Here is a 72,089-nt window from a genome sequence, read left to right on the forward strand (position 1 = left end):
TGGAGTATAGGATCGATATATGTAAAATTCTATATTTGTCGTGGATCATATCTTTGCGAGGCGTGGTGCTTTTGGAGGACCAGAGACATAGCAGAATAAGAAGCAAGATAAATGCGACAACTCAACCCGATGGCGGTGGCTAAAGATGGCAGTAGCTAGGGTTGGAGCATACTGAAGACAATGATAGAAAAAGCCATAATAGTTGGAAAATTAATTTTCAAATTTATTGCTTCTATTTACTGTGATGTTTATGTGCATGTGATGTATGCTAGCATAGGTTAAAATCCTCAATTTTAAATAACTAAGTGGGAGAGGGATTTTAATAAATTCCACGGTCTCCATTACTAGTTTGTAAGTGATGCAACAAGCCTGCGTGTTGGCTCTGAGTGTCTCGCTCTACAACGGATGGGTTTTTTTGCGGATCACTAGATCAAATTTCCTTTATGGATGGTTATAAGAAATTATTTAGGAGTGTGTGATATTCTCCAACTGAAGGGGCACAATCCTATTTAATAGACTAAGTATCAAGTAATGGTATACACTTAGACGCATTCAATAGTATCCTCCCCAACGGAGTCACTGCTATTGTTTTGTGTGACCAAAGGAAAACCAACTATTAATTTTATTTGTCATAAAGTTAGGATGACAAGATAATAAAATTAATGGGTTACTCCCTTCTCTTACAAATGTTGAATTTGTATACGTCCACGCTAACGTGACATGCAATATTCACGGTGTTTTGAGGTGTTGGTAAATTTAAATAGTATTGTTTGATGAATCAATATTATTTTAAATTTAGAGTCTTGACCAAAATTTATTTTGTGATTCTTAGGATGACTTTCAACCCACTGTCATTATATTGAAAGAGAACAAACTTACTGGTCCTAACTATATAGATTGGAAAAGGAACTTGGACATTGTTCTTACTGCCGAGAGCTATAAGTTTGTACTGACTGAGGCTTGCCCTGATACACCTAACGGTGACTCTATCCCAGAGGAGATTGAGTATCATAGGAAATGGGTAATAGATGAGATGGCGCGGTGTTACATTTTGGATTCAATGTCAAATGTATTGCAACATTAGCATCAAGATTTACCAACAGCTTATGATATAATGAACAATCTCAAAGAACTCTTTGGGCACCAGAGTCTGACTGCTAGGCAAGAGGCAATGAGAAAGTTAATGACAGCCACCATATCTGAGGGGACACCCATAAGGGATCATATCCTTAAAATGATGGCTTATCTGAACGAAATACAAGTCCTTGGAGGAGAAATCGATGGGGAAACCCAGGTCGATATAATTCTCCAAACGCTACCCAAAAGTTTTGAGCAGTTCCGCCTGAACTATAACATGAACAAAAGAGAGTATACGTTGGCGGAACTTCTGACAGAACTACAGGCAACAGAAGGTATATTTCGTCACAGTTCTCAGATTCACTATGTTGAAAATGGTTCTACTTCTAAGTCAAAAGGCAAGAAGAAGAAAAAATAGGTCTTTTCAGCAAAGAGAGTGAATAAACCTCATGGTACAGGACAAAAAGCTGGAATGAAGAAGCTGAAGGGCAAGTGCTTCATCTGCAAGCAGTCAGGACATTGGAAGGCGAACTGTCCTCGTAGGAATCAGAACAATAAAGGTATATCTCATACTCTAGTAGTTGAAACATGTTTAGCGGTGTTATCTACCAGCACCTGGTGTGTAGATACGGGAGCCACTGATCATGTCTGCAATTCTTTGCAGGGGTTCCAGGAAACCCGATGACTATTTAAAGGAGAGATAACCATCTACATGGGCAATGCTACTAAGGTGGCAGCTGTTGCAGTGGGAGACGTCTACTTATCTTTTGATAGGAATAGAAGTTTGATTTTAAGAAATTGCCTTTATGTACCCAGTTTTAGAAAGAATTTAATTTTAGTTTCTAAACTATATTTGGATGGATATTCTGTTTCCTTTAGTAACAATGTTGTTATAAAGAGAAATAAAGTGATTATCTATTCTGGTGCATTGGTTGACAATTTATATATTTTAAATCCAATTTCTCCCACAAAGCAAAATATAGAAATTAATAACACATCTTCTAACTCTAATAAGAGAAAGAACCTTCGGAAATGAACCAAACGTATCTTTGGCATCTAAGGCTTGGTCATATTAACTTAAGTAGGATTCAAAGGCTTGTAGCCGATGGACTCTTGGGTTTATTAGAATTGGAAAATTTTCCAACATGCGAATCCTGCTTGGAAGGTAAAATGACCAAGAGACCTTTTAAGGCCAAGGGGTATAGAGCCAAAGATGCGTTAGAACTGGTTCATTCTTATTTGTGTGGTCCTATGTCTATCCAGGCAAGAGGTGGTTATAAATACTTCGTCTCCTTTATAGACGATTATTCAAGATACGGATACATTTACTTGATGCGCCACAAGTCTGAATGCTTTGACAAGTTCAAAGAATATAGGGCTGATGTGGAGAAACGTCTTGGTAAAAGTATCAAGACACTACGGTCTGGCCGCAGTGACGAATACCTCTTTGGAGAGTTTAAGAGTTACTTATCAGAAGTTGGGATTCAATCCCAATTGTCTACACCTGGTACACCCCAACAGAATGGTGTGGCAGAATGAAGGAATAGGATTCTTATGGAAATGATTAGATCGATGATGAGTTATTTAGAATTACCAAATTTGTTTTGGGGATATGCTCTGGAAACAGCAGTGTACATTCTGAATATGGTATCTTCTAAAATAGTTCCTTCTACTCCCATGGAATTATGGAATGGGCGTAAGCCTAGTCTGAATCATATCCGAATATGGGATAGTCCAACACATGTGCTGAAGGGAGATACTGACAAGTTGGAATCACGTACAGAAGTTTGTCTGTTTGTGGGATATCCTAAGGGAATGAAAGGTGGTTTGTTTTACAATCCTAAAAATTAGAAGATCATTGTTAGCACCAATGCTCGATTTTTAGAAGAAGATTATGTAATGAACCATAAGCCCATGAGTGAAATAGTTCTAGAAGAAATAAGAAAGAACACGTCTACTTTAGTACCAACAGTACAAGATGAAGTACGACTAGAAATTGCAACACGTGTCACACAGGATACACAACCAGAGACAGTGCCTCGTCGTAGTGGGAGAGTTGTAAGGCAACCTGAGAGATTCATGTTTTTGGGAGAGTCTTCGGACTTGATCTCGGGTAAAAATGAACTTGATCCCCGAACATATGACGAAGCACTCCTAGATAAAGATGCAGTATCTTGGCAAAAGGCAATGAATTCTGAAATAGAATCTATGTATTCTAATAAGGTCTGGGAGCTTGTAGAACCACCTGTTAGAGTGTATACTAAAAGCCTAGCTTTTGGTATAAACATTTATCTAGAAATAAGAATCACATTGGTCAAATGTCTACATTTATGATAAATGTAGTTGTTCAATTAATTTATATTGTAGATAACATGGTGTGTGGTGTCACACACAGAGGATCATGTTATCAGTACCTTATAAATTATAAACAATAACTCACGACCATAATGGAAAGGAACAAACCATTGGAAGGTCGTAGTGTAATTAGGTATTAGTTTATCTTAACTATATAATTACACTAGTACACTTAGAGTGTATTGAGTAGGACCATTAGAGGTCGTTTCTTTTATACTGACTTTATAAAGAAACAAAGACCTCAGTTATTATGGAAGTGTGTGCTCTTAATCCTAATATAATAACAAGCACATATATTTGATATTTATTTCTTTAATTTATCAATGGGTGAGATTTAGTTCGATGAATCAATAAGCCCGATAAGTTGGGAAATGATATCACTTATAGTGTGTATTGTTGATTATAGAAGGAAACTGTGTCCTAGTGATCTAGGTTGAGAATGTCCTCAAGAGGAGCTCATAAGGATTGTCATGTTAAACCCTGCAGGTGGACTTAGTCCGACATGACGATAAGGTTGAGTGGTACTACTCTTGGACTAAGATATTAATTAAATGAGTTGTCAGTAACTCGCTTAATTAGTGGACATTTGACATCTTAAACACAAGGAGACTAACACACTCATAATAAGAAGGAGCCCAAAATGTAATTTGGGATTGATGCGGTAGTTCAATAATAGTTCTTTAGTGGAATGAATTATTATTGATGGAATTAAGTTGTGTGTTCGGGGTGAACACGGGAAGCTTAATTTCATCGGGAGACCAAAACCAATTCCTCCTCTCGGTCCCTATCGTAGCCTCTTGTATATAGAGATTTATACCCACCACATACCCACCTTCTTACCCAACCAATAGGGGCCGGCCAAGCTAAGCTTGAAGCTCAAGCTTAGGGCCGGCCAAGCCTAAAGGTGGCCGGCCAATAGCTTGGAGCCCAAGTTTAGGTGGCCGGCCACATCATATTAAAAAGGATTTTTTATTAAAATTATTTCTTATGTGGATATCATAGTTTTAAAAGAGAGTTTAAAAATTAAATCTTTCATTTTAAGCTTTCTAAAGATTAAGAAAAGATTTGAAATCTTTCCTTATTTGTAGATTGAAAGGAGATTTTATTTTAAGAAAAACTTTCCTTTTTGACCATGATAATAATTTAAAAGAGAAGTTTAAAAATTAAATATTCTCTTTTATTAGTTTCTACAAAAGATTAAGAAAAGATTTGATATCTTTCCTTATTTGTAGATTGAAAAGAGATTTTAATTTTTAGAGATAACTTTCCTTTTGGAAATTATCCACATGTTTAGAAGAAGAATTTTAATTTATAAAATTTCCTTTTTATTAACCAATCATGAAGGGATAAAAATTATTGGAGAAATTTTTATAAATTTCTAGAAACAAATTAGGAAGTTTTAATTCTGTGTGAATTAAATTTTCCTTGTTTTGGGGAATTAGAAGTGGCCGGCCATTATTATTAAAAGAAGAAAATTGTTTTTTAATTAAAATAATTTTTCTTTTTTATGACAAAAGAATTAAGGAATTTTTTATTAAAATTTCCTTATTTGTCAAGACCAAGAATTATAAAAGAGGGGGTAGAGGTGCCTTCACGGGTGATCAACTCTATTATTCTTCTCCTCTCTTTTCCTCCTTGGTGGCCGGCCCTAGCTTCTTCCTCTTCTCTTCTTCTTATGGCCGGCAGCAACCTCTCTTGGAGCTCTTGATGGTAGCCGGTTCTAGCTAGGAGAAGAAGGAGAGAAAGGTGGTTTTGTTTCTTGCATCCCTTGGAGCTTGGTGGTGGTGGGCGGACCTCTACTTCTCTTGGAGAATTGTGGTGGCCGAAACTTGCAAGGAAGAAGAAGGTGCTTGGTGGTTCTCATCTCGGAAGATCGTTGCCCACACAACGTCCGAGGTTAGAAGAGGAATACGGTAGAAGATCAAGAGGTTTTTTTTTTAGAAGGTATAACTAGTAATTTTTCCTTTCCGCATCATGCTAGTTATTTATGGAAATAATACCAAATACAAGAGGCTTACGATTCTAGTATTTCGAATATGTTTTTCGAAGTTGTGTTCTTTTATTTTTCTTTTCCTTGTGATTTGATTGTTCTTTTTGGTTGACCTAAAGTTATTTTAGGAAATTAAATATTAGCTTTCCATAAAAGGTTTTGTCTAGTCGGTGGTGGTTGTTCCCATATCCAAGAAGGCCATGTGCCTCGCCACGTCAGTACTGGGAACCAATTATGGAAATTAATATTTAATGGAATTAATAACTTAGGTGATTTGGATCAAACGTGTTAAGTTCCGCAGGAGATCCAAGTCTAAACCTTAAAGAACAAATAGATTAAGTTTTGGATCAAACGTGTTAAGTTCCGCAGGCGATCCAAAATTTAATTTAAAAGAACACATGGTAGCTAGGAAAAGGTTCAGACCTTTGTACAAAATTTTTGTACAGTGGAACCTCTAGGTTTTCCGAGTAGCAACCAACAATTGGTATCAGAGCTAGGGTTTTGCCTCTGTGTATTTGGTATTAGTTTAATTATGCACATGTCATACATAATTTAGGCAGGTTAATAGTAGAATGTGCTAACTTTGTGGATGCAGGATCCAACTATTATGGCTTTTAGTTATTATGTGTGTGATTGGACCCTTGGACATGTCAAGGGCATTTATTTGTGTGTGCATGATTGTATTAAAATACAGCAGGAGCTGTATTTAATTTTATTAGGATTTTATTTTTTGATCTAGATACATGTACATTCCTTCGAGGAATATAGGATCGAAAAATGTAAACTTCTATTTATGTCGCGGATCGAGTCTTGCAAGGCGTGGAACCTTTTGAGGACGAGAGGCGCAGCGGAACAAGGAGAAAGATGGATGCGACAACTAGACCCGGTGGCGGTGGCCAAAGATGGCAGCAGCTAGGGTTGGCAACACACGGAGGACAACTAGAAATAAAAGTCATAATAGTTGAAAATTAGATTTTCTATTTATTGCTTTTATATTGTGCTGTGTGTGCATGTTGGTTTACATATTTAGTAGGCTAGCATAGTTAAAATTCCTCATTTACAAATAACTAAGTGGGAGAGGGATTTTTAAGTAAATCCCATGGTCTCCATTACTGGTTTGTAAGTGATGCAAACAAGCTTGCGCGTTGGCTCTGAGTGCCTTCCTCCATAACGGATGAACTCGTTTGTGGATCACTAGAACAGACTTCCATTTTTGGATGACTATAGGAAGTTAATTAAGAGCGTGTGATCTTCCCCAACGGAAGGGGCATAATCTTATTAATGGACTTAGTGTCAAGAAATGGTATACACTTAGACACATTTAATAGTATCCTCCCCAACGGAGTCACTACTATCACTTGTGTGACCAAAGGGAAACCAACTATTGATTTGTCATAAAACTAGATTGGCAATATAATAAAATTAATAAAACCCTCTTACAAATGTTTGAATTTGTATACGTCCACACTAACGTGGCATACAAGATTCATGGTGTTTGAGGTAATTTTATTTGTCAAAAAGTTATATTGACAAGATAGTCAATGGGTAAAACCCTCCTCTTACAAATGATGAATTTGTATATGTCCACACTAACGTGGCATGCAAAATTCACGGTGTTTGAGGTGTTGGTAAATTTAAATAATATTGTTTGAGGAATCAATGTTATTTTAAATTCAAAGAGTTTTGACCAAATATTTGATCAAAGACAGATCAACAATTAATTTTATTCGTCATAAAGTAAAGTTGACGAGATAATAAAATTAATGAATAAAATCTCCTCTTCGATTTTGTATACACAAAATTCATGGAGATTTTAAGGAGTTGATCTTGACCAAATGTTTTTGTGATTCTTAGGATGTTTGTCAATCCCTAGTAGTCATACTATAGAAAAAGACTTAGTAGTCCCAATTGTAATGATTGGAAATAGGACTTGGACATTAAGGTAGACTGTCTTCTTAGAACTAAGAACAATTTAGGTGTATTTAATTCATTAGTTGAAACATGTCTAGTGGTGTTATCTACCAGAACCTGGAGTGTAGATACAAGATGCCATTAATCATATTTGCAATTCATTGCAGGGTTCCAGGAAACCCGACAACTAAATGAAAGGTAAATCACCGTCCACATGGGCACTACTGTAAAAGTGGTAGCTGTTGCAGTGGGAGATGTTTATCCTTTGATAAGAATAAAATATGGATTTTAAGTAATTGTCTTTACGTACCAAGTTTAGAAAGAACCTGATTTCAGTTTCTAAACTATTATAGATATTATGTCTATTTTGATAACAAAGTTGTTATCAAGAAAAATAGGAAAGTTATCTATTCTGGTATGATGGTTGACAATTTATAATCCAATAACTCCCACGATGCAACAAATGGAAATTAGTAACACATCTTCTAATTTTAAGAGAAAGCAACCTTCGGAAATGAACCAATTATATCTTTGGCATCTAAAGCTAGGTTATACTTGAGTAGTATTCATTGGTAGCTGATGAACTTTTGGGTTCATTGGTAGTGGAAATCTTTCCAACCTGCGAGTCTTACTTGGAAGAAAAATAACCAAGAAGCTTTTAAGTCCAAGGGGTATGGACTCAAAGATATGTTGAAATCGGTTCATTCTGATTTGTGTGATCCTATGACTATCCAGACAAGAGGTAGTATTGAATATTTTGTCTAATTTATAGACAACTATTCAAGATACAAATAAATTTACTTAATGTACCGCAAGACTAAGTACTTTGATTAGTTCAAAGAGTACAAGGTGAATAAAGTAAAAAGTCACTATGGAAGATCGTAGTGGCAAGTACCTCTTGAGAGATTTTAGGAGTCACTTATCAGAAGTTGTATTTCAATCCCAACTAACTGCATCTGGTACACCCCAACAGAATGGTGTAGTAGAAAGAAGGTAAAGAACTCTTATGGAATAATTAGATAGATGCTGAGTTATTCAGAAAATTACCAAATTTGTTTTAAGGATAAACTCTGAAAATGAAAGTGAACATAGTGCCTTCCAAGTATAACTCTCTACTCATATAGAATTGCTGAATAGGCGTAAGCCTATTTTGAAACATATTCAGATTCGGGTAATCTAGCACATATGTTAAAGAGAGATAATGATAAGTTGAATAGGAGTTCACTTGTTTGTAAGTTATCCTAGATAAACAAAAGTAGGTTTATAGTCTTAAAAATCAGAAGGTCATTGTTAGCATCAATGACTGATTTTTAGAAAAGGACTATATAATGAACCACGTGCTCATAAGTAAATTTGTTCTTAAGGAAATAATAAAGGACATGTCTAACCTAGTACCAACTGTACAAGATGAGATACCACAAGAAAACTGCAACACGTATCACATATGATACACAATTGCAGAAAGTGCCTTGTCGTAGTGGGAGGGTTGTTAGGCAACCTAAATAGGTTCATGTTTTGGGAGAGTTTTTGGATTCGATCCCTGGAGGACATGAACCTGATCTCCGGTCATATGATGAAGTACTCCAAGATAAAGATGCAGCATCTTGGCAAAGAGTAATGAATAACAGAATTAGAATATATGTATTCTAATAAAATCTGGAAGCTTGTAGAATCACCAAATGGTGTAAAAGTCGTTGGGTGTAAAAAGGTCTATAATAGGAAAAGAGGGATAGACAGGAAGGTGGTAACTTTCAAAGCAAGGCTTGATGAAAAAGAAAACTTTTTCACTGGTAGCCATGCTTAATTCTATCCGGATTCTTTTATCTATTTGGCAAGTGGATGTCAAGACAACATTCCTTAATGGAAAGCATCCATATAAAGGAACCAGAAGGGTTCATTGCAAAGGGCTAAGAGCATCTTGTGTGCAAGCTCAATCAGTCTATGGACTGAGGTAAAGCTTCAAGGTCTTGGAACATCCGGTTTATCAAAGTAATCCAGATCTATGGATTTAGTAACCGGATAAGTCTTGTGTATACAAAAGGTGTGATGGAAGCGTGGTCGTATTTCTTGTACTATACGTAGATAACATTTTTGGTAGTTGGAAACAATATCAAAATGTTGTCAGAAGTAAGGGTATGGTTGTCTAAACAATTCGATATAAAGGACTTGGGAGAATGTATATATTCTTGAGATCAAAGTAATAAGGGATCGCAAGAAAAAAATATATTTTACTTATCCCAAGCTTGATACATCGGAAAAATCCTTGCTCATTTTAAGCATGCAAAACTCCTAGAAAGGTTTCTTACCTTTTAAGCATGGAGTGTCTTTATCTAAAGAGATGTCTCCGATGACATCAAAGGAGATTGAGGACATGTAGGCAGTTCTTTATGCTTCGGCAGTTAGACAAACTAATGTATGCTATGCACGAGATCAGAAATCTGTTAGCAGATATCAAAGTAACCTTAGACAAGGACATTGGACTGCAGTAAAGCATATATTAAAGTACCTTAGAGGAACTAGAGATTATATGCTAGCTTACAAGGCAGTTAATTTGGTCCCTGTGGGTTGCATGGATTTTGACTTCCAATCGGATAGGGACAATAATAAGTCAACCTCGGGGTTTTGTGTTTACTTTAGGAGGTAAAGTCATAACTATGGAAGAGTGATAAGCATAGGTGTTTTTCTGGACTCCACCATAGAAGCTTAGTATATGGCAAGCCTCTGAGGAAACCATAAAAGCTGAATGACTTAATTACCTCAAGATAGACTTAGATATGATTTCTAGTTTGTCCAAAGATTATTACAATTTATTGTAATAATAATGGTGCAGTAACAAACTCGAAGAAACCATGAGTCAATAAGGCAAGTAAACACAATAGAGTGCAAGTACTACCCAATACGAGAAATCGTATAAACGAGGAGAAGTTGTTGCCGCCTAGAATGCATCAGATGATGACCTATAGATCTTTTCACTAAGGTCCTTAAGGCGAGAGCTTTTGATGGACATGTTGAAGGGTTGGGAATCAGATGTATGGCAGCAGATATGGCAGCTTAGTCTTTTAGTATAAGTGGGAGATTGTTAGAGTATATACTAAAAGCCTAGCTTTTAGTATAAACATTTATCTAGAAATAAGAATCACATTGGTCAAATGTCTACATTTATGATAAATGTAGTTGTTCAATTAATTTATATTGTAGATAACATGGCGTGTGGTGTCACACACAGAGGATCATGTTATCAGTACCTTATAAATTATAAACAGTAACTCACGACCATAATGGAAAGAAACAAACCATTGGAAGGTCGTAGTGTAATTAGGTATTAGTTTATCTTAACTATATAATTACACTAGTACACTTAGAGTGTATTGAGTAGGACCATTAGAGGTCGTTTCTTTTATACTGACTTTATAAAGAAACAAAGACCTCAGTTATTATGGAAGTGTGTGCTCTTAATCCTAATATAATAACAAGCACATATATTTGATATTTATTTCTTTAATTTATCAATGGGTGAGATTTAGTTCGATGAATCAATAAGCCCGATAAGTTGGGAAATGATATCACTTATAGTGTGTATTGTTGATTATAGAAGGAAACTGTGTCCTAGTGATCTAGGTTGAGAATGTCCTCAAGAGGAGCTCATAAGGATTGTCATGTTAAACCCTGCAGGTGGACTTAGTCCGACATGACGATAAGGTTGAGTGGTATTACTCTTGGACTAAGATATTAATTAAATGAGTTGTTAGTAACTCGCTTAATTAGTGGACATTTGACATCTTAAACATAGGGAGACTAACACACTCATAATAAGAAGGAGCCCAAAATGTAATTTGGGATTGGTGCGGTAGTTCAATAATAGTTCTTTAGTGAATGAATTATTATTGATGGAATTAAGTTGTGTGTTCGGGGCGAACACAGGAAGCTTAATTTCATCGGGAGACCAAAACCAATTCCTCCTCTCGGTCCCTATCGTAGCCTCTTGTATATAGAGATTTATACCCACCACATACCCACCTTCTTACCCAACCAATAGGGGTCGGCCAAGCTAAGCTTGAAGTTAAAGCTTAGGGCCGGCCAAGCCTAAAGGTGGTCGGCCAAGCCTAAAGGTGGTCGGCCAATAGCTTGGAGCCCAAGTTTAGGTGGCCGGCCACATCATATTAAAAAGGAGTTTAAAAATTAAATCTTTCCTTTTAAAGCTTTCGACAAAAGATTAAGAAAAGATTTGAAATCTTTCCTTATTTGTAGATTGAAAGGAGATTTTATTTTTAAGAAAAACTTTCCTTTTTGACCATGATAATAATTTAAAAGAGAAGTTTAAAAATTAAATATTCTCTTTTATTAGTTTCTACAAAAGATTAAGAAAAGATTTGATATCTTTCCTTATTTGTAGATTGAAAAGAGATTTTAATTTTTAGAGATAACTTTCCTTTTGGAAATTATCCACATGTTTAGAAGAAGAATTTTAATTTATAAAATTTCCTTTTTATTAACCAATCATGAAGGGATAAAAATTATTGGAGAAATTTTTATAAATTTCTAGAAACAAATTAGGAAGTTTTAATTCTTGTGTGAATTAAATTTTCCTTGTTTTGGGGAATTAGAAGTGGCCGACCATTATTATTAAAAGAAGAAAATTGTTTTTTAATTAAAATAATTTTTCTTTTTTATGACAAAAGAATTAAGGAATTTTTTATTAAAATTTCCTTATTTGTCAAGACCAAGGATTATAAAAGAGGGGGTAGAGGTGCCTTCACGGGTGATCAACTCTATTATTCTTCTCCTCTCTTTTCCTCCTTGGTGGCCGGCCCTAGCTTCTTCCTCTTCTCTTCTTCTTATGGCCGGCGGCAACCTCTCTTGGAGCTCTTGATGGTAGCCGGTTCTAGCTAGGAGAAGAAGGAGAGAAAGGTGGTTTTGTTTCTTGCATCCCTTGGAGCTTAGTGGTGGTGGCCGGACCTCTACTTCTCTTGGAGAATTGTGGTGGCCGAAACTTGCAAGGAAGAAGAAGGTGCTTGGTGGTTCTCATCTCGGAAGATCGTTGCCCACACAACGTCCGAGGTTATAAGAGGAATACAGTAGAAGATCAAGAGGTTTTTTTTTTTAGAAGGTATAACTAGTAATTTTTCCTTTCCGCATCATGCTAGTTATTTATGGAAATAATACCAAATACAAGAGGCTTACGATTCTAGTATTTCGAATATGTTTTTCGAAGTTGTGTTCTTTTATTTTTCTTTTCCTTGTAATTTGATTGTTCTTTTTGGTTGACCTAAAGTTATTTTAGGAAATTAAATATTAGCTTTCCATAAAAGGTTTTGTCTAGTCGGTGGTGGTTGTTCCCATATCCAAGAAGGCCATGTGCCTCGCCACGTCAGTACTGGGAACCAATTATGGAAATTAATATTTAATGGAATTAATAACTTAGGTGATTTGGATCAAACGTGTTAAGTGTTAGGACCGATGATCGCGGCTAGAGAGGGGGGGTGTGAATAGCCGACCCCAAATCTTCCGTTTCTTCCTACGATTAGGGTTAGCGCAGCGGAAATAACAAAATAGAAAAGCAAAAAGGAAAGATCAAACCTCAAACTCGAACTCGACGATGTAACGAGGTTCGGAGATGAAACTCCTACTCCTCGGCGTGTCCGTAAGGTGGACGAAGCCTATCAATCCGTCGGTGGATGAGTCCCCGGAAAACCGGCTAATATAAACTCCTTATGGGTGGAGAAACCTCGCCACAAAAACTTACAACAGCAAGAAGGAGTACAACAGTAGAGAAAGCAAACAAGAAGAATATGAATGTACAAACACTACCAAGTTTTCTTGCCTTCTCGTTGTCGACTGAAGTCTGTTGATGAAGCAACAACTTCACGGATTCAAGCACAGCAGCTAGACAACCAGCCGACGGAAGCTCACACGAAGCTTCAGCAATGGGGAGCTCAACAAAGCTCAGATCGCAGGAGCAAGAACCAGGAGAAGAACTACTGTAGAGACCCTCGACCTCGGTATATATCCTGCGAAGAAGAAGACACATAAACTAGCCGTTGTGTCGCAACGGCTAGGACCTGGACCGATCAGGCACACTCCTGATCGGTCCAGACCTCCTCTGATCGGTCTTGGGGACCGATCAGGACCTATTCTGATCGGTCCCCAGACCGATCAGCACACTTCACAGAGAGTTTGTGCAACTCTTTATGCGTGCCCTGATCGGTCCCCAGACCGATCAGTAAGCTCACAGAGGCATTGATCGCTTTCTGATCGGTCTCCAGACCGAGCAAGAAACCACAGTATCACTGGATCGGTCACCAGACCGATCCAGGTCTTGGTTTTTGTCCAAACCAAGTCCAAACCAATATCCGGTCAACCTTGACCTATTGGTACATCATGCTTAGCATCCGGTCACTCCCTTGACCTGCTAAGACTCCCCACCAAGTGTCCGGTCAATCCCTTTGACCCACTTGGACTTTTCTCTTTGTGTCAAGTATCTGGTCACTCCCTTGACCTACTTGACCTTCTCAACACCAGATGTCCGATCACCCTTGATCCATCTGGATTTTTCCCTGCCCGGCTCACTCACCAGGACTTCCCAACTGCCTGGCTTCACTCACCAGGACTTTCCCTTGCCTGGCTTCACTCACCAGGACTTCCCAACTGCCTGGCTTCACTCACCAGGACTTTCACTTTCACCTAGCTTCACTCACTAGGATTTTCACCTGGCTTCACTCACCAGGATTTCCTGACTGCCTGACATCCCAGTTAGGACTTCCCAGTCAAGTATCCGGTCAACCTTGACCTACTTGACTCTTCTTCATCCAACCTGATCAGACCCTGATCAGTATCTCTCCGCATGGACAACTGCACCTGCATTGTCCATGTCTACATGTCTTTCTGTATTGTCAAACATCGAAACCATGACCAAGGTTTACGCTTGGTCAACTAGGTCAACCTTGACCCGCTGGAAATTGCACCAACAATCTCCCCCTTTTTGATGTTTGACAATACCTTTAAGTTAGGCTAATCCAATAGCCTCAACTTTCCTCATGCCACTAGGTAATGAAACATAAGTTACAACCTTACATTCTCCTTCTAAGAAGGCAACCTCCTTCTTAGATAATGAAGGCCTAACTTAAACCCTTCATTCTCCCCCTATTGGCACACATCAACAAACTCTCCCCCTGAAGAGTAAGTTATCATTGTTCACAACTTCACTCGTCGTGATCAACAAACTCTCCCACTAACTCCAATGTTCTTCCTTGAACATTCTCTAGACATTCTTCCCCTTTTTGACACACATCAAAAGGAGTGAATCAAGGTCAAGAGTTTCTTCCTAATGAAAGTCTCATATCTTTCATTGAAACCCTTAATTTCCCCCTTGATACTAAATTCAACGATCAACTTAGTGATAATCCCATATCACTCATCCTCAAAAATTTCGACGAGTAAAAAACTCCTCCTTGACTAATAGGTAAAACTCCCCCTAAAGGTCAACTCCCCCTTGACCATTGCACCAACAATGTCTTGGAGAGTTCCAAACCTTTAGAAACCTAAAACACCACTTCCCGAGCTGAAATTTCAGACTACCAGTCGAAATTCAGCAACTTGGCACGCCCTGATCGGTCACCAGACCGATCAGGGATTCCCTGGATCGGTCACGGTGACCGATCCACATAGATCTGGACCGATCAGGGAACCTCCTGATCGGTCCACACCTCTGATTTCTGATTTCTGAATTTTTCTTCTCCCGAAATTCAGAAATCTCTAGAAAATTACAGAAAATTTCAAAAATTGTAAAATTTTGAGGATACATTCCTCATAACATATACTATCATGGAAAAATAGTTTTCTATGAAAATAGCTTCCATTTTTCAATCTTGATACAAAGTTCACAAGTCTTTGAAATAGCTCAAAGTTAACTCATCTTTGTATCACCTTGTTCAATGATGAATGCTATCACTAGAAAAGCTTCATCAAGGTTTTTCAAATCAATTTTGAAATGATTTTAAACCCTTTAATTTGGGACCACAATTTTTGGGCTATATGTACATGACTTGTACATAAGCTTTCCCTATAATCCCCAATTTTTGAATTAGGCTCATCTAGGTACAAGAACTATGCACCTTGATCCTAACTCATCATCCTAATATCTCACACACATCTAAGGTGTATCAAACACATCCAAGTCAATTTTGATGTGATATATGGGTTTAGGTTATCTTAGTCTAATGTCTCATGCATTTTCTAAACATCAATTTGATCTCCATATCAAATTATGTTTTTAACCTTAAATCAATTTCATTGATAATAAATGCAAGAAATGATGACATGGCATAAAATGATATCATACATAATAACATGTGCCAATGTCATGATGTCATGGCATAAAGTATGAAACTTAAATAAAACATGACATATAAATAACCTAAGCATTATCATGACATTTTAAATGATCATAAAATAAATATGATGTCATGACATGGCATATGGCAAACAATATATGGCAAATAGCGCATAAAGGTATAGAAAATACCTAATTCTAGCCTTAATTGTCATTTTTGATAATTTTGACCATTTTTCCATAATTTCTATATTTCTAAGTGTAATAGACCTAAAATCATATCCTCAAGACTTTTAGATCACTATGTGCCAATTAAATTGACTCTAGAAAGTTCCTCAAATGTGGTTGGCACATCCTAATTATCTTAGGAATAATTTTTCATTTTCATTTTTAAGGCTAGATTGCACCTTGAAAATTCCTAAAGTGCCACCTTTTGCCATGATTAGGTTAACTACCTATTCAAGTAAGGTTGGCACACCCTAACTCATCTAGCGTGATGAAATCACGCTCCTAGGAACCCAATACCTATTGGAGCTCATTGGGTTCACTAAGTATTCACTAGGGATGACTTCCCTAGCAACCCTTCTAATGACCCTCCTAGGCTTTGAAGCCTTGGTCATTTGGGACTCATCAAGATCAACTCTAGGGGTGACTCCCCTTGTGACCTTGGTGATGGTCTTCCTAGCCCTAGATTTTGTTCCATAATCGAATGGAACATTGTGATAAGTGGGCTTGACCATTTGAGACTTAGGTTTGTGACCCAAACATTTCTTGTCCTTGGACATTGGTTTTTGACCCTTAAACCCTAGAGTCAAATCCTTAAGAGCCTTTTCTAGAGAGTCAAGTCTTGACCTCAAGACTTGATTTTCTTTCTCTAATACCTCAAACTTTAATTTATCATTTTTCTTTGAGGTATTCCTAGGCATATGTCTAGATGATTTGGGATTTCTACCTAGATTTTCCTTAGCCTTAGATGAGTTAATTCTAGGGTTAACATTTCTAGAATTGTCCTTATCTAGGCTAACATGTTTAGCACCTAAGCATGTGTATCGATTTCTAATATTATCATGCTTATCATTCTTGACAATAGCAATAAGGCTACTAGCATGCATCCTACTAGAATTGCAAGAACGTGCCTTAGAGATTACCTTAGGGTTTGCCCTAGCTCCCCCTATACATGTGCTCGATCTCTTGTCCTTGTGAGGTTGTCTCCCCCTCGGACATTGACTCCTATAGTGTCCCCTTCGCTTGCATTGAAAGCACACCACGTGCTCCTTGCCCTTGCGTATCGGGACTCCAGCTTCCTTGACCTTTGGCGCCGGTGGAGTCTTCCTAACCCTCTTTGGACATTTACTCTTGTAATGTCCAAATTCCCTACACTCAAAGCATAATATATGCAATTTATTTGAAATTGAAATGCTTGAGTTACCTAGGGTTGAGGATGGATGAAGACTTTCTTCTTCATCCCTTCCGGAGGTAGAAGTTTCTTCCTCTTGCTCCATTCTTGAAGAAGAACTCTCCTCCTCTTCTTCCTTAGATGTTGAGTAGCCCTCAACTTCTAATTCCTCTTCTCCATGAAGTGAGCTACTTGGCTCACTTGACTCCTCTTCATGAGTTGAAGTGGAGTTCTCCTCATGGAACTTTGCCAAGTTATTCCACAACTCTTTGGCATCGTTATATCCACCTATCCTACACAAAACATCATTAGGTAATAAAAATTTAAAAATTTTCAATACCTCATCGTTGACTAGGGATTGGTGGACTTGTTCCTTGGTCCACTCCTTCTTCTCTAGGGTTTCTCCTTTCTTGTCCATCGGAGGCTTGAAACCTAATTGAACACAACTCCAATTTTCAAGGTTAGTCATAAGAAAATATTTCATTCTTACCTTCTAAAACGCGAAGTCGTCGCGATCGTAGAAAGGTGGAATTGTGACGTCTTCTCCAAATAACTCCATTCAATAGCTCGTGCTCCCCCGGGTGTTGATCCAACGAAGAGCGACCTAGCTCTGATACCACTTGTTAGGACCGATGATCGCGGCTAGAGAGGGGGGTGTGAATAGCCGACCCCAAATCTTCCGTTTCTTCCTACGATTAGGGTTAGCGCAGCGGAAATAACAAAATAGAAATGCAAAAAGGAAAGATCAAACCTCAAACTCGAACTCGACGATGTAACGAGGTTCGGAGATGAAACTCCTACTCCTCGGCGTGTCCGTAAGGTGGACGAAGCCTATCAATCCGTCGGTGGATGAGTCCCCGGAAAACCGGCTAATATAAACTCCTTATGGGTGGAGAAACCTCGCCACAAAAACTTACAACAGCAAGAAGGAGTACAACAGTAGAGAAAGCAAACAAGAAGAATATGAATGTACAAACACTACCAAGTTTTCTTGCCTTCTCGTTGTCGACTGAAGTCCGTTGATGAAGCAACAACTTCACGGATTCAAGCACAGCAGCTAGACAACCAGCCGACGGAAGCTCACACGAAGCTTCAGCAATGGGGAGCTCAACAAAGCTCAGATCGCAGGAGCAAGAACCAGGAGAAGAACTACTGTAGAGACCCTCGACCTCGGTATATATCCTGCGAAGAAGAAGACACATAAACTAGCCGTTGTGTCGCAACGGCTAGGACCTAGACCGATCAGGCACACTCCTGATCGGTCCAGACCTCCTCTGATCGGTCTTGGGGACCGATCAGGACCTATTCTGATCGGTCCCCAGACCGATCAGCACACTTCACAGAGAGTTTGTGCAACTCTTTGTGCGTGCCCTGATCGGTCCCGGGGACCGATCAGGCTTCATGCTGATCGGTCCCCAGACCGATCAGTAAGCTCACAGAGGCACTGATCGCTTTCTGATCGGTCTCCAGACCGATCAAGAAACCACAGTATCACTGGATCGGTCACCAGACCGATCCAGGTCTTGGTTTTTGTCCAAACCAAGTCCAAACCAATATCCGGTCAACCTTGACCTATTGGTACATCATGCTTAGCATCCGGTCACTCCCTTGACCTGCTAAGACTCCCCACCAAGTGTCCGGTCAATCCCTTTGACCCACTTGGACTTTTCTCTTTGTGTCAAGTATCTGGTCACTCCCTTGACCTACTTGACCTTCTCAACACCAGATGTCCGATCACCCTTGATCCATCTAGATTTTTCCCTGCCCGGCTTCACTCACCAGGACTTCCCAACTGCCTGGCTTCACTCACCAGGACTTTCCCTTGCCTGGCTTCACTCACCAGGACTTCCCAACTGCCTGGCTTCACTCACCAGGACTTCCCAACTGCCTGGCTTCACTCACCAGGACTTTCACTTTCACCTAGCTTCACTCACTAGGATTTTCACCTGGCTTCACTCACCAGGATTTCCTGACTGCCTGACATCCCAGTTAGGACTTCCCAGTCAAGTATCCGGTCAACCTTGACCTACTTGACTCTTCTTCATCCAACCTGATCAGACCCTGATCAGTATCTCTCCGCATGGACAACTGCACCTGCATTGTCCATGTCTACATGTCTTTCTGTATTGTCAAACATCGAAACCATGACCAAGGTTTACGCTTGGTCAACTAGGTCAACCTTGACCCGCTGGAAATTGCACCAACATTAAGTTCCGCAGGAGATCCAAGTCTAAACCTTAAAGAACAAATAGATTAAGTTTTGGATCAAACGTGTTAAGTTCCGCAGGCGATCCAAAATTTAATTTAAAAGAACACATGGTAGCTAGGAAAAAGTTCAGACCTTTGTACAAAATTTTTGTACAGTGGAACCTCTAGGTTTTCCGAGTAGCAACCAACACCACCTGATGGTGTAAAAGTCGTTGGATGCAAGTAGATCTACAAAAGGAAAAGAGGGACAGATGGGAAGGTAGAAACCTTCAAAGCAAGGCTTGTTACGAAAGGGTATACTCAGAAAGAGGGAATCGATTATGAAGAGACTTTTTTGCCGGTAGCTATGCTTAAGTCTATCCGGATACTCTTATCCATTGTCGCTCATATGGATTATGAGATTTGGCAAATGGATGTCAAGACAGCTTTTCTTAACGGAAGTCTTGAAGAAAACATCCATATGAAGCAAGCAGAGGGATTCATTGAAAAAGGCAAAGAGCATCTAGTATGCAAGCTGAATCGGTCAATTTATGGACTGAAGCAAGCTTCAAGATCTTGGAACATCCGGTTTAATGAAGTAATCCAGTCATATGGATTTATTCAGTGTCCGGATGAGTCTTGTGTATACAAGAAGTGTAACGGAAATGTGGTGGTATTTCTTGTACTATACGTAAATGATATTTTGTTAATTGGCAACAATGTCAAGGTATTATCGGACGTAAGAGTATGGTTGTCCAAACAATTTGATATAAAAGACTTAAGAGAATGTGCACACATTCTTGGAATCAAAGTTATAAGGGATCGCAAGAAAAGAATGTTGTGTCTATCCCAACCTTTATATATAGATACAATCCTTGCTCGTTTTAGCATGCAGAACTCCAAGAAAGGTTTCTTACCTTTTAGGCATGGAGTATCCTTATCTAAAGAGATGTCTCCGAAGACATCAAAGGAGATAAAGGACATGAAGGCAGTTCCTTATGCTTCGGCTGTGGGAAGCCTAATGTATGCAATGCTGTGTACGAGACCTGATATTTGTTTTGTCGTGAGCATGGTTAGCAGATATCAGAGTAACCCTGGACAAAGACATTGGACTGCTGTAAAGCATATATTGAAGTATTTGAGAAGGACTAGAGATTATATGCTAGTTTACTAAGCAGACGATTTGCTCCCTGTGGGTTACACGGATTCGGATTTCCAACCAGATAGGGACAACAGTAAGTCTACATCAGGCTATGTGTTTACTTTAGGAGGTGGAGCCATTGCATGAAGGAGTGTTAAGCAGAAGTGCGTTTCAAACTCAACCATGGAAGCTGAGTATATGGCGGCCTCTGAGGCAGCCAAAGAAGCAGTATGGCTCAGGAATTCCTAATGAACTTAGATGTGATTCCTGGTTTGCCCAAAATCATCACAATTTATTGTGATAATAGCGGTGCAGTTACAAACTCGAAGAAACCACGAGCCCATAAGACAAGCAAACATATAGAGCGCAAGTACCACCTGATACGAGACATCGTCAAGCGAGAAGAAGTTGTCGTCGCCAAGATTGCATCAGCAGATAACCTGGCAAATCCTTTTACTAAGGCCCTTCCAGCGAAAGCTTTTGATCGGCATGTGGGAGGATGGAAATCAGATGCATGGCAACAGATATGGCAGCTTAGTCTTTTAGTATAAGTGGGAGATTGTTGGAATGTATACTAAAAGTCTAGCTTTTGTAAACATTTATTTTTGAAATAAAAGAATCACATTGGTCAATATCTGCATTTATTTGTTAAATATAATTGTTCAATTAATTTATATAGTAGATAACATGGTGTGTGGTGTCACACTTAGAAGATCATGTTGTCGGTTCTTTATAAATTATAAACAGTTGCTCGCGACTAAGATGGAAAGGAACAAACCATTAGAATAGTCATAGTGTAATTAAGTATTAGTTTATCTTGACTAATAAATTACACTGGCACACTCTAAGTGTATTGAGTAGGACCATTTTAGGTAAGTTCTTTTTATACTGACTTAATAAAAGAACTAGACCTTAGTTATTATGGAAGTGTGTGCTCTTAATTCTAATATAATAACAAGCACATATATTTAATATTTATTTCTTTGACTTATCAAAGGGTGAGGTTTAGCTTGATAAATCAATATGCTCGATAAGTTGGAAAATGATATTACTTATAGTGTGTGTTGTTAATTATAGAAGGAATCTGTGTCCTAGTTATCTAGGTTGAGAATGCCCCCAAGAGGAGCTCATATGGATTGCCATGTTAAACCCTGCAGGTGGACTTAGTCCGACATGACAATGAAGTTGAGTGGTACTACTCTTGGAGCTAGATATTAATTAAGTAAGTTGTCAGTAACTTACTTAATTAGTGGACATTCGTTATCTTAAACACAGGGAGACTAACACACTCATGATAAGAAGGAGCCCATAATGTAATTTGGGATTGGTGCGGTAGTGCGATAATAACTCTCTAGTGGAATCGGTTATTATCGATGAACTTGAGTTGTGTGTTCGGGGCGAACATGGGATACTCAAGCTCATCGGAAGGCCAAAATCAATTTCTCCTCTAGGTCTCTGTCGTAGCCTCATTAAAGCCTCAAGTTCATCCAAATATAAGCACATCTTGGTGTTCAAGAAGGGGGTCGGTCCAATGCTTGGTGACCAAGCAAGGGCCAGCCACATCCTCTTCTATGGGGGTCGGCCCTATTGTTTGGTGATCAAACAAGTAGGGGTCAGTCACATTAATCAAACAAGGAGGGTTGTTTTGAATTTTTAAAATGTTCTCTTTGTAGAAAACTATAAGTTTTAAAAGAGAGATTTTAATTTTAAAAACTTTCCTTATTTGAATTAGGCCACATGGTTTAATAGAGAGTTTTAAAAGTTTTAAAACTTTCCTTTTTTAACCTTCCCCATGGTTTTAGAAAAAAGAAAGAGAAGTTTTAAAAATTAAAATTTTTTATTCATGTTAAAAAAGGAAACTTTTGAAAAGAAGTTTTAAATTTTAAAACATGGTTTTAATTTTTAAAACTTTCCTTTTTAACATCCACTTTAGGAAAGAGAGCTTGTAAAATTTTATAAGAGGATTTCTTCTTGTAAAATTTTATAAAAAAATTTTTTATTTCTTCCTATAAGTGGTTGGCCACCTTTGCTTGGTGCCCAAGCAAGGGGTCGGCCAAGATTAAATCAATCCAACCGTTGATTTGGTGATTGATTCAATCAAGAGGAAAGAAAAGGAAAAATAAAAGGAAAAAGGAAAAACTAGAGGAAGATTTTAATTTTTGTAAAAATTCTTCCCTTATTTGCCTTGGGCAAGTAATATAAAAGAAGGGGTGAGGAGACTTCATGAGACACAACTCTTATTCTCTTTCTTGGAGATTTTCTTGGTGTGGCCGGCCCTCTCTCTTCTCTTTTTCCCTTTGCTCTCTTCTCCTTTGGTGGTGGTGGTGGCTGGATTTTAGAGGAAGACGAAGAAAGCTTTTGGGTGGTGTTCATCTTGGAGGATCGTCGCCCACACGACGTCCAAGGCGAGGCGAGGAATACGACAGAAGATCTTGAGGTTATTAGCATACAAGGAGAAGGTATAATTAGCAATTGTTTTCCACATCATGCTAGTTATTTCTCTTTGTAAGAATTCCAAACATAAGAGGTATTAAATCTAGTTTTTCAAATTTATTTTTCGAGTTTTTGTTTTCTTTTTTTTTTGAATTTGTGATTCGATTGTTCTTTTTGGTTAACCTAGAGTTATTTAAGGAAATTAAATATTAGCTTTCCTTAAAAGGCTTTGTCTAGGCGGTGGTGGTTGCTCCCATATCCAAGAAGGTCATGTGCCTCGCCATGCAGCTCTGGAAGCCAATTTTGGAAATTAATATTTAATGGAATTAATAACATAGGTGGATTTGAATCAATAGTGTTAAGTTCCGCTTGCAATTCAAATCTAAACCATTAAGAACAAATAAGTTAAATTTGGAATCATTGATGTTAAGTTCCGTCTGCGATTCCTAATTTAACTTCTAAAGAACACAATTGGTTATTTAAGGAAAGGTTCGACACTTGTACAAAATTTTTGTACAGTGGAACCGGTACGATTTTCCTAGGAGTAACCAACAACTCTGACCTCCTCTTTGAGCATCCTTCGTCCCCAGCTGCTCGTCCCTCGGACCGCCGGGCGGTTTTTTCTTGTCCGCCGATGTACTCTTCTGCAGCACCTCGTCCTTTGGATGCACCAAGCCCGTTGACTCCCTTCCTGTGTCATCCTTCTCACTAGCTGCGTCTTTCGCTCGACTTCTTGTGTTTCTAAGCTCCTGCACAGTTAGACACAAGGATCAAATACACATGACCTAACTTAACTTGATTGACCACATTAAAACTACCATGGGGTACTTACATTTTGTCATTTATAGCTTATGTCATTACCGAGGTTGTTGAAGGAATATGTTGTCATAAGTGCTCTGCTGATGAGAAACATGATTATCCTTGAAGAAGGCTTTAGAAAAATATTCTTTGACATATAGTTGTTATGCTGATAGGTTGTTAGGATTCTCTGCTCATGCTGTCGGCTGAGTATATCCCGGTCGGGCTATAAGGCCGGTCATCTTTATGGCTATCCTAGCATTAAGCTACTTTGTACTGCAGGACACTCGAAAAATAATATCATGCACTAGGCATACTGAAAATCCATCTGGAAAGCAATATGAAGCTAAGTACTGCAGGCCTAGTCGGCCTTTTGTCCGACCGGGCTTATAATGGACCACCCATAGAAATGAGGCCGACCGGGCTTATAATGGACCACCCATAGAAATGAGGCTATGTTCTGAGATGTTTGGTCGGTATTTTAAGTTGAGGTGCCTTAGGCCCAGCCAGCCTTTTATCCGGCTGGGCGTATAATAATTTGTAGGCAAGGTGAACCTAGAAGTCTGATCGAATCTATAAAAAAAGCTATCTTATATATATGCATATAAGGGATGGCTATGGAGCCATATAAACCCGTCCGGATCTGTTATTGAACAGATACACAGGTATATTGTCGTGTGGAAACCCATAGGACTGACCAGTAATTGGGTCAACTGGGTATGCGTAGAGAGGCTTGTACAAAGTCAGGAGTTCAATCTTTCCCTTGATCGGCCCTATGGTCAATTGATTGCGAGGTAGATTGGACATCCCGACCGGCCTATAAGGATGGTCGTCTTTAAACCCGATCGGACATGCTATCTTTTCAGTTCAAGAGTAAAGTACTAAACCCTTTATGCTCGACGGACTTAAGGATCGATCGGCCCTCTCCTGAACAACTTATAATCCGGTCAGCCTGAGAGCCTTAGCATTGGGCAAACAATCAAGGCTAGATGGAGGATGTTCTCCTCCATTGACTTTGACCGCCACATCACCTTAACTTTGACCGCTACATCACCTTCTGGGTCCGCTCGTTACATCCAGTATCAACGTTGTTTGGATATATGTCCTAAATGCCTATGCCACAATATGAAAGAATTCTCATCGGTCAATTTACGTTTCATACCTATACTATGCATTATTACATTATCAACTATAAGAGTAAAGATGTTCAATTTATAAAGTTGATCAACTATTGAATCATTGCCAACCAGTACTAAATTTAAAAAAATACTAAAAATTTCATTTATGAATAAAGATGAATAACCTTATTTGTTTAAATAATAAAATTAAATTAAATTTTGTAAAAAAAGGCGGTACAATAAATATATGTTCTAAATCCAGAAAGACATTGGTTCTTAAACAAAATCCAAACATATCAATCAACTTGACTTTAGTCTTCTTTCCATTTCCCATATAGATGTATATTTCACCATCAAGCGAAAGTCGGCTCCTAAGACAATCCAGTATAGTGATACTTATGTGAATAGTAGTATTGGCATCTATCCACCAAGTGTTAGTGAATACAATTGCTAAATTGACTTCCAAATTAACAAAATTGAGAAGTTTATCCTTCTTTATACACCATTTGGTGTACTTGAGGCAGTGTTCCTTCATATGACCTTTCTTCTTGTAAAAGAAATAGGGAGATTCCTTATGCTGTTGCTTGTTCTCCTTATGGTCATTATCTCCAAAATTTACAGTTTATTTCCATTTTCCTTTATTATTGATCATTTTTTCACTTCTTGCTTGCATTTTGAGAACCACATATTAAGTGAGTACTCACAGATGTCTCAATATTCAGTCTCCCCTCCTCTTGTACTCATTGAGCAATGAGCTCATTCAATATCTATTTTTCCTTTTATGTATTATACGATATGTTAAAAGAAATGAACCGTGCAGTTAGAGACATCAAGGCGAAATGCACTAACATACTCTCATACATAACGAGTTTTAGTGCTTTTAAACTTGTCGCTATATTGGACATATCCATAATTTACTCCCTTATATTTCGTTTATTACTATACTGCATGGTTACTAACTTTGTAAGAAGTGTGGTAGTCCCAACCTTTTCACTTAAGGTGAATTAGTCTGCCAGTTGGTTAAGGAAACTTCTAGCATCTCCTCCCTCTGTTATTGAGCCTTTATTGATGTTGGTATGGAAAACCTCATGATACTTAAACATATATGATTTGATTTCTCCCATAGCTAAGATTTAGTCATTTGCTCTATAGTGCTTGCACTGGTCAGAGGTGTAGGATAATTGCTCCTAATGTATCGTCTAAGTCCATGCAGCTTAAGACTACGATCACATATTCTTTCCATTCAGTAAAATTCAAACTAGTTAATATTGAGATATTATTAATACTAGTAATTACAGATTATACTGAAATTAAAGAGAAAAATTTGTTTAAACTCACAATTTAACTAAAGCCAAGAACTAATAAGTAGATATAGCAAACATAACATTATATATTAAAATAAAAATTTTAACTACATATCAATGGGCTCCTTAATTATGAGATACTAATTGAAAATACAACATTATATTTTACTCTGTGGACTAAAATATAACTTATTAGCGGTACTTCTTGTTGGAACCCCAAGGTTGTTTTGGTGTGATCAACAAGTTGAGTTAGGTCCTGCGTTGTTTCTAACCTTGTGTCTAAGTGTGCAGGAGCTTAGGAGCACAGGTACTCGAGCGGAAGACGCAGCTAGCGAGAAGGACGGCACGCTGTGCGTCCGAGGGACGAGGTGCTGCCGAAGAGTACACCGGCGGACGAGAAGGAAGTGCGCGCGGTGGTTCCGAGGTACGAAAGCCGGAGCGGAAGATTGCTCGGGGAGCAAGAGACGCAGCTAGCGCGAAGGTCGGCACGGGGTGTGACTGAGGGACGAAGTCTGCGGATGAGTACACTGGTGGACGAGAAGGAACACGCGGCAATTCCGAGGGACAAGAAGCCGGAGGGAAGCACGTTCGAGAAGACCGGAAGATGGGTTCGGGTGAGCCCTATTCCGGAAGGCCGAGATCACCCAAGCAAGCGGAGCCGGAGCGAACAGACCCGGACCAAGACGAGCCGAACTGAGACAAGTTGAACCGGAGTCAAAAAGTCAACTTATGTTAACCTTAGGGCTCCGGGCACCCGGAACCGACCGGGGCGCCCGGAACCCTTCCGGGCGCCCGGAATCGACTTTTCAACAGGATCGAGTTTTGACTCGATCCGACCATTGGGGGATAAAATTTATCCCCCCAAGGGCGCCCGGAACCCTTCCAGGCGCCCCGACCAAGGCTATAAATATAGCCTTGGTCCAGAAGCTTTTCATCAATTCAGAACTCACGCTTTTCTTTCAAACACTTGTACGCTTTCTGTAGTTAGCTTCTATTGTGCGCTTCAACTTTGTAAGAGGCTTCTCCGCCTGAAGGAGAAAATCTAGTGCGATCATCTTTCTTGGATTAACAACCTCCCCGGTTGTAACCAAGTCAAAACCTGGTGCCTCGTTTTCTGTTCTGATCTTAGTTTATTGCTTTGATTATTTTACAAGTGTCAGTTTAAGAGTTCGAGAAGGGTTGGTTTGTGTTTTGATTTCTGCAGGGCTATTCAACCCCCCCTTCTAGCCGGCCCAACGGTCCTACAAGTGGTATCAGAGCCGAGACGCTTCAGGAGGACTAACCGCCGAACGAAGCAACGCGATGGCCGGACCAAGCATCCACCCGCCGAAATATGAAGGGGACTTCGCTACCTGGAAAAAACTGATGCAGGTATTTCTTACTACAGATATTGAATTATTTTTAACAATGAAATTTGGCTTTGAAGCTCCAGAGGACAAGGAAATAGATAAATGGACAAAAAAGGAGCAGGCCGACTTCGTGGCGAACGGCAAAGCAGAGTACCATCTGCTAAGTGTCCTTCCGCCTCAAGAAGTCAACAGGATCGGTAAATATAACTCCGCAAAGGAACTTTGGGAGAAGTTCCTCGAGCTGCATGAAGGTACGTCCGAAGCCAAGCTCGCTAGACGAGATCTGCTTCGCAATCAGCTCACCAGCCTGCGACTTGGGGAAGACGAGACAGTCGTACATCTGCACTCCAGAATAAAAGAAATCATCACTGGAGAAGAGGTAAGTAACCGAGATTCGCTCAGGTACGCTTTCAATTCCTTCCCTAGAAATTCAAAATGGGCATCACTAGTAGATGCATTTTACATTTCTAAAGATTAGAAAAGACTTCATTAGAAGAATTCTTTTCAACATTTGAAGTGCATGAGTCAAGATGTGCAGGAATGAAGGAGCCTAAAAACAACGTCGCCCTCAAAGCCTCGAGAGACGAACCAGAATCTGAATCCTCTCTCGACGACGAGGAAATGGTAATGATGGTAAGAAGATTCAAGAAACTTTGTAAATCCAGATCTACTAACCATCCGCAGGGAAAGAAGAGAAGAACGATCCGCTGCTACCACTGCGACGAAGAAGGGCACGTCAAGGACAACTGCCCCAAGCTGAAGAACAAGGACAAGGAGAAGGGTAAGAAGCCTATCCAGAAGCGAAAAGCCCTAAAGGCGACGTGGGACGATACGTCGTCGGAGTCGGAAGTTGAGGCATTCTCCGGACTTGCTCTAATGGCAAGTCATCAAGACGAAGACTGCGAGTCGACCTCTTCCGAAATGAGCATCGAGAGCATCGATGAAGGGGGAGCTTCGTCAGAAGAAAGCAGCAGTTCAGGGGGAGATACGGACAACGAACTCGACAAGGTAAGTCAGGTACGTTCTCTTCCTCCGGTTAAACTTTATAAATTTGTTAAGTTATTAACTAAAGACTGCTGTAAATTAGAAAGAGAAATAAAAAATTTAAAAATAATTTTAGCTAAATCCTGCCTTCTAGAAGAATTAGATAAATCAAATTTGGAAAATGAAAAATTGAAACTTGAAAATAATGATTTGAAAATTCAAGTAGATAATTTGAAAAATTATGCTTGTTCATCTAATTCTAGAAAAATAAATTGGTATTATAGATATCACCCGGGACAAATTAAGAATATCTCTAGAAAATATGTCCCTAAGAAATTTTTAATTAATCCAGTAGGCTGGAACCTTTATTGGGTTCCTAAATCTTGCTTAATCTAAATTTTATAATTAAAATTAGCGCTTTTTCAGTGAGAAAATTAAACAAAGAATTTCTTTATGAGGTTTTGTCAAGGAAGTGGTTGTTGCTCCAATAACCAAGAAGGCCTAGTGCCTCGCCACGACCTGGAAGCCAAAATATTGAAATAAATGTTTAATTAACTTACTAATAAAGCATTAATACAAGAATTAATTAATGCTTTAAAAAGGGTTATTCAAAACATTTTATTTCAATTTAGAAATTTACTTAGAATTTTTTTTTACTTAGTCATTTGTTTTTAAAAAAAAAAATTCTCAAAAATCATTCCTTCTTAAGTTAAAAGATTTTCTGAAATTATAAATTTATGCTCAAATTACTTAGAAATTTTTTTTCCTAAGTCAGAAACTTAGAAATTTTTTTTAAGTTAGAAATATTTTTCAAAATAATTCTTGCAAAAACTTAAAATTATTTTCATGAATTTATTTTAAATATTTTTTCTTTAATCCTTAGATTGTTTTTCTTGGAACCCCATTTTTTATGATCAAAGGGGGAGAAGGGAAAGTATAAATCTAGGGAAAGTATAAGTCTAGGGGGAGGTAGATAGATTTAATTTTTTTCTATCTTTTTGTACTTAAATTGCAACTTAAGTTAAGTTACTTAATTTTATTTAAAGTCTATTTTACCCTATCTTAACTTGGGTTGATCACACCAAAAAGGGGGAGATTGTTGGAACCCCAAGGTTGTTTTGGTGTGATCAACAAGTTGAGTTAGGTCCTGCGTTGTTTCTAACCTTGTGTCTAAGTGTGCAGGAGCTTAGGAGCACAGGTACTCGAGCGGAAGACGCAGCTAGCGAGAAGGACGGCACGCTGTGCGTCCGAGGGACGAGGTGCTGCGGAAGAGTACACCGGCGGACGAGAAGGAAGTGCGCGCGGTGGTTTCGAGGTACAAAAGCCGGAGCGGAAGATTGCTCGGGGAGCAAGAGATTCAGCTAGCGTGAAGGTCGGCACGGGGTGCGACCGAGGGACGAAGTCTGCGGATGAGTACCCTGGTGGACGAGAAGGAACACGCGGCAATTCCGAGGGACAAGAAGCCGGAGGGAAGCACGTTCGAGAAGACCGGAAGATGGGTTCGGGTGAGCCCTATTCCGGAAGGCCGAGATCACCCAAGCAAGCGGAGCCGGAGCGAACAGACCCGGACCAAGACGAGCCGAACTGAGATGAGTTGAACCGGAGTCGAAAAGTCAACTTATGTTGACCTTAGGGCTCCGGGCACCCGGAACCATTCCGGGCGCCCGGAACCGACCGGGGCGCCCGGAACCCTTCCGGGCGCCCGGAATCCTTCCGGGCGCCCGGAATCGACTTTTCAACAGAATCGAGTTTTGACTCGATCCGACCGTTGGGGGATAAAATTTATCCCCCCAGGGCGCCCGGAACCCTTCCAGGCGCCCCGACCAAGGCTATAAATATAGCCTTGGTCCAGAAGCTTTTCATCAATTCAGAACTCACGCTTTTCTTTCAAACACTTGTACGCTTTCTGTAGTTAGCTTCTATTGTGCGCTTCAACTTTGTAAGAGGCTTCTCCGCCTGAAGGAGAAATTCTAGTGCGATCATCTTTCTTGGATTAACAACCTCCCCGGTTGTAACCAAGTCAAAACCTGGTGCCTCTTTTTCTGTTCTGATCTTAGTTTATTGCTTTGATTATTTTACAAGTGTCAGTTTAAGAGTTCAAGAAGGGTTGGTTTGTATTTTGATTTCTGCAGGGCTATTCAACCCCCCCCCCTTCTAGCCGGCCCAACGGTCCTACACTTCTAATATAACTCAAACTTTAATTGGTCATATAATGTGTTTTCATTTGGACCGACCCATCATTTGTGCATATAATATGATACTTTATATGAGTTATATATTGGTTCATAGCTCACAATAATCTTAATCAGCCAGATAATATGTCTTCCTTTAAGCTAACATATTTTGTGCATGATCTGAATAAAATAAAATTTTGTTCTATAGTTGTAAGCTACCTTGAGCATATATCTGACTTAAAAGTAATCTTCCTTTGGGTCAATTATTCTTAGCATAGATATATATCTACTAATACAAAATACACTAAATTTATCTAAGGCGTCTTCCTTTGGGCTGACACAATAATTCAACTTAATAATATGTTGTGAAAATAGACTTAAGAAAACACTAGAAACTTTAACTAAATAGATAATTATTTAATCAATCTTAATAATTTTAAATTAAATTTATCAATCGATTAACATCATATGATAATCAATTGATTTTATCTAATCAATTATCATAATAAATTTGAAAATTTTACTATATGTATATAATTATATATAAAACTCACGCGTAAGAAGGTAACGCTTTAAGTTCTATAATTAAATCATTATTTAAATACCTTTTAAAACATTCATATACATGAAAATATTGTTTAATGCCTTGGTTTTTTAATGCATTGTCATGCATGAAACAGTGTTCACGTAGAAATGTTTTAATTGATTGGAAGAAATCGAATCAATTGATGATGATTTTTGATCGATTAGAAAATTTCTAATCGATTGATAAAGTTTTTAATTGATTACATAAGACTTTTATTCGATTGGAAATATTCTCTTACAAGTTTAAGATTATTAATTAATTTAAAAAAATTTAATTGATCAAGATAATTTTAATCAATTGACCGTTCGATTCTACTCATTTATGTTGTGATTTTAAGCGATTAATCGATTGATAAAAGGTATCAATCGATTGATAACATCAAATCTATTGATCTAGATTTGATCTTATCCATTAAAATCGATCTCGTATTCATTTTAGTCGTGCTAATCGATTGACAAAATTCACCAATCGATTGATGTCTACTGAATCATTAGGTAATTGATTCGGCTCAGTTCTATTCACAATTTTAGACTTGGTAATCGATTGACCAATCAAGCCAATTGATTGAGCCTTCACGATTTGACCTAAAATTAGGTTAATCGTGATGGTTTTTGGCGGCAGTTCACAATTGTTCTTCGTGAAATACACAAACAACATAGAAAATCAATTCTTTCCTAGGTTTTGTTATCAAAAAAAATTATATGATCAAACATATATGGTTCATGAAAAAAACTTTATCTAGCATGAACACAACAAATAAAAAAAAATCTAAATTATATTGCCATAAAATCGAAGAAACAGAGCATTTGCTCTGATACCAATTGATAGAACTTGAGTTTCTCCTAATCGTATAAATTCTAGGAACGAAATAAGAACTTGAATAGAGAAATCAGAAGACATGATCTAGTTTCATCGAAAATATAATACACGAAAGTAAATACATAAACTGTAAATTACGAAGAACATGAATGCGGAAGAATTATCATTATTATTCATGTAATACCTGTCGATCCGACAATCTTACGAAAGAAGAAGGAGAAAAATGTTAGTCTTCCGGAGGAGTTAATAAGGAGTTTGTTAAAATTACCATAATCATCTAGGGACCAATCCATTATATAGTGCACATCATTATTAATCTATAGATAATAATGGATACAAGTAATAAGTTTTGTATATATGAGGTTCGCATTCAATAATTCTATATCCAATAATTGATCACTTAAAATCTTTAAATTACCCTAAAATCTCTAGTAGCAAACTCAACTTCCTCCCTAGTCCTTGCATCAGAAAAAATTTATTCTCACTCCCCGCATGTAAACTTTTCTTTACTTTAACTCTCTAATGCATACCGATTTATCTAATTATCCTTATTTTTTTAGGAACAAAAAGTTTAAAATGAAGTATAATTTTTCCTAAATGCAATATATTTAAACTAGAATCTAGTATATTTTTTATATCAAATTGAGCATGACTCTTTTTCCACCTAATCAATCAATTAATATATTTGATTCTAGTTCAATAGTGTTAAATTTAGGAGGAATTATATCTCATTTTAAACTTTTTGTACCTATAAAAATAACGAGGGCTTCTATTTTGTAAAAATAATGGTATAATTCCTCCTAAATTCAATACCATTTAACTAGAATTGAGTATATCATTCGAATAGTCAGGCGGAAAAAGAGTCGTGCTCAATTTGATAGAAAATATAGTAGATTCTAGTTTAAATATGCTGAATTTAGGAAGAATTATACTTTATTTTGGACTTTTTATATCTAAAAAAAATAAGGACAATTAGATAAATCAGTATGCATTAGAAAGTTAAAAAAAAAAGTTTACATGCAATGAGTGAGAACAAATTTTTTCTAACAGGGGCTGAGGAGAAAATTAAGTTTACATGCAGGAAGTTTAGGACAATTTACCCATCTTAAATCATTCGTGAGCACATATGATATTAAGTCCAACATATGGTGGATGCAAGGGATGAGGGGGATGGAGGTGTCGAGGAGGCGGAGCAAGTCGAGCAGTGCCTCCTGCCGAACACGGTTAGGAATTAAGTTTTCCAAGAAGAAATTGAGAGTGATCATCCTCTGAACTCAACTGATCCAACGTTGCTAAACGTAGGCAACTTTATAATTAAGGTGGTGTTTGGTTTAGAGATTTGGAAATAAGGGAATGGATTTATTCCCAAACTTTATGTTTGGTTGATGGGAATGGAATCAAGATTTGGAATGAAATCCAAAAACTTAGATATGGATGAAACTCACCCCCTCCCTTGGATTTTGATAGAATGAGAATGAGAATTAAGTTTTGGACAAAAATACCCTTAATATGTTTGTTCAATTTTTCTTTTATTTCACTCTCTCTCCTTGTTCTATTTCATCATACTTTCTTTCTCCTCATTCTATCATCACACTTTCTCTCTCCTCATTTTATCATCACATTTTCTCTCTCAACATAGCCCCCACGGGCTGGATCAGCTGGAAGGGTGTCTGAAGCTTGCAACGGAGGTTCAGGTGTCGAGGGTCGCCAGTTGCACATGAGTGTAAAACCTCGGTCTGCTGCGCTTTAAATTCCAACTCGACCCCCAGTCACCCCTCCTGCCTAGCTTAACCATGATTTACCCCCTCTGGATATCTGTGGGGCCGGACCCAGGGAGCCGCTAAGGTGGCGGTTCCACCTTTTTTTTTTTTTTTGCAACTTTCTCTCTCAACATATTTTCCCTCTCCTCATTCTCACTTGTCGCACATTCTCTACCATTTTCTCTCTGTATTCTCTCTCATCACACACACTCTCTCTCATTATTTTCTCTCTCTTCATTCTCTCCTCATTTTTCATCATACTTTCTCTTTTATCATATTTTCTCTCTCCTTAATCTCTCTTACCATACTCTCTCTCTCCATATTTTCTCTCATCAAATTTTCTCTCTCTTCATTCTCTTCCATCACACTCCCTCTCCTCATTTTCTCTCATCACACTTTCCCTCTCTTCATTTTTCCCATCACACTTTCTCTCTCATCATATTTTCTCATCATACTTTCTCTTCTCAATATCTCATTTTCTCTCATCACACTTTCTCTCTCTTCATTTTTTCCCATCATTCTTTCTCAATCAGCACATTTTCTCTTTCATCATACTTTTCTCTTCTCAATCTCTCCTCATTTTCTCTCATCACACTTTCGCTCTTTTCATTTTCCCCATCACACTTTCTCTCTCATCACACTTTCTTTCTCATCATATATTTATCTCACATTCAACTTTCTCTTCTATCTAATTTTTTCTCTTATTTTTCCCTAAGGGTAAAAAAGGAAATTTAGGTTCATTCCGATTGAAAATATTCAACTAACCAAACATTATTTTTAAGAATGATACTCAAGTTCATACTCATTCCCACTCCACAATACTATGATACACATTCCTATTCCGATTCCTAGAAGAGAACCAAACATCACCTAAATATCTTTCGGGTCATTCTTCCGTCCTTTCATTGAAGTCACTTGTTATTTAAGGCTTCTCTGGGGTTTGTGGTCATCGTAGTCTATGATGCTTTTTCACAGGTAAGGACATCTCCAATGCAAGCTTTGTGAGAGATTTGTAAAATAAAAAAACCTCAATAAAAAAGTTTAAATAATTGCAGAGATGAGGTTTGAAGTTTGTAGTTAAAGAGCGATATTGAAAACTCAAACCTATTTTTTCCTTTTGGAGATAGAGTTTGTAATTACTGATAAAGTAGTATTGCTTTATAATTTGTGATTTGTAATATAGAATGTTATATGATTTATAATGTAGGGCCCAAAAAAAAATTTATAGAGGAGTTTTTTAATTATAAAGAGAAAAGTAGATTTTTCATTTTTATGTGAAAGCTTAAAAAAAAAAAAATCTTATTTAAAGATTTAACCATTTCTATGCCCTAAATTTGGTCGTCTCCTTTCCATTTTTTTCTTTCTTTCTTCTACATCTTGATATCTCTGTTGGTTTGGTTTTCTCGTGCATTTGTTGAATTGATTTTCCATCTGCGCGTAGTGATGGCCCCGCCTCAGCCAAAGACCGGCTCTTTGTTGGGCTTAACAAAGGGCACATCGTCACCAGAAGGGAGTTGCCTCCTCGACCTTCAAGCAGAAAAGGGGTGTGAATCTCAGCTTCTTAAAGTTGATGTTTTAATCTCTGGACGACTTTCTGCAGTTTCTTTTCTCTTTTTATTTGCATCTGGAAATTGGTAAACTACTCGAATCGCACGGAAGGTTTCTCTTTTATTAGCTCTTGTCACAGTCGAAGTCATCATTATCACTATGTTTTATATGCATTATTTTCGGCCATTTTTTAATTCATAACCGTCTCAAAATTGCGAGTACCTCATATCTGAGCTCATGATTTATCACTATGTTTTATGTCAATTTTGCATTTAATCACTCTTTGATGCCTGTTCTGATATCATATTCGTTACCTCCCTAATGTTCAAGGAGTCATTTGACTACAACATATTCTAGTTACTGCTGTTGTTTGTTTGCAATTGTAGCTTATATGTGTCACCGTATTCATAAGCCTTATATTTTTTTTACATAAATGTATTTTTTTTCAGTATATATTAAGATGTCAATTAGTAATTACAATGCCTTTTGTTACTTGTTCAATTGTATCGGATGAAACCTTCAACATGTTGCTGTCTCAGATACCTTCCTATTTTTATTTTTTTTTGACTAATTGTTAAATTTTGTGCAATTATATTCCAGAAAACTAGCAAGCGGGTTCATTTCGTTAGGAACTTGATCAGAGACGTTGCTGGTTTTGCTCCTTATGAAAAGAGGATCACTGAGCTTGTGAAAGTTGGAAAGGACAAGCGGGCACTAAAAGTTGCAAACTGAAAGCTCGGCACGCACAAGAGGGCCAAAAAGAAGAGAGAGGAGATGGCTAATGTTCTTCGAAAGATGAGGTTTGTGATTCAATTCCTAGAAATTGTGTCCCAAATTTCATTTTTATTTTTGTTTTACCTCTCTTAATGTGTCCTAAATTTCAAATTTTGTTTTACTTTTTTGAACTTGTTCGATTACCACAACCTCAAGTAGAATGGTTAATTGGGATACATCATATCTGTCTTGTTGGTCATCTACTTGCAGTTCCGTGTGATGGATGGAGCTGTCGTCTTTAGTTGTATGATAAACTATCTTAGTATCTAATAACTATCCATAAAACACATTGATTGCATGTTTAGTTCCCATAATAGTTCTATTCTTGATCAATCTTGATGCAATAATTGTTGTTATCCTTCGTTTTATTTTTTTTCCCTGTAAAAAATTATGGTTGAATTTGTTGTTAAGCAGCAAAGTTTTAGTGGATTATTATCTTGTGTTTTATTTAACACTGGAAATACATGACAGATATATGAACAAGGTCTAATCAAACAATAGAGTACATATTTATTATCATGCTTACCCTGTTTAATTCCTCGATCATCATGTCCAGAACCAAGCATGTCCTTTGTAACTTGGCAAGAAACTTTAAATTATTTAGGGTCTGTTTAAAGAAGCATAATTTCGTAATTATTTGAAACATTTTCATTTTCTTATAAACTGGCAAGTAGTTCCAAAAGTTGTTTTTTTGGGCTTTTCCATAAAATGTTTTTGGCATACAATTTGCCTTGACCTTCAATTTTCTAACGAGTTGTTTCTTTATTATTTTAGTTCCACTGGAGTTAGCGATAAGAAGAAATGATTTAATCTCTTTGCAAGATTCCAATTCAATAGCCTGATGGTGTCTGTTTCTCTTTCTTTTTGTGTTTTACCTGGTATTTAGTAATTGATCGATCTGTCTTTTCCCGTAAGAATTGTAATACTAGTAATCAAGATTGACCAGAATAAAATTGAAGATGGATCAAATATCTGACAATGATAAAGTTCAGATGGGTCAAGATAATCTCACAAGGAAAAGGTTTAAGTAGGTGAAGTATAATCAGATGCTTGGCCAAGGTATATTTCAGGAGGTTTAACTTTAGTTAGTATGAAAAGTTTTGGAAAAGTGAACTCCAAATAAGGAAGTCCAGTAGATTAGAAAGATTAAGAATTAGGTCTGTTTGTATGTCTGTCTTGCATGTTTGATTTGCAGGAAGTAGGAGTTGGGTGACTGAAGCAAGATTAGAGATCGGTGATCGAAAGTTTTCTATCGACCTAAAAATTCTGGTTGATAAAAAAAACTCAAATAACAACGAGATTGTGATGGGATAGAGTTTGATAAGATTTTTCAATAGAACAAAAAGGATTTGAATAGCGGATTGAGTGGGATTGGATGGGAAGTTGGCACAAAAATGACAATTGATTGTTATTGATGTTTATGATTCGAACAACAGATTGGGCGGGATTAGATATTGTTCGGTCAATCTAATAAGGATATCTACTGATTTTTTTTTGAAAAAAAAAAGAGTACATTAGTGTTCGAGACTTGAGTGATAACAAAAATAAAAGGGAGATTCGTTTCGCCAGCATCCTAACGTTCCTGTTAATCCATCTCTAGATTAATATAGAAGAAGTAAATCATAAATGACTACTAATCATGTACTACATATGATGAAAATATAAAAATCAGAGTTTAACTCCAGATTGAATACAAAATACACATTCAGTCATCATTTGAGAGGTGATCTGAATTTATAAGAGATTTTTCCTCCGTTCGGAGGTTCCAGACTAGGGAAAAAAACGCGTTCTGTACGCATGTGTTGGGATTAGCATTCAAAAATGTAAACCAAATAAAAAATTGATAGTGTTTTGTTGTTTTTTTTTGTTATTATTATTTTTTATTTTACTGTTTAATAACTTTGATAAAGGAAATGAATATTACGAAAGTAAGAAAAGTACCACTTTCAGAGCAATCTTTCCCAGGGATTACGAAAGTAAGAAAAGTACACTTGGATTTGTGCTTCCATTCCTTTTCCTTTCGTGGGCTCATTATGTTTTGAATGTATCCATTATTAATTGCAGGATACCATAAGTTTCTGCCTCTTCCATCGATTTCTGCCTCTGTAATTTCTCCTCAGCATCCTTCAAAAACTTGAATTTTGGAGGTGGAGAGGACCACATCTTGATGAACTCCTCTGCGCTTGACGAATCAAACATAGGAGTCAGAGGAGGAGCGAAGAAAGGAGGGGAGTCGAGAGGCATCAAGCATGGAGTGCTTGAAGTCACAAACAAATCACTCAAGCTCTTGATCCCTTCCGGGTTCTCCCGTCCTCTGGCTCCAATTCCTCCCTGGTTTCCTCCTTGGTGAAGAGAAACCTGGGAAGGCCTGCAGTGTCCTGCAGCCTCATCAGCTCTGGCTCCAATGTGCCATCATCTTCCTCGATTGGCTTCAGCGGATAAGAGATCTCTTGCGGATTGATGGCCGCTGAACTCATGGAAGATGGTTTCCTCCAGCAAAAGAGAGGGAGGAAAAGATCTTCGGCGGAGCAGCTCCTGTAACCGCCATCTTCCATGCCTCTGCTCTGTTCTGCTTCCACCAAAACAAGAGCGAGGAAGAGGAAGCCTGGAACAAGACTCAAACCGAAGCCCAAACTGTTAAAATTTCACATCTGTTTGCCTTCCAGGTGCAACTCTCAGCCCTACAAGAACATTACATGGAAAAGGAAAGAACACAACTGATGGCATACACAAATCCGATGAAAGGAGGAAGAAACCAAAGAGGGAAAAAAAAACAAATTTTTTGCACAAAAAAGATCCCTTAAACATCCGACTCACTCACACCAATCTGTTGGAAGGAGGAAAAAAATACAATTTTTTTGCACAAAAAATCTCTCTTTTAGACGGAGCTGAGACTGGAACAAGACAAATATGAACCAAAGAGGAATTAATGAAGACCAAAATCTAGGATTTTCCCTTATCAGGCTCAGCTTTTGTTCGGAGAGAGGAAAGCGCGAGGATGCTGTATTCTTGGCGAGATGTGATAAGGTTGCTTTGATTCCAGAGCATGGCCGGAATTGGATGTGGTGGTGGATTTATGACTGATCCTAGGCTAATTATCGAGCGACGTGTGGCATGTGATTGAAAAAGGTCAGACTCCGGTCTTTCCTTCTGTTTGTGCATCGACCTAAAGTTCTGAAAGGAAAGTTAAGTGAAGAACTTCTGAGGAAGCTTAACGACGATAATAAGTCGTTCAATGTCTAGATTGAAAAGGCTGTGACAGCCATTTGCAGCATGGCCTTCAATCTATTCAAGTTCACAGATAGTCGAAGTTCAGCATCTTGAAGAAATACACACACCTTCAAAAGTTTGGTGCAGATTAAGTTCCATATGTTGTTTGTCTTTTCACTTTGGACTTGATGCGGTTCCACATTCTCCTCAGCTCTTGCATTTTGGCTTCAAACTCATCGGCTCCTGCCAACTGATTGCTCTCCAACCAATTCATGGCCTTCTCAATCTCCTCATCCATCGCCCTCATCGCATTTCTCATGTCATAAACCGTGTTCTCCAATGCATTCTTGGCTTCCACATTCTTCGCATGCTTATCGTCATCCGCCTTATGCTTCTGAGCTCGACTAACCATCTTCTCAATCTCTTCCTTGTTCTGACTATTCATGCTGTTGGTTATGCTCAGTTTGCTTTTGTCGCCGGTGACCATGTCCTCGGCTGAAACAGTGAGTGCATAGTCGGCCTTAATGTCGAAAGTCACCTTAATTTTGGTTTTCCGTTGGTGCCCGTAGAGATGGCTGATAACTCGAATTTGCCTAGGAGTGTGTTATCCCGTACCCTTGATCTCTCGCCTTCGTACACCTGAATCGATACTCTACAGGGGGAGGAGTCATCCGTATTCTTGCTCGAGTTCTCCACTACTGTATCGTCTTAATTGGTAAACCGTCTGAATCAGCTCATGACAAACTCCGCTGCCCTGCTGTTTGCTCTGGTGGGTGGAGAAGAGCATTTCCTTCTTGTTGGGGATGGCGCAGTTCCTCGGAATCATCACTTTCATGACTCCTGCTGTCTCCAATCCTAGGGAGAGGGAAGTGACATCCAAAAGCAGAAAATCCTCCAGTTGATCATTACCATGGCCACTTAAGATCGCTGCATGAGCTGCAGCACCACAAGCCACCGTTTCATCCCGATTCATGCTCTTGCAGAGTTCCTTGCCATTGAAGAAGCCCTGATATAAATGATAGTTACAGTTTAAAGATCACATTGTATAATCTGTTTCAAAATGTAAATAATTTACACGACGTGAAAAAATTGAGACCCACCCACCTGCAACAGCTGATGTATCTTTGGAATCCTCGAAGAGCCACCCACCAAGACGACGTCGTCCACCTCGTTTTTGTCGACATGAGCCTCTCTCAGGCATGTCTCCACTGCCTCCATGCACTTCCTGAAGAGGTCGTTGTTAAGCTCTTCGAACATGCTGCGCGTGATGTTGCCTTAGAAGTCGGTGTCGTTGAAGAGGAAGTCGATCTCAATCGTCGTCTGCGTTGCCGACGAGAGAGCCCTCTTCGCCCTCTCGCAAGCCGCCCTCAGCTTCGTGACCTTCCTGTGGTTGCCGCTGATGTCCTTCTTGTGCTTCGTCTTGATGTCACGGATGAAGTAGTTCACGAGTCGCTGGTCGAAGTCCACGCCTCCGAGGTAGAGTTCGCCGGCGCTCCCCTTCACTATAGCGATGCTCTCTTCGATGGCAATAAGAGAGACGTTGAGGCTGCCGCCGCCGAGGTCGAAGACAAGCACATTCTTCTCACCGTTGCTGCAGGAACCTCTACTGCCTTTCTTCTCGAGGCCGTAAGCGACAGCGGCTGCCGATGCTTCGTTAATGAGACGCATGACGTGGAGGCCAGCGATGTGACCGGCGTCCCTAATGGCCTGGCGCTGGAGGATCCGAGATAGGATTCGGCGATGATGCGCATCCTCATTAGGATCATGGAGATTAGTTCCTCCGCGCCAAATTCCATCTCCTTGCCCTTGTATTGAATTAATATCATCGGCTTGTCATCGGATCTTGCAGTGATCTCGAATGGCAGAGTCTTCACGTGACCTCGCGCAGAGAGATCACTGAAGCGCCTGCCAAGAAGACGCTTAACATCTGCAAATGAATTAAGCACTCCGATTCACAATACAATTCAGGCAAAATCAGCAATTAGAGCAAGAGTGAGAGAAAGGGAAAGTGACCAAAGATGGTGTTGGTGGGGTTGATGGAAGCCTGGGCCTTGGCGGCGTGGCCGATGAGGCGCTCGGTGTCGTTGAAGGCGACGCAGGAGGGGGTGGTGCGGTTGCCCATCTCGTCGGGGATAATCTCCGCCCATCTGTTTCGCCACACGGCAACGCAAGAATAGCTCGTGCCGAGATCGATACCGATGGGCACCTGTTGATGCGCCCTCTTCATCCTTGCCGAACAAAGCAAGAGGGTGGAGAATGGAAACAAAGAACACTGGCAAGTTGCAACCGTTCGTCTGCGCAGCTGGCCCTGCCGAGATAGTTCGGAAGGTCGCCCTCAGAGGATAGGACCGAATATTTCTCCGTACATCCACGTCAAATATCTAACTTTTTCATAAATTTTATATTTAAATATTTTCTTCAACAAAATATTTATTAATATCTTAATTCTAAATATATCAAATTTTATAATTAAATATTTTACTAATCAAATATTTATAATTAAATATTCCTCTTTTAAATATCTCTAATTTCATATTAAAAATAATTTAATAGAAAAATACCAAAACAAAAAATAATCAATCATTTCCCCCGCTACAGCATGGTGGCCCGGCTGCAGGCAACCCACCCTCTGCTGCAACTTTTTCAGTATATATATATATTTTAAAAAAAAAAAGATAAATTTTCTGATCAACTAAAATTCTCTATCTTTCAATATATATACATATATATAATTAATATATACATATAATATTACTAAAATGTCTTTGTACATGTATATATACATGAATTCTAGCTAATCAAATTCTGATCATTTAGTATTATCCTTAAAAAAAATAAAAGTCACTGTATCCGGTGATTTCTATCATTACCGAACATAATGCGGAGATTTGAACCTTCGGGGTGGAGGCTAAGTTTTCTGGTCTAGGAAATTTTGAATCAGAAGAGGTCTTGTCCATTCATTAATTAGATGAATTGAATTCTATCTATTTATTCATTAGTTGGATAAATTAGACCCCACCTATTAAACAAGTGAAATTCAATTCATCCAATTAATAAATAAACAGGTGATTAAAGATGATCCAAAAATCTTAGATCAGAGGATTCCTATTGTCAGGATGAGACCACATTCTCTGAATTAGAAAATTCTGGACCAAAAAATTTCTTTTTAAATTTCGAAGTAATTTGACAAAATCTGTCCAAAATTTCTAGCCCGTCCCGTCCCATTTCATCCCATCTTCGCCTACCAACTCCACAACATTACTTACATTTTATCGTCTCAACTTCCTCTCTATCGATTTATTTCGGTTTGATCGTTTAGAGTTTCTCCTCCGGTACCTTCTAATTTGCTATCTTTGAAATTTTAGGATTTATCTAAAATTATCATACACAAGAAAAAAAATTATTCTTGATTTTTAATATTCACAAAACATATACATCATAATAGCTATAAACATATAATTGCAACAAAGTTATAGCAACAGTTAATATTTTAACGTTGCAGCAACCGTTATAATTTTATTGTTACTCTAATACATTTAATTTATTTATTTAACCACCACATTGTAGTAGTTTAGAAATCAAAGTTACTATAACTATTGATACAATCGATTCCTAGTAAGATTGATCAATCTCGAATTGATTTGAATTAAGATTTTAATATTTGATCAATATATTAATAACCCCGTTATTAACTTCAGGCCTAATGATTTATAAGAAAATATTTTCCATGAGAATGTCTTGATAATCCAGGCTCTTATTGCCAACTATATAGTAAAGAGGGTGTCCATGGACAGTAACAATTTTGTTAACATCATTTTCAAAGAAGTCGTTATTCAACTGCAACTAGATGGAGAAGAATAATGCTCATTAAATACCTCTTTATTCGGATTTACAGGACATTAGGTACAACTAATGGGTCAAATTCACCCATCTCTTTCCCTAAGAAAGAAACTAGTAAGAGCATCCACAATAGCTTGAGATATTTCTCCCAAGTATTTATGGACCCCACTTCCACATCATCTTTCAAATATCCCACTATTCAAATATCTCAACTTCCACAATGAAATATCTCACCAATCAAATATTTATGGGTCCCACTCATCAAATATTCACTCTCAAATATCCTCAATTCCACAATTAAATATCTCATCAAATTTAATTAACTTACATTTAATTCTAACAAAAATTTAATAGAAATATAAATTTAAGTTCATACTAATACTAATATTTTATAAATTTAAAATTAAAATACAGAGATACAAACCATATTTAATTAATAAAATATATAACAATAAACTACAAATAATAAAAGTAACATGGGGCAGCTAAAATAAACCAAATTAACTACATGTTCAATTTTTTCTTCAGTTGTTCACATATCGCTAGATGATTTTGAAGTTGTTCATTAGTCATGCCTCGTGTGTCCATTACGAGGAGTTGATGTGCTTGGATGAGTTTATCAACTTTCTTATTGTTATTATACTCTTCCAACTGCGCCATTGATTGTTGCATAAACTGATTCAATTCATCAAGTAGGCATACTCTTTCTTTGCCTTTCCTCTTTGCTGCCTTCTGTCCCATTGGACGAAATCGGATTTCTCTATCATCTATATCAACAGTTGTGTTAGGATTAGAAGAGCCAGTACGTGCATCTGATGATTATGATGTTCTTGCTTTTTTTGTTGCCTGTCGATCTGAGGATTGAGGAGCATACATAGGACTATCTTTCACGATTCTCCACACATGCTCATATTGGAAAGTAGTTTTAAAAGTACTCTTATATTCTTCATGAGCTCGCACCATCAAATCCTCATCACTCCATCCGCTTGGTCGATCATTATACCATTTATTGTAGATTCCATTGTATCTATTTATGATCTTTTTCAATGAAGCCCAATGTGATTTTGCTTTCTCTGCAGTTCTCTTTTTAGCTCCTTTAGCTTGATTGGTATTGAAGTATGTCACAACTCGTTTCCAAAATGACTCACTCTTCTGGACATTACCAACTACTGAATCTTCACTCATAATTGTGTAGGCCGTTGCAAGGAGCTTATCATATGCCACTATCCATACTGTTCGCTTGTTATTGTCTTCATCTGATTTGTTGCCCATCTCTGGTGCTTGATTGAGAATAATATCGTCGGACCCTATTTTAGATGAAAATGGAGGAAATTGTGAATCGGGGACTACATAAGATGTACCTTTATCACTGTCAATTGCATCAACACTAGCTCTTCTCGATTCATTTGAATGAATCTCTGGTGATTGAAGCTGATTAATTCCATGAGATGGGCCTTGCATGAAATACTGATTACTCTGCCAATATTCTGGAGGATATGTATAAAACGGAGCTCGAGGGTCGCCACTCAAAGAATTTGGATAACTTTGGAAATTATGGTAATATGGTGGTGGATATGGAAAAGGTTAGAAATTTGGTGGATGTTGAGTGGGAAATGGAAATTGAGGATTGAAGAAATTAGGACGGGCTCGAGAACTTTCTTCACTTGAATTTTCGTCGATATTTGGAGAGTTGAACAAATCCCTAAAATAATTACCAGAATTTTTATCCATCTCTCTAAATTTTTGGTAGGCAATAGGTATGAAAATGATGAAAATAGATGAAAGAAAGGATGTATATATAGGGAGAAATTGAACGTTATCGAACGTTTAATTTTTCGAACGGTTAATTTTTTGAACGTTTGATTCCGAATGTTTGATTCCTCGATAATTAATTTATCCAACGGACTCTTTTAATGTTTGCATAGTTTGAATTTAATTAAATTAAAAAAAAATTTAAAACAAATATAAAGTCACGGCAGCACTCATATAAGGTGGGGCTCACCATATTAAAAACAAAAAAATAAAATAAAACAGTAGTGGCAGCCCACTTTTTGTGGGCCCCACATGAGGAAATCACCGGACACAGATGTGTGTCCAGTGATTTCTATTACCCCATCAAATATCCCCCACAATGGGGGATATTTGGGGGTGGGGGATATTTGGAGAAATATCCCCTCCAAATATCCCCCACTAGAGATGCTCTAAGAAGGACAAGACACACACCTTTCCTCGTCATAAATACGAAGTCCGCCTACAATGTTATATTAAGGAGACTAGCATTGAGCGCCTTCCAGGGGACAGTTTCCACCTTTCATCAAAAGATTAAATTTTCATTGGATAACCGAATTAGGAAAAGTGAAGAGAAATCAACTGGCAACCAGAAAATGTTATGTTGGTGTAATCCAGACTGATTCCCGAAGGACTTGCTAAACTCACAATACTTTCTTCCAAGTTACCAAGAAGTCACCAATAACCCGACTCGAGGACAATCACCAAGAGGTGCAAATCCATTCTAACCAGCCAAGAGGGGAGATCGCTTTGTTCGGTCACTTGCATATGGAGAGGTGGGGGCAGTCAGACAACTCAGAGAAGGAGGGTATCAGTCGTCCGACCCTCTGGAGGACTTCCTAAACCACCATCAGATCCTTTGAGAAATGTCCAATGATGTTTTCTCGGAGTTCAAATAATTCTCTCTTAGGTACACCTGTTGTTTATAAAAGCTTATTTCTGGCTTCTACTTTCATGCTCCTTGCTCCTGCCTTACGATTTTTTTCATAGGATAAATCATGCCATAAGAATGCTTTCTAGTGCGGGTAATCGAGTGAGAGCGAGTGGGGAAAAACTGTTGGTTGCTACTCGGAAAGCCTAGAGGTTCCACTGTACAAAAATTTTGTACAAAGGTCTGAACCTTTTCCTAGCTACCATGTGTTCTTTTAAATTAAATTTTGGATCGCCTGCGGAACTTAACACGTTTGATCCAAAACTTAATCTATTCGTTCTTTTAGGTTTTGACTTGGGTCTCCTGCGGAACTTAACACGTTCGACCCAAATCACCTTAAGTTATTAATTCCATTAAATATTAATTTCCATAATTGGTTCCCAGTACTGACGTGGCGAGGCACATGGCCTTCTTGGATATGGGAGCAACCACCACCGACTAGACAAAACCTTTTATGGAAAGCTAATATTTAATTTCCTAAAATAACTTTAGGTTAACCGAAAAGAACAATCAAATCACAAGGAAAAAGAAAACAAAAGAACACAACATCGAAAAACATATTCGAAATACTAGAATCGCATGCCTCTTGTATTTGGTATTATTTTCAAAAATAACTAGTATGATGCGGAAAGAAAAATTACTAGTTATACCTTTTAGAAAGACCTCTTGATCTTCTACCGTATTCCTCTTCTAACCTCGGACGTTGTGTGGGCAACGATCTTCCGAGATGAGAAACCACCAAAGCACCTTCCTCTCCTTTCTTCAAGTTTCGGCCAAGCACTATGCTTCCAAGAGATGAAGATCTTTTTCCACCAATCAAGCTCCAAGGGATGTAAGCTTTCTCTCCTTCTTCTCCAAGCTAAAATCCGGCCACCACTTGATCTTCAAGGAGGAAGAGAGGTCCGGCCACAAGATGGAGAGAAGAGAAAGGAAGGAGGCCGGCCACACCAAGGAAGTAAAGAGGGAGAAAATAATAGAGGCTGTTCACCCATGAAGGCACCTCTACCTCCTCTTTTATAATCCTTGGTCTTGGCAAATAAGGAAATTTTAATAAAAATTTCCTTAATTCTTTTGCGATGAAAAGGAAAAAATTATTTTAATTAAAATAATTTTTTCTTCTCATTGAAACATGGCCGGCCACTTTATTTCCCCAAATCAAGGAGAGTTTTAATTAAACAAGAATTAAAACTTCCTAATTTGTTTCCGGAAATTTATAAAAATTTCTCCAATAATTTTATCCCTTCATGATTGGTTTATAAAAAGGAAATTTAATAAATTAAAATCTTTCTTTTAAACATGTGGATAAAAAGAAAGTTATCTCTATAAATTAAAATCTCTTTTAATCTACAAATAAGGAAAGATATCAAATCTTTTCTTAATCTTTTGTAGAAACTTATAAAGAGAATATTTAATTTTAAACTCTCTTTTAAATCATGAACATAATTAAAAAGGAAAGTTTTCTTAAAATTTAAAATCCTCCTTTAATCAACAAATAAGGAAAGATTTCAAATTTTAAACTCTCTTTTAAACATGTAGATGATTTACAAATAAGGAAAGTTTTTACCAAAAATTAAAACCATCCTTTTAAACTACAAATAAGGAAAGAGATTAATCTCTTCTCTTAATCTTTTGTAGAAAGTTATAAAAGGAAATTTTTAATTTTTAAACTCTCTTTTAAAATCATGATATCCACATAAGAAATAATTTTAATAAAAATCCTTTTTAATATTCTAGTGGCCGGCCACCTAAGCTTGGGACCCAAGCTTTGGCCGGCCACCTACATGGCTCATCCACTTGGTCTTGGCCGGCCCTAGCTTGGGTTCCAAGCTAGCTTGGCCGGCCCCATTGGATGGGTAAGAAGGTGGGTATGCGGTGGATATAAATCTCTATATACTAGAGGCTACGATAGGGACCGAGAGGAGGAATTGGTTTTGGTCTCCCGATAAAATTAAGCATCCCGTGCTCGCCCCGAACACACAACTTAATTTTATCAATAATAATTCATTCCACTAGAGAACTATTATTGAACTACCGTACCAATCCCAAATTACATTTTGGGCTCCTTCTTATCATGAGTGTGTTAGTCTCCCTGTGTTTAAGATAACAAATGTCCACTAATTAAGTAAGTTACTGACAACTCACTTAATTAATATCTAGCTCCAAGAGTAGTACCACTCAACTTCATCGTCATGTCGGACTAAGTCCACCTGCAGGGTTTAACATGACAATCCTTATGAGCTCCTCTTGGGGACATTCTCAACCTAGATCACTAGGACACAGTTTCCTTCTATAATCAACAACACACACTATAAGTGATATCATTTCCCAACTTATCGGGCTTATTGATTCATCGAACTAAATCTCACCCATTGATAAATTAAAGAAATAAATATCAAATATATGTGCTTGTTATTATATTAGGATTAAGAGCACACACTTCCATAATAACTGAGGTCTTTGTTTCTTTATAAAATCAGTATAAAAGAAACGACCTCTAATGGTCCTACTCAATACACTCTAAGTGTACTAGTGTAATTATATAGTTAAGATAAACTAATACCTAATTACACTACGACCTTTCAATGGTTTGTTCCTTTCCATTATGGTCGTGAGCTACTGTTTATAATTTATAAGGTACTGATAACATGATCCTCTGTGTGTGACACCACACACCATGTTATTTACAATATAAATTAATTGAACAACTACATTTATCATAAATGTAGACATTTGACCAATGTGATTCTTATTTCTAGTTAAATATTTATACCAAAAGCTAGGCTTTTAGTATACACTCTAACAAAAACTTGTTATGCTAAAAGTCGATCAGGCTAATTATGAATGGGATTTTTGGATCCCTGCCCGACTAGACTCGGACAATCACTTGAGGTCTGGAGGAGCTCTGCTTGCATAGGAGGAGGGATATTAGGACCCAACTAGGTCCTATGAGTTGAGGGCTTAAGGAGTGCCTAGGTTTCGTGATTCCCTAGAAGGCTCAGGTATAATCTTGGCTGGATTCTCATTATTGGGTACCTTTTTCATATGCAGTAGCGCTTACTCCAAACCTTGGATCTTTTTCTCAAAAAAAGTCAATACAAAGAGTGACACATTCAGGTACGGTATAGCTAAAGGTAATTAGCACTCCATGGGCGGTCCAACTTCCTACCATTAGCATCCTATAGGTAATATGCACCTGACTTGAGCACTTTAATGATTTTATATGAACTGCCCCACTGAGATTCTAACTTGGTTGCCTCTCCCATCGTCTTTATCCTTTTCCATATCAAATCCCCTTCTCCGAATAAGCATAAGATCACTCTCCTATCATAATTTTACCGCATCTACTGTCGATATGCGGTTAATCGGGCAATAGTTCTTTCTCTGGTAAGATCTAGTTCTAGAAGTCGTCACTTAGTATTATCAGGGTCGTATAGTAATCGTCGGATGGAAGCGACCCCGACCTTGACCGGCACGATCGCCTCGCTATCGTAGACGAGGTGAAACAGAGTGAGCCCAGTGCTTTCTCGTGGAGTCGTTCGATATGTCCAAAGGATGCTGGGGAGCTCTTCAACTCAATCACCTCCTACGTGGTCTAGCTTGACCTTGAGCCCCCTGACTATCTCTTTATTAGTGACCTCAATATACCCAATGCTCTGAGGATATGCTACAAAAGTGAAGGCTTGGGTTATACCAAACCCTTGACACCATTCCTGAATCTTGATCCCTTGAAACTGTCGCCCGTTGTCTGAGGCCAATTTGTGCGAAATTCCAAATCGACACAAAATATTTGTTATAGGAACTGGATGACAGCTTTCTCAATAATCCTGGTCAGGACCTTTACCTTCACCCACTTAGAAAAGTAATCTACCGTTATGAGCAAGAATCACTTTTGAACTGGGGCTACGGGAAACAACCCCACGATGTTTATGCCCCATTGGTTAAAGGGATAAGAGACTACAGAGGTCTTCAAAATCTTGGTCGGTCGATGGGATAGGTTTTGATGCTTCTGGCAAGAGAGACAAGTCGTCACCAACTGCTAGACATCCTTCTACAGGGTGGGTCAGAAATATCCAGCCAACAATACTTTGCGAGCTAGCATCTTTCTTCCCACATGATTGCTACAACATCATTGCTAAATTTCTCACAGAGTATAGTCCACCTTGTCCGGTCCTAGGCAATTGAGTAATGGACAAGGGAATGCCCACTTATACAACTGGTCCCCGAATAGTGTATAGACATTAGCTCTCTTCTTGGTCAATCTCGCTATTTCAGCATCAACTGGTAAGACATCCCGCTGAAGATACAGGATCATTGAAACTCTCCAATCGATGGACTCTTCTAAGTTGTTCTGCAAGCCAATCTAAGCTATTAGGAAACTTTGGGCTATTGACTTATTCAAGACCCAAGTAGTCAAAGAGCTGGTCATCCTGGCTAATTCATCTACCCTTTGATTGTCTACCTGGGGTATTTTAGTTACTGTGACTTCCTTAAAACCTTCCTTCATCTTCTCATACACTTCTCTATAAAGTTGTAGATTCTCATTATTAATCTCAAAGTTGTCAGCTACTTACTGAGCCACAAATTGGGAATCAAAGTGAATATTACCCGTGTAGCCCCTTTGTGCCAAGTTGCTTATAGTCCGGCCAGTAAAACTTTATATTCTGCTTCGTTGTTGGTGTCAAGTTGTTGGTATGATATCTTATTGAGGGGGTATGATATCTTATTGAGGGGATATAAGGAGTATCCTCATTTCTCTCTCTTGCTGAGTGGACAACTCATCCACATATATCTTTCATGTTCCCTCTGAATCATGCTAATGGATTTCTGTCAAAAAGTCGGTTAGGGCTTGTACTTTGATTGCTACCCGGAGTTGGTATCGTATATCATACTCCCCTAGCTCGGTTGCCCATTTGATGAGACAGCCGACTATTTTCGTGTTGGTAAGGACTCTCTCCATGATGCTATTGGTCAACACAGTAATGGGATGTGCAAGAAAATAAGACTTTAGATGGCAAGCCATGAGGACTAACCCGTAGACCAACTTCTCGAGTGTCGTGTACCAGGACTCGACCCCTTTTAATAGATGACTGAAGAAGTATACTAGCCATTGTGTGTTGTCCTGCTTGTTCACCAAAACTACTCCCACGGCCTCAAGGGTAGCTGATAAATAAACCCAGAGCGGCTCCCTTGTGAAAGGCTTGAATAATGAAGGCTGGGTCTCCAAGTGCTACTTCAGCTTCTCAAAAGTGTTGTTACATTCTTCATCCCACTAGAACTTTGTAGCTCGCCGAAGTACTTTAAAGAATGGAAGAGCTTGATCTACTTGTTGGGATCGTTCGTACTCGGCTAGAGAGGGGGGGTGTGAATAGTCGCCCCAAATCGCTCGTTTCTTCCTACAATTCGTTAGCGTAGCGGAAAAATAAACTAGAAACGAAAGGAAGAATATCAAACCTTAACACAGCGATGTACGAGGTTCGGAGATGATACTCCTACTCCTCGGCGTGTCCGTAAGGTGGACGAACCCAATCAATCCGTCGGTGGATGAGTCCCCGGAGAACCGGCTAATATAAACTCCTTCGGGGTGGAGAAACCTCACCACAATCTTTGTAACAGCAATAAGGAGTACAAGAAGAACAAGAACACAAGAACAACAGGAATGTAAACACACTTGCTTGCCTCTTATTGTCGATTGGAACCCAGATGAAACAGCAGCTTCTAGGATCCAAACTCAGCTAGAAAACCAACAGGAAACTCACGCAGAGCTTCAGCACAATGAGAGCTCAGCAAAGCTCTAATCGCAGTAGTGAGGAAGAAGAAGCAGTCGCACCAAAGCCTTGATCTCCTTTTATAACCTGCGAACCTGTACAGCGAAGACAGAAGCCAGCGGAGAAGACGGAGCGACCCGTTGTGACTCAACGGTCGAATCGTGGACCGATCAGGCTCCACCCTGATCGGTCCAGGACCCTTATGATCGGTCTGGGGGACCGATCAGGCTCTGGGCTGATCGGTCCCTAGACCGATCAGAATCTCTATGAAAGTTGCCTTTACAGCCTGATCGGTCTGTGGACCGATCAGGCAACGATCGGTAGCTTCCTGATCATTTTCTGATCGGTCTGTGGACCGATCAGATAACCTTCAGCGATCCACTGTTGGTTACTGATCGGTCACCTTACCGATTTGTCATCGATCGGTCACCGGATCGATCGGATACACAAGCGTATCGCTGGATCGGTCTGCAGACCGATCGAGCTTGGTTTTTGCCCAAACCAAGTCCCAAACCTTCCAAACCAATATCCGGTCAACCTTGACCTATTGGTACATCATGCTTAGCATCCGGTCACTCCTCGACCTGCTAAGACTCCCCACCAAGTGTCCGGTCAATCCCTTTGACCCACTTGGACTTTCCTCTTCGTGCCAAGTATCCGGTCACTCCTATGACCTACTTGGACTTCCCATCACCGGATGTCCGATCACCCTTGATCCATCTGGATTTTCCTTCCGGCTTCACTCACGGGACTTTCACAGTTTCACTCACTAGGGTTTTCACCGCCTAACATCCCAGTTAGGACTTTCTCCGCTTCACTCACCAGGACTTTCCAACCGCCTAACATCCCGTTAGGACTTTCCCAGCTTCACTCACCAGGACTTTCACCCGCCTAACATCCCAGTTAGGACTTTCCCACTGCCCGACTTCACTCACGGGACTTTCCACGCCTAACATCCCAGTTAGGACTTTCCCCCAGCTTCACTCACGGGGCTTTCCACACTGCCTAACATCCCAGTTAGGACTTTTCCACTTGCCAAGCTCCCTGCTTGGACTTTTCCCGTGCCAAGCTCCCTGCTTGGACTTCTCCAGTGCCAAGTCTCCATACTTGGACTTTTCGCGTGCCAAGCTCCCTGCTTGGATTTTTCCAGTGCCAAGTCTCCATACTTGGACTTTTCAAGTCAACCAGGTCAATCCTTGACCTAGGGTTGCACCAATAATCTCCCAACCATCTATTCTTGTCTCACATCAAGAATAGAACTCTCTCACGAGTGTCAAACATCAACATGCAACTCAACTAGGTCAACCCTGACCTAAGGTTGCACCGACAATCTTCCCAAGTCAAACATCAAAATACAACTCGAGTCAAGTCACCTCGAGTCGGGTCAACCAGGTCAACCTTGACCTAAGGTTGCACCAACAATCTCCCCCTTTTTGATGTTTGACAAAACCCATAATCAAGTTAGGTTAACCCGATAACCTAACTTAGGTTTTCCAGTGCCATCTTCCAATGTCCAATGTTCTTTCCTTGAACATTCTCTGGACATTCTCCCCTTAGGTTAACCCGACATTCTCTGGACATTCTCCCCTTAGGTTAACCCGATAACCTAACTCATTCTCCCCTTAGGTTAACCCGATAACCTAACTTGGGTTCTCCAATAATTCTCCCCCTTTTTGACACACATCAAAAAGAATTCCAATGTTCTTCCTCGAACATTCCTTGACATTCTTCCCCTAGCTTAGGTTAACCCGATAACCTAACTTGGGTTCTCCAATAATTCTCCAATGAACACTCTCCCCTTTTTGACACACATCAAAAAGAAAAAGGAAGGTATCAAGGTCAAGAGTTTCTTCCTAATGAAAGTCCCATACCTCTCATTGAAACTCTTAATTTCCCCCTTGATACTAAACTCAACAATCAACTTAGTGATAATCTCATATCACTAATCCTCAAAAGTCTTAAGGAGTAAAAACTCCCCCTAAAAGTCAACTCCCCCTTGACAATTGCACCAACAAGGTCAACTCCCCTTTGACCATTGCACCAACAATGTCTTTGAGAGTTCCAAACCTTTAGAAATCCAAAACACCACTTCCATAACTGAAATTTCAGACAACGGTGAAAAATCAGAAATTGGACGCCTGATCGGTCCCCGGACCGATCAGACCCCTCTGGCACTCGTGCTCTTGGAACTCACTGGATCGGTCTGCAGACCGATCCACAATACTCTGGATCGGTCCACAGACCGATCAAATCTTCCCTGGATCGACCGATCCAGCCACTGAAATCAGAACTTCGATTTCCCCTTCCGGAAAATCGAAACTTCTAATAAATTCAAGAAAATTCCAAAAATTACGAAACTTTGAGGATACATTCCTCATATCATACACTATCATGGAAAAATAGTTTTCTATGAAAATAACTTCCATTTTTCAATCTTGATACAAAGTTCAAAAACTTTGAAATAGTTCAAGTTTAACTCAACTTTGTATCACAATGTTCAATGATGAATGCAATCACTAGGAAAGCTTCATCAAGGTTTTTCAAAACAATTTTAAAATGCTTTTAAAACCATTTAAATTTAGGACCATAATCTTAGGGCTAGATGTACATGACTTGTACACAAGCTTTCCCTATGATCCTTAATTTCTTGAATTAGGGTCATCTAGGTACAAGGACTATGCACCTTGATCCTAACTCATGATCCTAATATCTCACACACATCTAAGGTGTATCAAACCACATTCAAGTCAATTTGATGTGAGATATGGATTAAGGTCAACTTAGGCTAAGTTCTCATGCATTTTCTAAACACCAATTTGATCTCAATATCAAATTATATGTTTGTCCTTAAATCAATTTCATTGATTATAATGCAAGAGATGATGACATGACATATAATGATATCATAAGTAAAAACATGTGCCAATGTCATGATGTCATGGCATAAAGTTTGAAAACTTAAATAAAGCATGACATATAAACTAGCCTAAGCATTATCATGACATTTCAAATGATAATAAAACTAAACATGATGTCATGACATGTGAGGGCAAACAATCATGTCAAGATTTAGCATAAATAAATATACCTAGATTACCTATCTAAGTATCCTTAACCACTTTGCTAACCTAAAATTTAATCCTAAATTGCCCCAAAATGCCAAAATCCTAATTTTGACACTTCTTGAACTCTAGATTAATTCATGCCACTTAAAGATCAAATTTATCCTCAAAACTTGGCATGTTTCATTTTTCCTCGAGAGTTCTCTAGATTTTCCCAAATTGTGCCAATTGAGATTAAAAATGAAATTTCCAATCTTTAGGCACATTTAACTCTTCAAAGGAGTAAATGATAATTCCATTTCATTTTCAAAAGTTCTCAAAACCTTGAAAATGCTCCTTGAGTGTCAATTTCCTCAAAGTTGGGTTAACTACCCTTCTTATTGGAGTTGACACTCTCTAACCCATCTATGGGGTAGAGAAGATGCTCCTAGGAACCCAATACCTATTTGAACTCATTGGGTTCACTAAATATTCACTAGGGATAACTTCCCTAGCAACCCTCCTAATGACCCTCTTAGGCTTTGAAGCCTTGGTCATTTGGGACTCATCAAGATCAACTCTAGGGGTGACTCCCCTTGTGACCTTGGTGGTGGTCTTCCTAGCCCTAGGTTTTGTTCCATAATCGAATGGAATATTGTGGTAAGTGGGCTTGACCACTTGGGACTTAGATTTGTGACCCAAACTTTTCTTGTCCTGAGACTTTTGACCCTTAGGCCCTAGAGTTGACTTCTCTAAATTTTTAAGGGCCTTTTCTAGGGTATCAAGCCTTGACCTCAAGACTTGATTCTCCTTTTCTAATACCTCAAGTTTTGATTTGTCATTCTTTCTTGAGGTGTTCCTAGGCATGTGTCTAGTTGATTTAGGGTTTCTACCTAGGTTTTCCTTAACCTTAGAAGTGTTAATCCTAGGGTTAGCATTCCTAGTAGTATCCCTATCTAGGTTGACATGTTTAGCACCTAAGCACATGTATTGATTTCTAGTGTTAACATGCTTATCATTATTGACTAATGCAATAAAATTACTAGCATGTATCCTACTAGAATTGCACGAATGAACCTTAGAGGTTACCTTAGGGTTTGCCTTAGCTCCCCCTATCGATGTGCCCGGTCTCTTGCCCTTGTGAGGTTGCCTCCCCCTCGGACAATGACTCCGATAATGTCCCCTTCGCTTGCATTGAAAGCACACCACGTGCTCTTTGCCTTTGCGTGTCGGGACTCCGGCTTTCTTGACCTTTGGCACCGGTGGAGTCTTCTTAATCCTCTTTGGACACTTACTTTTGTAATGCCCAAATTCCCTACACTCAAAGCACATTATATGTAATTTACTAGAAACTAAATGGCTTGAGTTACCTAGAGTTGAGGATGGATGAAGGCTCTCTTCCTCATCCCTTCCGGAGGTAGATGCTTCTTCTTGCTCCGATCTTGAAGAAGAGACCTCCTCCTCTTCTTCCTTAGACGTTGAGTGACTCTCAACTTCTAATTCGCTCCCTCCATGATGTGAGCTACTTGGCTCACTTGACTCCTCTTCATGGCTTGAAGTGGAGCTCTCCTCATGGTACTTGGCCAAGTTATTCCACAATTCCTTGGCGTTGTTGTACCTATCTATCTTGCACAAAACATTATTAGGTAAAGTAAATTCAATAATTTTTGTTACCTCGTCATTGATTTCGGATTGTCGAATTTGCTCTTTCGTCCACTCCTTCTTCTTGATAGGTTTTCCTTCCTCATCCATCGGAGGGGAAAACCCTTCTTGTACACAAAACCAATTTAACATATTAGTCCTAAGAAAATACATCATCCTTACCTTCCAATATGTGAAGTTGTCGTGAGCCTCGTAGAAGGGTTGAATCGTGACATCTTCTCCATAGAGATCCATCTCTAGCCCGTGCTCCCCCGGGTGTTGATCCGTCGAAGAGCGGCCTCGCTCTGATACCACTTGTTGGGATCGTTCGTACTCGGCTAGAGAGGGGGGGTGTGAATAGCCGCCCCAAATCGCTCGTTTCTTCCTACAATTCGTTAGCGCAGCGGAAAAATAAACTAGAAACGAAAGGAAGAATATCAAACCTTAACACAGCGATGTACGAGGTTCGGAGATGATACTCCTACTCCTCGGCGTGTCCGTAAGGTGGACGAACCCAATCAATCCGTCGGTGGATGAGTCCCCGGAGAACCGGCTAATATAAACTCCTTCGGGGTGGAGAAACCTCACCACAATCTTTGCAACAGCAATAAGGAGTACAAGAAGAACAAGAACACAAGAACAACAGGAATGTAAACACACTTGCTTGCCTCTTGTTGTCGATTGGAACCCAGATGAAACAGCAGCTTCTAGGATCCAAACTCAGCTAGAAAACCAGCAAGAAACTCACGCAGTGCTTCAGCACAATGAGACCTCAGCAAAGCTCTAATCGCAGTAGTGAGGAAGAAGAAGCAGTCGCACCAAAGTCTTGATCTCCTTTTATAACCTGCGAACCTGCACAGCGAAGACAGAAGCCAGCGAAGAAGACGGAGCGACCCGTTGTGACTCAACGGTCGAATCGTGGACCGATCAGGCTCCACCCTGATCGGTCCAGGACCCTTATGATCGGTCTGGGGGACCGATCAGGCTCTGGGCTGATCGGTCCCTAGACCGATCAGAATGCTTCACAGAAAGTTGCCCAACTTTCTGTCCGTTTCCTGATCGGTCTGTGGACCGATCAGGCCACAGCTGGATCGGTCATGGAGACCGATCAGGCTTCATGTTGATCGGTCCCCAGACCGATCAGTAAGCCCACAGAACCATGATCACCTTCTGTTTGTCATCTGATCGGTCACCAGATCGATCAGATACACAAACGTATCGCTGGATCGGTCTGCAGACCGATCCAGAGCTTGGTTTTTGCCCAAACCAAGTCCCAAACCTTCCAAACCAATATCCGGTCAACCTTGACCTATTGGTACATCATGCTTAGCATCCGGTCACTCCCTTGACCTGCTAAGACTCCCCACCAAGTGTCCGGTCAATCCCTTTGACCCACTTGGACTTTCCTCTTCGTGCCAAGTATCCGGTCACTCCTATGACCTACTTGGACTTCCCATCACCAGATGTCCGATCACCCTTGATCCATCTGGATTTTCCCTTGCCCGGCTTCACTCACCAGGACTTTCACCTAGCTTCACTCACTAGGGTTTTCACACTGCCTAACATCCCAGTTAGGACTTTCTCCCTGCTTCACTCACCAGGACTTTCCAAGCGCCTAACATCCCAGTTAGGACTTTCTCCTGCTTCACTCACTAGGACTTTCCAACCGCCTAACATCCCGTTAGGACTTTCCCAGCTTCACTCACCGGGACTTTCCACTGCCTAACATCCCAGTTAGGACTTTCCCAGCTCACTCACCAGGGCTTTCCACACTGCCTAACATCCCAGTTAGGACTTTCCCACTTGCCAAGCTCCCTGCTTGGACTTTTCCCGTGCCAAGCTCCCTGCTTGGACTTCTCCAGTGCCAAGTCTCCATACTTGGACTTTTCGCGTGCCAAGCTCCCCGCTTGGACTTTTCCAGTGCCAAGTCTCCATACTTGGACTTTTCAGGTCAACCAGGTCAATCCTTGACCTAGGGTTGCACCAATAATCTCCCAACCATCTATTCTTGTCTCACATCAAGAATAGAACTCTCTCACGAGTGTCAAACATCAACATGCAACTCAACTAGGTCAACCCTGACCTAAGGTTGCACCGACAATCTTCCCAAGTCAAACATCAAAATACAACTCGAGTCAAGTCACCTCGAGTCGGGTCAACCAGGTCAACCTTGACCTAAGGTTGCACCAACAATTAACCAGGATATAAATATGGAGAGTGTCATGATTCGACCAACCAGCTTCTGGACTTCTCTTAGATTCTAGGGAGCCTACATATCTCGGAGTGCTTGGACCTTCTCTGGGTTGGCTTTGATCCCTCGCTTGGTGACGAGATATCTCAGGAACTTCCCTCCTCGAGCTCTAAACAGACATTTCAGTGGATTCAGCTTTAACCCATATTGCCACAGTATGCTGCAGATCTCCTCCACATCAGAGATCAGGTTTACTGCCAAGGTGGAGCTAATAAGAATATCGTCCACATAGACCTCCATGTTCCGTCTTATTTATTCTCGGAAAATCTTGTCCATCATCCTTTGGTAAGTGACCCCTATATTTCGTAATCCAAACGACATAGCTGTATAATAGAAAGTACCATTTTCCATGATGAAGCTAACCTTCTCCTGGTATTCCCGAGCGAGAGAGATCTGGTGGTATCCTTGATAGGCATCGAGCATACAGATCTTTTCACAACCTGAGGTTGAATCCACCATCTAGTCAATCCTTGATAGGGGTAACAATGCTTGGGGTTGGTTCTGTTGAGGTCTCGAAAGTCGATACAGATCCTCCACCTGTTATTGGGCTTGGACACTAGGACCACGTTAGAAAGTCAGGACGGGAATTGTACCTCTCTGACGTGCCCCGCCTTTAAGAGATGGTTTACTTCAGCTCGGATGATTTTATTCTTCTTGGCTAAGAAATTTCTTTTCTTTTGCTTTACCGACTGGGAATCTGGCAGGAGATGAAGCTTGTGCTCAACCTCCTCAGGCCTACCTCCCGGCAGCTCCTTGGGGTACCAAGCGAAGATGTCCCTATTACGTATCAGGCATTCGACCAGATCTGACTTGATTTCTAGTGGCAAGTCACTTAGTATGCGAGTGATGCTTTCAGGTTAGTCGGGATGAAGCTGAATCTCTTCTCAGAGAATGGGTTCTTCTACCATAGGTAAAGGCTCCTCTTGAATAGCATGGACTCCCCCATCTGGGATTTTCTAAGCCTTGCATGCCTCAACTTTCACCATATCTATATAACACCTACGTGAGACCAACTGTTCTTCTCTAACTTCCTCGACCTGGTCTCCCACTAGGAATTTTATTTTCTAATGGAAAGTGGAGTCTGCCGCTCAAAATTCATACAAGGCGGGTCTTCCCAAAATGACATTGTAAGAGGATGGAGAATCCACTATGATGAAGGTGCTCCTCCGAGTCCTCATCAGTGGTTCACTGCCCAAAGATATGGCTAGCTTAATCTGACCCATGAGTCGTACTTCATTACCTGTGAATTCGTACAGAGAGGTGGTCACGGGTTGAAGTTCACTAGCGTCAATCTGCATGTTGTTAAATACTTTTGAACAGCACGTTGATAGAGCTTCCGGTGTTGATGAAAATCCTGGCCACGCGACTGTTGGCAATAATGACCTTGACGATGAGTGTGTTGTCATAAGGGAGCTCTACTCTCTCAAGGTCTTGCGGCCCAAAACTGATCAAGGGCCCTATAGCCTACTCCTGGTTGCAACCTACCAGGTATATCTCTAGGCGGTACTCATGGGATTTCTTGGCTCTGGTGAAATCTCTATCCGTGGGTCCTCCGAAGATCATGCCGATTTCTCGAATAGCAGCATTGCCCCTCGAATAGTGGCATTGCCCCTATTTTCTTCTTCAACAGACTTCATCAGCTCTTTGTCCCATCTTGCATGCTGACTTCCCTGCCCTCCCTTCTCGGACAAGGGTTTGCCTGATTGACCTGCAGTAGTGGGCGGATTGTCCAGCTGCTTTTGGAGTTGGGGCGCGATCTCAGGCGAAGGCAAGCCTAGTTCGGCGGCTCACCGAGAATCTCGAGCAAACTGGACGTAATTTCTAGTGTAATGAGTGTGGAACCTATGGTAAGTGCAATAACGAGGCTCCCACTGGGCGGGTTTATTAGTAGGAGTTTGGACGACTTCGACCCGCTGCGCCATCTTGAATTCTTAGTGCGTGCAGAAGGTCGAGCGGGAGGTTGTGGTGACCTTCTTTCCGCCTTGTTGATAGGAGCAAGCGCCTTGACTTCTTTTCTCCGAGCTGCCTAGGCTTCCTCTGCATTAATGTGGCTTGCTACCTTTCTAAGTATCTCATCGAAATTTTTCATGGGCTCTCGAATGAGGGCTCGAAAGAAATCCCCCTCCGCTAGACCTTGGGAGTAGGCGCTCATCAAGATATCAGAGGTAGCAAACGAGACGTCCAGAGCTACCTGGTTGAAGCATTTTATGTAGGTCCTTAGGGGCTTCGTGGATCCTTGTTTGAGAGCAAATAGGCAGTGGTCGATCTTTTGATATCTCTTGCTATTGGCAAAATGATACAAGAAGATGTTCTTGAAATCTTGAAAACAAGTGATGGATTTAATAGGCAATCTATCGAACTACCTTTGTGCCGAGCCTGATAGAGTGTTTAAGAATACTTGGCACTTAATGACGTCACTGTATTAGTACAACAACGCAGTGTTGTGAAACTTGTGGAGGTGATCCTCTGGGTTTTTACTGCCTTCGTATTCCCTAATAACTGGGAGTTTATATCCCTTCGGTAGTTTTCCTCGAGCACCCTTTGAGAGAAGGGTAATTGTAGTTCCTTGAGCACCTCCCGGGGCTCCTCCTTGATGACTATAGCCTTTTCCTTTTTTGAATCTCTTGGCAGGGAACTTTCTACCATAGAAGCCTAACATTGCTCCTTCTTGTTGTTGCTATTCCAGCCAGGGTTGCAATAGAAAGCTTGAGGGAAGTCCTCTGGTTGTTTCCTCTTAGACCCCCCTATTTGAAACGTGAGTCTTATCCTTCGAGGCCACAAGTATCTTCTGTGGCTATGAATCTGTTGTTTGCCTCTCGGAAGCTGCTCGTCTCTTGGCTTCTTTGAACAACTCGTATTCTCCTGCTGTCATGGTTACATTGATCTTACCGGTGTTCTTCATCTTCACGTTTCAGAACAGGTAGAGAAGTTTACCACAAACGATGTCAAATTGATTCTGTCCGGAAGCAGAGTAAGATGAAGGCCGGTGAAGGTGGCGTTGGCGTTGACGGAGCGGTGACTTTGACACACCCTATATGTGTGAATTGGAAATTTGGACCCCCCACGGGGAATCAGAGGTCTGTGATAACAGAACCGGTGGACTTGGGTCCTACACATACTCAGACAAGCGCACAGAGTGTTAGAGACCAAAAACCAGGGAAGTGGTCCCTCGCGCAGACCCTCCGATGCTCAAATCAAGTCCTTTTTCCGACGAAGCAGTGTACGAAGGAAGGAAAAAAGAATTGCTGAAGATGCGTGCGGATGTGCGCGTACCTAGCCAATGAAGAAGACCTCCCTTTTTATATGACTCTGCCTGTCTTTTGCGTCTACACGCTGCCAGAGAATATCGGATGTCAGGGTGTGTCGGGTGAGGGAGGATGTTCGACAGCATCCCATTGGTAGGAGGAATATTCTACCCTTAGTGTATGGTAGAACACTGGAATATTCCTTGACTCACGACAGTTATTCTCTGACAGAAGGTTACGATTCTCTGCCAAGAAGTTACAATTCTCTGACATTGTTGTCGTTTAGTGATATCCGTCTTGCCTAGGTTCACCCATAGACAGCTTAAGATGATTGCTCAAATGTGGTGCCAGGACTAAGCCTTGATGCCCTGGCCCGTGTGCAACCGGCCAGGGACTATCAAGGGACTACGCTTGATCGAGATAAATAGAATGAGCTATGCAGAATTTGCCGGGAATCATCTGAGACTGTAACCGAAGACTAAGTTTGCATGACCCGACTGATGCAGAGCTGGTCGAGGATTGTCTAGTATATGTGCCAGGGTCATATGTAGAGACTGAGCTTGTATAACCTGAGCAGTAGGTATCCGAACGAAAACTAGTTAAAAGCTTAACCCGGGACTCAGCCCTAAGGACCCGATCTATCTGTGATCGATTGAGAATTATACGAAGGATGAAGCGGGAAATATGAATCGCCATCTTCCACTATTGACCGTCATATCCTCATGATCATTGATTTTCTAACATTATAGGCCCCTTGTTTACGCACCGTGTCATTCTATAAACGTTTTTGCTTGTTTAATCAATTTCTTCCTCTGTAATTTCTCCTCGGCATCCTTCAAAAACTTGAATTATGGAGGTGGAGAGGACCACACCTTGATGAAATCCTCTTCGTTTGACGAATCAAACATAGGAGTCAGAGAAGGAGCGAAGAAAGGAGTGTTGGGTTTTTCGGGCCGTGAAAACCATGTTTTCGCGTCGCGGAAACCCCGAATCACCCTAGCCAACGGATCTCGTGCGAAGAAAAGATTTAAAACAAAAATTACGAGTACGAGTTTCTACTTAGATCTACTCCTAGATCTACATGAAACGAGTTATACCTTTGAAGCGAAGCCCTTCGCGTTCCCGCTCGTCCAAACGGTGCCGGATCTCAAGAGTATCAAGATAGATACTCCTCTAGAAGTATCCACACGGACAACTTAGGTGGAGAAGACCTAAACAAAGGTGTGCTAGCACCTTGATAGGTCACAGCAAGAAGAGGAGGAGAGGGAGAGGAAGAGAGCTCCAAGAGGAAGAAGAAGGAATAATGCACTTGAATGAGGAAAATCAATTTGATTCCCATTCAAAAGTGGCCGGCCACTTTCAAGTTGTGTAACTCCCAAAAAATTGCATTAAGTGCAATTAATGTGAAGCTATTAAAGAAAATGACTTTGTAACTTCCATGAGGTGGCACCCATGATGATGTGGAGTAACATCATTGGTCCACATCAATGCCAACTCACCAATGAGGTGGCATAACTTGACTTGACTTTTAATCTTCCTCTCAAGTCAAGTCAAACTTGACCAAATCTCTTCCATGGTTGATCTAATCTAACCATTTGATTCAAGCCAACTTAATATAATGAATCTAATTCATCAAATTAAGTTGATTTAATAAGTCATAATCTAAATTAGACTCATTGAATACATGAATCCACTTGAGTCCAACTCAAGTTAGCCCAATTAGGATTACTCTTAATCTAATTTGATTCATCAAATGAATCTAATCCTCTTGGTTCATTATATGAACCTAATCTCCATCTAATTGTCCTTAGTGTGTGACCCTATAGGTTCTTGTAACGTTAGCAATGCCCTAAACTCATTTAGGAGCATAAGTAATGAGCGGTATCTAGCAACACATCATTACTCCCAAGTTACAAGAATGTTGAGATCCAACATCACCTTGTGACTACTAATTGTGACTCCTCACAATATATGACAAATGTCCTTCTATCCTAGACATCTAGATTGGTCAATGTGAGGCATAGACCGTGTCATCCTCTGACCAATCTAAATCTTGAACTCCAAGTAGACTCACTAAATCAAATGAGCTCAATATCCTATATTGACTCATTTGGGCATGTCCATGCACTTCGTGGTCTCACTCTATCAAGAATACCGATGTCTCTCCCATCATATAGGAGGGATAGATCCCATCTACATCACTCACATCCCTCTGCATAATTTGTTCTATACCCAGTAATCGCCTTTATAGTCTATCCAGTTACGGGTGACGTTTGACGAAACCAAAGTACATAACTCCTTATGTAGGGATCTATGGTGACTTCAGGTCTAAGAACTAGTAGTCATACTAATAGCCACATGAGAAAGTATATGACACTCATATAACGATCCATGATACTTTCTCATGGCGGGTCATTCAGTATACATTCTCTAATGTATACCCATGTGTCAACTTGATATCTCTATATCCATGACTTGTGAAATCAAGTCATCGAGTTGACCTACATGCTAATCTTATTGCATTAACATTGTTCCTGAATGTTAATACTCGACTAGGAATGATTAAGAGTAGTGTTCCCTATATCATCTCACTATCGGTTCAACTAACCGATTGATATAGGTGAGAACCGTGTACTCAAGGACATTATTAAACTTAGTTTATTTGGCACCAATACAAGTAAGTATAATAACCAAAATCTAAATGCCTTTATTTATATAGAATATGATACAATAAGTCCAAAATACAATCATCAAATGATTGGCTCTAGGGCTCTAGCTAACAATCTCCCACTAGCACTAGTGCCAATCAGTGTAGGCTCTAAGCCCAAATGACCTAGTATGACCATCATGCTTCTTCTGTGTCAAAGCCTTGGTCAAGGGATCTGCGATGTTAGCCTCTGTAGGTACTCTGCAAATCTTCACATCTCCTCTCTCGATGATCTCTTGAATGAGATGGAAGCGCCGTAGTATGTGTTTGGTCCGCTGGTGTGAGCGAGGTTCCTGTGATATAGCTCCATTGTTGTCACAATAGAGCTCAATAGGGTCGAGAATGCTAGGAACCACCCCAAGTTCGATGATGAACTTGCTAATCTAAATCGCCTCCTGCCTCGATGCAAATATACTCGACCTCCGTAGAATCATCTGTGTCTCGAACTCTTCCACCACGGACCACCATTAATGCAAAATACGAACCCCGATCGATCTATAGTCATCCTGGTCACGCCAGGCATCAGTAACCCTTTACAACTAGCTCATCATTGCCTCTATATATCAAGAAATATTCTTTAGTCCTTCTTAAGTACTTAAGAATATTCTTGACCGCTATCCGATGACTTTCACTAGTATTATCTCGTCATGCTCAAAGCATACGAGACATCGGTCGATTACATAGCATGGCGTACATGATCGATCCTATGGTCGAGGCATAAGGGATCTGATCCATGCGGTCTCTCTCTCTCTAGAAGAGGGACCTTGAGTCTTGAAGACTCACGCCATGTGACATCGGCAGAAATCCCTTTTTGGAGTTCTGCATGGCAAACCGTAGGAGTACCTTGTCAATGTATGTACTCTGACTTAGGTCAAACAATCTCTTAGATCTATCTCTATAGATCTGTATCCCTAGAATGCGGGATGCCTCACCTAAGTCCTTCATTGAGAAGCAACTCCCTAGCCAGGTCTTGACAGACTGAAGCATAGGGATGTCCTTCCCAATGAGTAGTATGTCATCCACATACAATATGAGGAAGACAACTATATCCCCTACAACCTTCTTGTAGACACAAGGCTCATCTTCGTTCTTGATGAAACCAAATTGTTTGATTGCATCATCGAATCGAAGATTCCAGCTCCGAGAAGCTTGCTTTAGTCCATAAATGGACCTATGCAGTTTGCATAGTCTGCTAGTATGCTGTGGATCTACAAAACCCTCAGGTTGTGTCATGTACACATCCTCGAGCAGGTTTCCATTCAGAAACGCGGTTTTGACATCCATCTGTCATATCTCATAGTCATGGTAGGCTGCAATAGTAAGCATGATCCGAATGGACTTAAACATCGCTACTGGAGAAAATGTTTCTTCATAGTCAATACCATGAATCTGCTTGAAACCTTTAGTTACCAAGCGACCCTTATAGATAAGTCCATCCATGTCAGTCTTTCTCTTAAAGACCCACTTACACCCAATGGGTTTTACCCCTTCAGGTGGATCAACCAAAGTCCATACTTGGTTGGTGTACATGGATTCCATTTCGGATCTCATGGCTTCTAGCCATTTCTCGGAATATGATCTCATCATAGCTTCCTGATAGGTGGTAAGCTCATCCTCTATGAGCATAACGTCATCATGGTCAGACAAGAGAAATGAGTATCTCTTAGGCTGACGACGTACCCTATCAGACCTGCGAAGAGGTATGTCTACTTGAACTGGTTGTTGTTCCTCAACTCCTTGTGGAACATCATCCACAACACTTTGTGGTTCCAGTTCAATTTCCATTGAGGCGTCAGTGCTATTGTTCGCATCTTGAACTTCTTCAAGATCGAACGCGCTCCCACTAGTCTTTCTAGAAACAAAGTCCCTTTCTAGAAAGACCCCGGTCTTTGCCACAATTACATTGTGTTGACTGGGAATGTAGAAGTAATATCCCTTAGTTTCCTTGGGATATCCAATGAAAAAGCACTTGTCGGATTTGAGTTCTAATTTGTCTGAGACTTGACGTCGAACGTAAGCCTCACAACCCCAAATCCTCATGAAAGACACCTAGGCATCTCTCCCAGTCCATATCCTATATGGTGTCTTTATCACGGCCTTGGATGGAACTCGGTTGAGTATAAAAGCTGCCATGTCTAGAGCATAACCCCAAAGGTATGTCGGAAGATCTGTGTGACTCATCATAGACCGTACCATATCTAATAGGGTACGATTCCTCCTTTCGGATACATCATTCCACTGTGGTATTCCAGGAGGAGTGAGTTGGGATAGGATCCCACACTCTGCTAGATAGTCACGAAACTCATGGCTAAGGTATTCTCCACCTCGATCGGATCGAAGTATCTTAATACTCTTGCCAAGCTGGTTCTGTACTTCATTCTTGAATTCTTTGAACTTTTCAAAGGATTCAGACTTATGTGTCATCAAGTACACATAACCATATCTACTGAAGTCATCAGTAAATGTGATGAAGTATCTATAACCGCCTCTAGCAGTGACATTGAAAGGGCCACATACATCACTATGTATGAGTCCTAACAAATCAGTCGCTCTCTCGCTATGTCCACTAAAGGGAGTCTTGGTCATCTTACCTCGTAGGCATGACTCACATACCTCATATGATTCAAAATCAAATGAGTCCAGCATACTATCCTTATGAAGCTGGGATAAGCGCTTGTCATTTATATGACCTAAGCGACAGTGCCAGAGGTAGGTTTGGTTCATGTTATTTGACTTGAACCTCTTGGTATTTATGTTATAGATAAGGCTCTCAAGGTCTAGAATATAGAGTCCGTTTATCAGAGGTGCACTACAATAGAACATATCGTTTAAAAAGACGGAACAACATTTGTTCTTTATTGTAAACGAGAAACATTTCTTGTCCAAACAGGAAACTGATATAATGTTCTTAGTTAATGCAAGTACATAACAACAATCGACTAATTCTAGTACAAGCCCAGAGGGCAGAGATAGAAAGTAAGTCCCTACAGCAACAGCAGCAACCCGTGCTCCATTGCCTACTCGTAGGTCCACCTCGCCCTTTGTCAATGCTCTGTTATTTCTCAGCACCTGCACATCAGTACAAATGTGAGAAGCACATCCAGTATCTAATACCCATGATGTAGAAATAGATAGATTGACTTCTATAACATATATACCTGAAGTGGAAGTCTCACTTCGCTTCTTCATAAGATCCTCCAAGTATACCTTGCTCTTCACTGCAGTGGAAGCAGGTAGCATCCTTGGCGACCCCTCCTTTAGGCTTCAGTGCCTTGCCTTTGCCCTTGGCTTGGGACTTTCCCTTGCCTTTGGGCTTGCCCTTGCCCTTATGTTTCTGAACCATAAGAACAGTGTTGGGCTTAGCCTTCTTAAGGTTTAGCTCAGCAGTTCTTAACATGCTAATCAGCTCGGGCAGTAGCTTGTCAATCTCGTTCATATTGTAGTTTAGAACGAATTGACTGTAGCTATCCTGCAAGGATTGCAAGATCAGGTCAGTAGCCAGCTCTTGGCCAAGAGGGAATCTCAACCTTTGTAGGTTCTCTATGTACCCAATCATTTTGAGTACATATGGGCCTACGGGAGCCCCGTCTGACATCTTGCACTGAAACAGTGCCCTTGAGATCTTAAATCTCTCATGCCTCGCTTGTCCTTGATACAGCTGACGAAGATGTTCAACCATATCGTAAGCGTCCATTAACTCGTGTTGCTTCTAAAGCTCAGAGTTCATGGTCGCGAGCATTAGACAAGACACATCTAATGCATCATCTTGATGCTTCTTGAAAGCATCTTGGTCAGCTCGCGGGGCAGTGGCAGGAGGAGCCTCCGGAATGGGCTATACGTTCTTGGGTGAGAACTATTCTCAGATTCCTGTACCAGTCCAGGAAGTTTGCTCCGTTGAGCTTGTCCTTCTCGAGGACAGATCGTAGGGAGAAGGTGTTCGTGTTCGACGTCATGTCAATTCTACAACAGAAATAAATGCAGAAATAAGTATCATATTCTTAATCATTTAATTAGACCTTTAACTAAATGATGCTCCCACTGAATTCTATAATTCATGTGGGACAAGATCCACATCATACTAACCCTTGAGTTAGCTTTGGCTAATACACCCAAGACTTAGTATGATCGGTAGGTAACGATTAACAATTACATCTCTATGCAACTCTTGTTTATAGAATCAAAATCCGCATTTATATTAAAACTCGAGTTAGCTTTGGCTAATACGCCCGAGAGTTAATATATATGTGATTTTGACCTAACTTTCCAACCGTTGGAAGAATGCCTATAGTTATACTCGATCCAACCGAGTTAACTAGGAATACTCAATCTAATTGAGTTGTACTCACTTATGCGTTGATAGGCGGGACCAAGATTGTCCCTCCGTACCCTACCAAGATAGTATGTGTTGCTCTGCTTTGGTAGATTCAACAACTACATGCGATCGAGGTAGTGGTAGGTATCACGGCATGGTAGGCATTACGAGTTGACGTGATTTAGATCTAATCTAAACGATGATGCGTATCATATACTCAATAGATCTAATCTAATCGAAGGGTGCATCATGTGCACGACTTAGATCTAATCTAATCGTTAGGCACTAATTAATTACTTAATTAACTAGCATGCATCACATACACACAAAAGTAATTAATTAAATTAATTTGTGATTTAGTCATGGCCCTACTACGATCTTCTCAAGCCAATGAGAAGATCGGATGGTCAACCTAAGGTCAACAGCTTCTCAAGCTTCTTCCTTTGACCACCTTGTGTTGCTCGCGCCCTCCTCGTAACTTCGTCTCGTGTGGACCTTCCACCGCTTCAAAATTACATTACAATTTTGAAACTCGAGTTACATTCGAGTCTAAATCTAATTTATAACCAGAATATAAGAGAAGGGCACGACGCGCAGGTCGCGAAAATAAAATAAAAAATAAAATACAAGCACGCACATCACATAACGGCACGCAGGCCGTATTATGAATTACAATACAATTGTCCAATCGAATTGGGTCTTTGGGCCATGACTATCACAAAAAATAATATATAATTCAAAATTATTTATTTTTCATAATTTTCTGTAATTTTTCATAATTTTACAGATTTTATGAGTAAATTTTTTCCGGCGGTCCCGATTAGCGATTTCGGGCGCAATCGCGGAGCAAATCCCCTTGCGGGGTTAGGGGTAGTACCCCTACCCGTGATCTAACCATCGCGAGTTGCTCCTAAGCGATCCAAGAGCGCCTTAGCCCGCTGTCCCAAAAGATTTTGGGTCGAAACATTACTGTTTTTGGAAAAATTTCTCGGTAGTCGAAGCCTACAAGTGCCAAAACACTTGTGCTTCGCTTTTATGAGAAAATTACCCATTAAAACTATAAAAAACATGAATTTACAGAAAGTTTACAGATCTATATTTTTCATAAAAATATGAATCTAAACTCGTACTCGCTTCGCACGTTGCTCTGATACCACTGTTGGGTTTTTCGGGCCGCGAAAACCGCGTTTTCGCGTCACGGAAACCGCGTTTTCTCGTCACAGAAACCCCGAATCACCCTAGCCAACGGATCTCGTGCGAAGAAAAGATTTAAAACAAAAATTACGAGTACGAGTTTCTACTTAGATCTACTCCTAGATCTACATGAAACGAGTTATACCTTTGAAGCGAAGCCCTTCGCATTCCCGCTCGTCCAAACGGTGCCGGATCTCAAGAGTATCAAGATAGATACTCCTCTAGAAGTATCCACACGGACAACTTAGGTGGAGAAGACCTAAACAAAGGTGTGCTAGCACCTTGATAGGTCACGGCAAGAAGAGGAGGAGAGGGAGAGGAAGAGAGCTCCAAGAGGAAGAAGAAGGAATAATGCACTTGAATGAGGAAAATCAATTTGATTCCCATTCAAAAGTGGCCGGCCACTTTCAAGTTGTGTAACTCCCAAAAAATTGCATTAAGTGCAATTAATGTGAAACTATTAAAGAAAATGACTTTGTAACTTCCATGAGGTGGCACCCATGATGATGTGGAGTAACATCATTGGTCCACATCAATGCCAACTCACCAATGAGGTGGCATAACTTGACTTGACTTTTAATCTTCCTCTCAAGTCAAGTCAAACTTGACCAAATCTCTTCCATGGTTGATCTAATCTAACCATTTGATTCAAGCCAACTTAATATAATGAATCTAATTCATCAAATTAAGTTGATTTAATAAGTCATAATCTAAATTAGACTCATTGAATACATGAATCCACTTGAGTCCAACTCAAGTTAGCCCAATTAGGATTACTCTTAATCCAATTTGATTCATCAAATGAATCTAACCCTCTTGGTTCATCATATGAACCTAATCTCCATCTAATTGTCCTTAGTGTGTGACCCTATAGGTTCTTGTAACGTTGGCAATGCCCTAAACTCATTTAGGAGCATAAGTAATAAGCGGTATCTAGCAACACATCATTACTACCCAAGTTACAAGAATGTTGAGATCCAACATCACCTTGTGACTACTAATTGTGACTCCTCACAATATATGACAAGTGTCCTTCTATCCTACACATCTAGATTGGTCAATGTGAGGCATAGACCGTGTCATCCTCTGACCAATCTAAATCTTGAACTCCAAGTAGACTCACTAAATCAAATGAACTCAATATCCTATATTGACTCATTTGGGCATGTCCATGCACTTCGTGGTCTCACTCTATCAAGAATACCGATGTCTCTCCCGTCATATAGGAGGGATAGATCCCATCTACATCACTCACATGCCTCTGCATAATTTGTTATATACCCAGTAATCGCCTTTATAGTCCATCCAGTTATGGGTGACGTTTGACGAAACCAAAGTACATAACTCCTTATGTAGGGATCTATGGTGACTTCAGGTCTAAGGACTAGTAGTCATACTAATAGCCACATGAGAAAGTATATGACACTCATATAACGATCCATGATACTTTCTCATGGCGGGTCATTCAGTATACATTCTCTAATGTATACCCATGTGTCAACTTGATATCTCTATATCCATGACTTGTGAGATCAAGTCATCGAGTTGACCTACATGCTAGTCTTATTGCATTAATATTGTCCCTGAATGTTAATACTCGACTAGGAATGATTAATAGTAGTGTTCCCTATATCATCTCACTATCGGTTCAACTAACCGATTGATATAGGTGAGAACCGTGTACTCAAGGACATTATTATACTTAGTTTATTTGGCATCAATACAAGTAAGTATAATAACCAAAATTTAAATGCCTTTATTTATATAGAATATGATACAATAAGTCCAAAATACAATCATCAAATGATTGACTCTAGGACTCTAACTAACAAGGAGGGGAGGCGAGAGGCGTCAAGAATGGAGTGCTTGAAGCCACAGACAAATCACTCAAGCTCCTCCCTCTTGATCCCTTCCGGGTTCTCCCGTCCTCTGGCTCCAAGTCCTCCCTGGTTTCCTCCTTGTTGGTGAAGAGAAACCTGGGAAGGCGTGCATTGCCCTGCAGCCTCATCAGCTCTGGCAACACTGTGTCATCATCTTCCTTGATTGGCTTCAATCGGATTAGAGATCTCTTGCGGATTGATGGCCGACGAACTCATGGAAGATGGTTTCCTCCAGCAAAAGAGAGGGAGGA

General features: G+C 39.8%; 2 protein-coding genes and 2 pseudogenes across 3 annotated transcripts in view; 1 reads left to right on the forward strand and 3 right to left on the reverse strand.

The window, feature by feature from the left end:
* The first annotated feature begins 35,154 nt into the window (after window positions 1-35,154).
* On the forward strand, window positions 35,155-37,235 carry LOC122004228 (annotated as a pseudogene).
* A 2,004-nt stretch (window positions 37,236-39,239) lies between these two features.
* LOC122005478 lies at window positions 39,240-41,542 on the reverse strand (annotated as a pseudogene).
* Window positions 41,543-43,587: 2,045 nt separating this feature from the next.
* LOC122004229 lies at window positions 43,588-44,544 on the reverse strand. Its single transcript, XM_042559150.1, has 2 exons — window positions 44,019-44,544; window positions 43,588-43,850 (listed from the first exon to the last, which is right to left on the reverse strand). Exons 1-2 carry the CDS (start codon window positions 44,542-44,544, stop codon window positions 43,588-43,590), a joined length of 789 nt encoding a protein of 262 aa, XP_042415084.1.
* Window positions 44,545-71,691: 27,147 nt separating this feature from the next.
* LOC122005479 (heat shock 70 kDa protein 1-like) overlaps window positions 71,692-72,089 on the reverse strand; it is a 3,617-nt gene continuing 3,219 nt past the window's right edge. For both annotated transcript variants that reach the window (XR_006118403.1, XM_042560514.1), the window contains one exon: window positions 71,692-72,089. This exon is cut by the window's right edge. The gene's annotated coding sequence lies outside the window, so the exon portion shown is untranslated.

The sequence above is a fragment of the Zingiber officinale genome, chromosome 7B (genome assembly GCF_018446385.1).
Source record: "Zingiber officinale cultivar Zhangliang chromosome 7B, Zo_v1.1, whole genome shotgun sequence".
Lineage (NCBI taxonomy): Eukaryota > Viridiplantae > Streptophyta > Magnoliopsida > Zingiberales > Zingiberaceae > Zingiber > Zingiber officinale.

What these genes read in the sequence shown, in the direction of transcription:
- LOC122004229 (XM_042559150.1), bottom strand. Translation starts at nt 44,544, where the DNA reads ATGCAAGGCCCATCTCATGGAATTAATCAGCTTCAATCACCAGAGATT. An exon ending in AGCTCATGAAGAATATAAGA is followed by an intron (nt 43,851 to 44,018) that starts GTACTTTTAAAA and finishes CTGTTGATATAG; the next exon opens with ATGATAGAGAAATCCGATTT.